This window comes from Solenopsis invicta, chromosome 2, assembly GCF_016802725.1.
Source record: "Solenopsis invicta isolate M01_SB chromosome 2, UNIL_Sinv_3.0, whole genome shotgun sequence".
Taxonomy (NCBI): Eukaryota; Metazoa; Arthropoda; class Insecta; order Hymenoptera; family Formicidae; genus Solenopsis; species Solenopsis invicta.
In genome coordinates this window covers 21,481,927-21,554,015 of record NC_052665.1, presented here as the reverse complement: position 1 = coordinate 21,554,015, position 72,089 = coordinate 21,481,927, and the positions used below count along the sequence as shown (strand labels likewise).

The window sequence follows — 72,089 nt, the reverse complement described above, 5'->3', positions numbered from 1 at the left end:
AGGGCAATGGGAGGAATGTTTGTGGGGATAAGGGAAGGGATAGGGAGAGAAAAGGATGATAAGGAAAGAAAAGAGGAGGAATTACAAGCAGTAAAAGTAAATTTAGGGGGAGAGTGGTGGAGGTTAATAGAAGTGTATGTAAATAGTGATTTGGAGGAAAAAATGGGAAAGCTGAGAGAGTGGATGGAGGATAGAGAGGAAGGGGTGAGGGTATTAATAGGAGGGGATTTTAATGCTCGGACGGGGAGAGAAGGGGGAAGAATAGGTGAGGATGAAGAGGGAGGGGTAGAACAGGGAAAGAAGAGCTCGAAGGATGAAAAGGTGAATACAGAGGGAAAGAAGCTATGTGGTTATATAGGAGAATTGGGATGGTCAATATTGAATGGATGCGTAAAGGGGGATGAGGAGGGGGAATGGACGTATACAGGAGGAAAGGGAGGGACCGTAATAGATTATGTGATCGGGAATGAGGAGACAAGAAGGAAGGTGGAAAAAGATGAAGGTGGAGGATTGGGTGGACTCCAATCATCAGCCGATAACGGTATGGGTGGTGGGAGGAGGCCGGAGGGAAGAGAGGACCAGAAAAAGGAAAGGGAGAGGAAGAAGGGGGTTTGAACGGAGAAGGGAAAAAAGAAATTTGAGGAATACCTTGGGAAGAGGAATAGTGATGGTGAGGGGGTAGGAGAGGTTTGGAGGAAAATGAAGAGAAAAGTAGAAGTGGCATTAGAGAGAGTAGAGAAGGAAGAGAAGAAGGAACGGAGAGGATGGTGGGATGAGGAATGTAGGGATAAAAAAAGAGAGGTTATGGAGGAATTAAAATGGTGGAGAAGGAGAGGGGCAGAAGAAGAAACAATATAAAGAAATGAGAAAGAGGTACAAGGAACATTGTGAGGAGAAGAAGAAAAAGGAGAGGGAAGGATGGGAGAGGGAAATAGAAGGAATAAAATCCGAAAAGGACGTGTGGAAGGTAGTGAATAAAAGAAGGAGAAAAAAAAAGAGAGTCAGGGAAGGGATTGAAATGGGGGAGTAGGAAAAACACTTTAGAGGGGTGCTGAGGGGAGTGGAGTGGAGGATAAGAGGGGAGGTAATGGGGAGAGGGGTACAGGAGGAAGAAGAGATTAATAGAGAGGAAATTGGTTGGGCGATAAGGAGATTGAAGGATAGAAAAACGGCAGGAGAAGATAGGATTACGAATGAAGTATGGAAATATGGGGGAAAAGAAATAAGGGAATGGCTGTGGGAGATATGTAATAGAGTGTGGAAGGGAGAGGGATGGCCGGAAGATTGGAGAGAAGTGATAGTGGTGGTTTCACCGATAGTGAAAAAGGGGGAGGGGGAAAAGATAGAAGACTATAGGGGGGTTACGCTTATAAACGGCGTATAAAGTGTACGCGGCGGTTTTGGCGGAGAGATTGAGGGAAGAAGTGGAAAATAAAGGGACATTACCACCGAGTCAAACGAGGGTTAGGAGAGGGGTACGAACGATAGACCACATATACGTGTTAAATTATTTAATAAATAAGAAAATAGCGGAAGCAAAAGGCAAAATAGTAGTTATGTTTGTGGATATGAAAGCAGCGTTTGATTCGGTGGATAGGGAGATACTGGTACAGACAATGAGCAGGAAGGGAGTGAGAGAGAGTCTGGTGGTGAGGTGTGAGGAAGTTTTGGAGAAGACAATAAGTAGAGTAAGGGTGGGAGAAAGGGAGGGGGGGAAAATTTTGGACAAATAGAGGAGTGAGACAGGGATGTCCGTTGAGTCCATGCATGTTCATACTACTGCTAGCGGATTTGGATGAGGAATTGCAGAAGGGCGGTTGGGGGGGAGTAAAGGTGAAGGGAAGAAAAATTTATTCCCTGGCGTATGCGGATGATGTGGCGGTGGTGGCAGAAAATGAAACAGGGATGAAAGGGTTAATAAAACCTTAGAAGGATATGTAGAACAGAAAAGATTAGAAGTAAATGTGGAGAAGACAAAAGTGATGAGGTGTAGAAGAGGGAATGGGAGACAGAAAAAGATAATATGGAAATGGAAAGGAAATGAAATAGAGGAAGTGAAAAGGTATAAATATCTGGGCTACATGATGATGGCAAATGGGGGACAGAAAGAATATATAGAGGAGAGAGTCAAAAAAGAAGCGGTGGTGATGAGAGAAGTATGGGGAATAGGAAAGAGGAAATTCGGAAAGGACTGGGCTAGAAGGATGTGGTTATTTGATAGGTTGGTATGGACGGTGGTTAGCTATGGGGCAGAAATTTGCGGTTGGAAAGAAAGGAAAAGGGTAGAGAGGACACAGGACAGGTATTTGAAATGGGTAATAGGGGTGGGAAGGTACACACCGGGGTACATGGTAAGGGAGGAGATGCAGAGGGAAAAATTAAGGGGAAGGGCAGGAATGAGGGCATGGAGTTATGAAAAGAAACTGGGAGAAGGAGGAGGGGGGGAGTTGGCAAGGTTGTGTTGGGAAGAGATAAGAGGTAGAGCGAAAGAGGGAAAGGTGATGGGAAAATGGGAAGAAGAAAGAAGAGATTTCTATGAAGAAAAGAGCTGGAATATCAAGGAGATAGAAAAGTTGAGAGAAGAGGGAGGGTTAAAGGGGGAAGAGGTGGTAGCAAGAGAAAGGAGGCGGCAGGAAAAGGAAAGGTGGGAAAAAATTAGGAGCTCAAAGTTCCACAGATGGTATAACAGAGTGAAGGGAAAGGGAGCGCCGAAGTACTTGAAGAGAGATTGGAAAAAGGAAAGATGGAAAAGGAATGCAAGGTTTAGGTTAGGAGATGGTATGAGAGGAGGTAGATACTAGGAAGAGAAAGAAAACAGAAAGTGTAGGATATGTGGATGGGGAGAGGAAACGTGGGAGCTTATATGGGAGGAATGCACGGATTGGGAGACGGAAAAGGGATGGCAGGAGATGGTAAGAGAGGTTTTAGGTGAGAGGTGGGAGGGAGAGGTTTGAATGAAAAAACTGGAGGAATTGCGGTGGGAGGAGGGTGGCTGGGTATGAATGAGAGTGTGGAAGGAAGAGAGGAAAGTGTGGGAGAAAGCGGCGGAAACGGAGGTCCAAAGAATGAGTGTGGAGGTATGAATGGATGAGTAATTTTTCTCTCTCTCTCTCTCTCGTGCGTTGTAAAGGAAGCAAGGAATAAAAAAGGTTGAAACTATGTAAGCGGAGCGGAAGCCCGCAATGCACTCCGTAAAGAATAAGGTAAATACTATAAGTAGAGAAAAAAATTTACATAGATTTTACAATAAGATATTTACTTATATGTTACAACTTGAAGATTTACGATTTTAAAAATTATTTTAGAATATCTTCAACTCAATTCGAAGAACTTTTGAATATTATTGATCCTTATATTTACAAGATACATAAGAGCAGCTTCATTATTTAAACATGTTTTCTTACAATATCCACATTTTACGAGAAAATTCTAAAATTATTAATTCAATCATGTACAACCTCAAAAATTTTACATGCATTCTCATATTGTATTAAACAGATATTCAAAGTATTACTTCATGTTTAATAATTTACCTCCCTTTCTTTGCTGTGCATGATGAAACCGGAGCAAACAAAAATTTTCAACTAAAAAATTGCACAAATGAATTTATATCAAATTGAATTTATATCAATCGAGGGATCTCCAATAACTCCGTCAACTACTGCCGACGCTGGACGCTGGAAAGTTGGTTAGGAACGAACATTTTAGCGTCAACCATAGAAAATTACATAGAGTGAACATAAACAAAACAAGCGTTGAGCGTTTCAGCATCGTATGAAAAGGCACTTTAATTCAGGGAGTTCAGGAACAGAAAACAAACGGTAGGCTTTCTAGTGAAACAGCGCGCACCGAAACGTTCAGTGAAACACGTTGCCCGTGGCGAGTGTGCACTAGTTCTTCCAGTGAAAAACGCTATTAAAATGAAATAGATATATGTTTAAAAATTAGAGAAAGCAAGAAAGAACGTTCAGTGCTGTTCAGTGAGAAAAACTTAATCTTTGTCACTGTGTTTTCGTTTATTTATTCGTTTTGATAATTGTCATTTACAGTATATTTTTTGTGTTACGTTATCGCGTTACACTATCGCGTTACAACAGTTGGGTGGGCCGAGTATTCTCGCCGAGCGAGAGGCGACGACTCCGTGCAACAATCGCCCTTTAGTTACCGGATCAGGAGCGTATTTTGCCCTGAGCTCATATCAGAGATACAACCCTTCGCGGATATTGAATAGGCGAACTCGCGTATGCTCGTGTTGCGGCTCGCGGAGGCACGGCAGGGAGAGCGAATACTTGGATGTTACCGCGATGAAGTCGGACTAGAAAAAAGGTGCCGGAGAGCCTTCCAGACCCTTATTTATTAATTTAGGAATTGCCACGTTCTCACCCCGCTTGGTTCCGATTTTCGAGATCTTTGCCCTGATTGGGCGATTCGGATTTTCGGTTTCCAAGCGCAGCGAATAAAAACGATCGGCCGACAAACGATTGCCGACGGCCCCAGGACTAGCGACGCCAATATTGCCCTAGGGCAGTTGTTTACAACAGCCCTGCAATTGTAATATCGGCGCCGCATCGTCCGGATGACGTTTATCGTTGGATAATAACCGCGTGCAACCCGGAAATGCTCGAGATCGTCCAAGCTTCGCTTTTTTGTTTATTCTGTTTCTCTTTTTTGATGCTTTGTTATGCCGCGCCATCCGACCGTCGCCTATTCGTTATGATGCACGTATTGCATCCGCATGTGTGTGCGCGATGTGAATTTCGCGTCGTTACAAGTGCAGTCTAGTGCAGGAATAGAAAACAAGCCTAATAATCATCTTTAACTTAATATTTTGTTCTGCAAAGCATATATTTTACGCGAAAATAAATCAATTGAATGTGTTTTTATTGAAGTTAAAGTGGAATGGATTAAATTAAATATTTATTAAATTCCTGTAGTACTATAAGTTTTTTTAGAAAAGGAGGAAAAGTGTAGAATAATAATTGAAGCTTTATGACGATAAAAAAAATGTTTTCTCCTATCAGTAAGTTTATTCATAATTGTATATTGGTAATAATTCAGTTTAATCGATAATTTTTAATTTAATGACATCACCTCTGATATTGATAAGTTCAAGTTTAGTTAACGTTTTATTGTACGAAATGAAAGAATTTAACAAATATGCCTCGCTTTATCCTGCGAAGTGTGACATTAATCATTAAAGTTTGCAACTTTCGAGGTTAAGATATCTGTCATATTGATTAAAAACAGTGACATAAGCATGCGCTGTGTATAAGCCCTACTAGAGAAAATGCACAAAATTTGAAATTATGGAATATTTTAATTATACAAAATTACCGATGAGATACTATTAAAGACCAATGATTTTATGAGAGTTTACGTGACTATTAAAATTTAAGTGATTAAGGCCTAGTTGCGCCAACATTATTTTGGCTTTAAACGAAACTGAAATATGTATCTATCTATATCCTTCTTTCTAAATAAATAAATAGACACATTTGTTTAGAGCCAAAATAACCACATTAGTGCAATTGGGGCTAAAGCTTTGTATTCACAATGCTGGAAATCAGTCCAAAATCTTGGATAGAGACAAAACAATCACATTTAAACAACTCGAACAACTTTTTTTATCTAAAATCTTGGATTGATTTTTAGCACTGTGGACACAAGACTTAAGAGTAAGAAACTGATATAGTAATATAGTACTAATGTTATGATTTATTATCCTGATGTTTTATAGATATGTATATATATTAGGTATGTATATATATTTAATAGAACTCGATAATACTTGATTTTTATTAAAAACTATAATTTTAATTTTATTCAAGTTTGATTATTGAGAGAGATGATAGCTGAACAAAGGAATTAATTTTGCAAGAATATGGTGTTACAGCATCATAAATATGCATACTTATTTATAAAGCATCTATGTAATTTGAAAATTAAAAGTTAATAATGTGTTATTCAAATATTTGTATGAACAATCACATTTTTATTCATAATCAAAAATGTTATTGCTCTTCAATTACTGTGTTGCCCCTGGTGCTTTTTTGGTGATCATGAAATTTTGTCTAGGATTAACAATCTAATACTTGCCGTTTTCCAGCTAGAACACACTGTGTTACACTCTGAGAGACTTTTTCAACTTTGAGAAGCTATAACTTTGATTATAATCAATATTTTTCTACGATTTTTTTTTAAACAAAAGTTCAAAATATCAGGAGTGTGACTGCACAATCGGCATTGCTGAAAAATAATTTATTGTGAAGTTATAAAAGAAAAATCATTAAGCAAAAATGAGAAATTGGTCAAAAATCCACTTTTCCTTCAAAAAATCATATCTTCGCAACTAAAAACGTTTAAGGACTTTCAAATGCGGCGTTTTAAAGCTAAAGAGTCACACTTTCAAAATAAAATTTGGCAAACTCATTTCTTTTAAAAAGTATAATTATGTAACATGGAGAATATGAGGTATTTTTGGGCATCTAAAAATCCACGTTTAAAAAAAATCATATCTTTGCAACAAAAAAACTTTGAAGAACTTTACAATATGGCGTTTTAATGCTAAAGATTCATACTTTCAAAAAAAAATTATATCATTGTCATTTCTATTAAAAAATGTACTTATGTAACAAGGAGAATATGAGGTATTTTTGGTTAAATCGTGTCTAAAATTGAAAATTAATGTGTTTCATGATATATTTCGGAAAAACTTTTTTTTACACCATTTTATAGTATTCCAACTTTAGACAGAGTATATGCAAGTAACATCCACAAACCGACCTGTTCGAACGTATTTTGTGCTCTTTTATGTAAAATACTTACAAAAAAAATTTCACTTACACGCTATATGGATCGCATTGACCCTAAGAAAACTTTGCTACCGTGCCGTTCGAATTCTAGTTGACCAAAAAAGTTGATTAACCATATCAATCGAAAGAAGAGATTTTAAACTTTTTTTACGTCTTGATCCGAACCTCCTATCTCATTCCGTCTTCACATAGCAAACGTTCAAAACTTCATTATGGGGTCTCTCAGACCCACTTACGTGTTTAAGGGTTAATTTGTATATTTGGTTAGTTTCATGGATCTATCAGACATGGCTATCCATCAATTTTTTTTAATGTTGGTAGTACTGATGTACACGCTGAAACTTAGCTTTTTGTCATGTCAAGCAGTGTAACACTGTGTCACTGTTGGAATACTCTGTATTGAACGCAGTGTTACACTGTGGCCTCTATGTAACTTGTTGGAAAACCCCCACTATTTCATCAGTGACAAAACACAATGTATATTTAAAATTATATTGTTAAAACTATTTGTCTTACTAAATTAATGAGTGTCCTATATAAACTAAAAATAAATGTTTAGCACAAATTAATAAAAGTCTCTAAAAAAGATTATGTTGTAAAATAATAGAGAGAAGGTGTTGAAAAACTATTTTGTTTTTTGACAATGACAGTAAATATTAAAGCAACACTATTTTAACCAACGCCAGCCTATTAGCCCTAGTGTTCTACCAATCATCCTATAGGTAAAAGTTTATGTGGTATATATAATGAATATAATTTATAATTTACTAAAGAGGGGAAAAGGGCGTTTTTGTGGAATAGCAGGGAAATTATGGAATATTAATAATTAATGTCAAAATGTATTTTTATTTATATAAAACATAAATAAATGATTTTTTACACAAACAAGTGCCACAAAACAAAATTTTACAAAGATTTCATAAAATATATTTTATTTAACAAAATCTTCTGTAATTCTTGACTTAGAAACTTTTTTAAATAAAAACTTAAAATTTTTTAAAATAATTTCATTATTTCTAATAAACATTATACAATGTGTACAATGAGATGTAAAATCGTAAAAGAGATACATATGGCGGACGACCATATCTACAATCGCAGACCACATATGATTTTATTTTCCAAATTCATATATATATTAAATTCAATAATATTATTCAAAATTTTACATTAAATACTTTTAAGTTGGACTTAAAGTTAAAAAATTAATATGTAATATACTTGTCAAAATTACATAGAGCGTACACGTATAAAAATTTCTGCTATTTGTAAAATTAAAATTTTATTTTATTTAAAATACAGCGAACATTAATGATTAGTAACTATTCTACAATATTTTAAAAAGACTAACGAAGTAGTTTTAACGATTGCTCTTTGAATTCAATGTGAATTATGCGAATTATTATGATATTCCACAATTCTAGATATGTTCCACGATTGCCGTTCTTTCTCTATTTTATTAAATTGTTGCTAAAATCTTTTACTTTACTAAGTTGATGATTAAAAATTAGCAGTTTCTTACGCAAAGTTAAATTGCAATAAACCTTGCGTTTAATTTAATATTTTAAATATATAAGTGTATTTTATTGGATCATTTAAAAAGTATCCGCGGTTTTTTGTTCAATTTTTGAATGAAATTTTTTTTTATTGAAAATCAATTTTAATCAAGTATATATTGGCCATTATTATCTATAACCTTTTGCCATTTTTCGGGTAATTTCATAATTCCATCCGTGTAGAACTTTTGTGGTTTATCAGCGAAAAATTTTTTCAAGTAATTTTTGGCAGTTTTTTTGTCGGCCAATGTCTTTCCATTAAGAGAGTTCTACAAAAATTGAAACAAATGGTAGTCAGACGGTGCAAGGTCCGGGTGGATGCATCAAAACTTCCTAACCAAGCTCCCTTAATTTTTGGCGCGTCATCAAAGATGTGTGTGGTCTGACGTTGTCATGATGGAAGACAACATCTTTTCTATTGACCAATTCTGGTTGTTTTTCTTATAATTTAACCAGTTGTGTACAGTTAAGCTCTGAATTAATCGTTAGGCTATGTGGTAACACCTCATAATAGACGACTCCCTTCCAATCCCAACATACACGCAGCATCATCTTATTTGTCATGAAATCAGGCTTTAAAGTCGTTTGTGTTATCGGTTTGCCGCGCTTACCCCATAATCTTTTACGAACAATATTCTTATATTTTACTCATTTTTCATCGCCTGTGATGATTTGCTTCAGAAATGGATCAATTTTGTTGCGTTTTAGTAGTGTTTTGCTGATCAAAATTTGGTCAATCAAATTTCTTTGCGTTAATTCATGTGGCACCCAAACATCGAGTTTCTTTGCGTAACCAGCTTTTTTCAAATTATTCCAAACTGTCACATGGTTAATTCTCAGTGCATTGGCTATGTCCTGACAGCTTGCATGCTAGTCTTGCTCAACCAGTTGCAAAATTTCATCGACTTTTTCAGTGACTGGCTGATCAGAACAAGGTTGATATTTGATATCAAAATTTTCAGAACGAAATTGAACAAAAACCTTTCCCCCTCGTCGTTTTGGTGAGGCTGGGAGGGTCGTCTCTTCAGTGTGAGTTGAGGACCCTTCCCCCCAGTGTTAAGGAAATTCAGCCATGCCGGAAAAACTTCTTGTTGATATCTGCCTTGCCTTGTTTCGGGTCCCGAAAGCAGGACCCTCTACGGGGGAAGCAGGGGACTCGTCTTCCCCCTGTCGTCTATTGACGGGGGCGGGGCATCGTTGTTGCCGTCTCCCTCCTTCTCAACGGTTGAGAGAGAAGGGGGCGCGGTTCCGGCCAATCTTCGTTTTCTCCGAGAACCCTTGCCGTCCGGTGGATGGTTCCGTGGAGGGCGGGGATCCCCGGCAACTCCATTTTTGGGTGGGCGGGATCGGTGTCGGCGATGCCTGCCTCTTTCCCCTGGTCTTCCTCTCCTCTATCTCTCTCGGACATTTTTGGCCACTTCCTTCTGCAGCATTACTTGCTTGCAAAAGGAGACGACCGCCTTCCAACAGCCTCTCTCTAAGGAGATTTTACTAACGACGGCCCTCAGGGAGAAATCATCCCCAATTCCATTTTTTAGGACTCTGCGCAGCTCATCCCACGCTGGGCAATGTTCCAGTGCGTGCTGCGCAGAGTCCACTTCCGCCTCGCAGTGGTGGCATTGCGTTGTCGGCTCCTTCCCGATTCGACACAGGTACTCCCAGAAACATCCATGTCCGGTAAGCATCTGTGTCAGTCTGTAGGAAAGACCGCCCCAAGGGCGGTCTACCCACTCCTCCAGGTGGGGGAGGACGGCCTCCAGGACTCGGTTGCCCACTGTCGGCGGGTTCTCGACGAGGTGGTCTCGCCATTTCTCGATCGCCCGCCGACGGGCTCTCTCTCTCCACGACGCCATGGTCCCCGGAGCGATGACGTTGTCCCGTAGGCAGGAGGCTTTGATCCGAGCATATAGGATAGCTCGGGCCGTAAACACACCGATCCTGTAAAATACGGAAACACATTTTTGGGTCAGGGAGACTCTTTCAACTTTGAGAGGCTATAACTTTGATTACAATCAATATTTTTCTACAATTTTTTTTTTAATGAAAGTTCAAAATCTCAAGAGTGTAACTGCACAATTGGCATTGCCAAAAAATTATTTATTGTAAAGTTATAAAGGAAAAACCATTAAGCAAAAATGAGAAATTGGTCAAAAATCCACTTTTTTTCAAAAAATCATCTTCGCAACAAAAAACTTTTAAGGACTTTTAAATACAGCGTTTTAAAGCTGAAGAGTCACATTTTCAAAATAAAATTTGGCAATGTCATTTCTTTTAAAAAGTGTGATTATGTAGGATGGAGAATATGAGGTATTTTTGAGCATCAAAAACGCACTTGAAAAAAAAAAATTATATCTTTGCAACAAAAAACTTTTAAGGACTTTACTATACGACGTTTTAAAGCTAAAGATTTGTACTTTCAAAAAAAAAATTATATTATTGTCATTTCTATTAAAAAATGTACATGTAACAAGACGAATATGAGATATTTTTGATTAAATCGTATTTAAAATTGAAAATTGATGTGTTTCATGATATATTTCGGAAAAACTCCCTTTTTTACAGTATTTTCTAGTATTCCAACTTTAGACAGAGTATATGCAAGTAACATTTGCGAACCGACCTGTTTGAACGTATTTTGTCCAGTTTTTTTATATAAAATACTCACAAAAAAGGTTTCACTTACACACTATATGGGTCGCATTAACTCTAGCAAAACTTTACTGCCGTGCCGTTTGAATTCTAGTTGACTAAAAAAGTTGATTAACCATATCAACCGAGAAAGAGAAGAATTCAAACTTTTCTTACGTCTTGGTCCGAACCTCCTATCTCATTCTGTCTTCACACAGGAAGCGTTCGAAACTTTATATAGGGTCTCTCAGACCCACTTACGTGTTTAAGAGTTAAACAAAATTCTAAGATAAAATTTTTTTGCAAAAGACTCAAATCTGACAACTTTCTGCTCTACTCTGGGCTATTGTCCGTTCTCTGTGATTCAGAAGAAAAAGAATCGAAGTTTACTCTCAGTTTCTGACAAAAGGACAATCTTTAGAATTCATCCCTTAAGGCGAGGATTTCTAGGGAAGTACGACGACTTCCTGCTCTACCCCGGGCTCCTGCCACGGGTTACCGAGCGTCGCCCGTGTCATTCCCATTCCAATGCCTTCCAGGAAGAAAAAGGAACGAGAAAACATCTCCCTCCAACTTAAAACCGTAACTCTCTCCCACATCTTCTATTTACTCAAAAAAATTTTAAGAGGAAACGATACTTCACGCGTCAATTAAAACGATAAAAATCAATGGATGTAGATACAACCGTAAAATACGTTTGACAAGAATATTTTCTTCCTCAATCAAAGACGTGCCAAAACAACGCGAACGCAACGCGTTCCCCCGTTCATCCAATGCAAAACACCTTGGGTACAAGCAACGCGGATATAACACGCCTCCCATACAGCACAGAGAGATTGCAGGAACATTGCAGAATGATTTCATTGAAACATTGTAATATTGCATTTTGATTGCGAAACATTGCTGCAACATTGCTGGAAAATTGCAGCAATATTAAAATGTCCGTTTTTTGAAATATTGCATTGAAACATCCCATTTTTCCAAAATATTCACATAAATATTATTACATCACATAATTCCAATAAACAAAACAATATTTATGTAACATTTTAAAAACATTTTTTGCAAAAAAAAATCTCGGGAATATTTTTTCGGAAATTTCCAAGCGGTCACCCATCCAAGTCGCGACTCCGGTGAACGTTGCTTGATCTCCGTGATCGCTGCGAACTGATTCCTCATGATGATCTGTGAACACTTTATGCTGACATGTGTATATAACTGGTAGATCAGGTCAATATACGTTACCAAAAAAATAAAATATGTATAATTAAAGCACAATATTTATATAAACAAATATAAAATTATAGTTTTTTTGCAAATGCAGAATAGCATCTGGAATAACTTTTCTATTATTTGTTTATATAAGATGCAATTAGAAAATATATATCAATGTAATACAATAATTAAATTAAATATAAAAAAATTTTTATTAAAAAAACAATTAAAAAATTTTGTTTGTTTATTGGGCTGTAGATCAAGGTTTCTTCATATATGGACCTATTTTATCTATTGATATAAATATTTATGTTTCTTAACAATACTATGATGCACATAGCACCATTGGAACGCATGCCTTTTTCTAGACGTCTTAAAGTCAACATTTGAAGGATGTTTGCAGACGTCTATGCAAAGTCGATTTGCAGTTAACTTTGAAAGCCTGACTTGGATGAGTCGACTTACAGTCGATATATGGACAGTTGTATTCTTAGGGAATGTAGAGATTCAGCGGAAAATTTAGTAACGTTGCCCGACCTTAGTTTGCTAAATGCGGATGAATAATTATGGATGAGTTAAATTAATATATTATTATATGCGAATATTCTGCTTTGGCTCTTTATTGCCACTACTTTATTAAAAAATTATGATATTGCAATGTTTCCAGAATATTACTGGCATATGCCATGCGATGTTGCAGGCATATTGTTAATTTATGTTTCTGCAATGTCTCCGTAATATTGCATTACAATCTGCAACATTGCAACGTTGCTGCAATGTTGCTGGAATTTTCTGTGCTGTATGGGCTCAACCATCCAACGGAAAACTCTTCGCGCGCAAGCAACGCGGACACAACGCGTCTCTAACATTTTAAGCAAAACCTCTCGCACGTAAATAAACGTTTTTGAAAGAACTTAGCTGTGTCTTCCAAAGACGTTGTAGCTCCCTATCGCGTTGACGAAATAACGTCGCTAACTCCTCCCGACGTTGTAGACAAATGGATCGCTCCTCACGCATCTTCCTCAGTATCTCTAAAGTTGAACGAAAGACAGCTTCTGTCTCCAAGCGAGAGCTCTGGCACTTCACCAATCGCGTGCAATTTGTTTTCTTGATTCTGCCATGGCTCGTTTTTATATCCTTGAAAACGGTCCGAGAACGGTCGGATGAGCTCCCAAAATGTTGTGCTCGACGAGACAAGCACACAAAACACTCGCGAAGAGAAGAACGAACACACAGTACGAAATAATTAGACACTCTCTTTTATAAAAAAGATCACTGACTTTAATTAAATGACTATATATAATTAATTGATAGAGGAATTATTCAAATATTGCTTGACAGCTCCGCGTCCCAAAACAGAACAAAAGCCGGCTGCGCTTCTTCTGTCTCATCGATAGATCTACCTTTGGCCAGTTTCTCAAGCTCGGCTGAATGTATGATATCTTAAGATTCTTGCACAATGCGGAGGAATAGTGATAGCGATAGAGACAACAATTATAGATTGTGTTTCTGATTGATTTACAAATATTTTTCACAAAGTTTTTGGTTCAATATTTATATATTACTTTAATTGCTGTTTTTATTGATATTTTTATCATATTGTACACCTACGGTCATCGATTCTGTCTCTCGGAAAATTTTCCAAATTGAGAAGTCGCTATCTTTCTACATATTTACAGTTCATGATTAACGTAACGACCAATAAGCTCTAGTTGTTACATTAATCTAGAACAGCGAGTATGTAGAAAGATGGTGACTTCTCAGTTTGGAAAATTTTCTGAGGGACAGAATCAATTTCGCTGGGTACAAGAATCTTTAACCTCAGAAGTCGCGAACTTCAATGATTAATATCTTGTTTTACATGGCAGAACGAGGCTTATTTTTGTCAAATTGTTTCGTTTTGTGTAAAAACGCGTTGATTCAGCCTTAATTCATCAATATCGATGAAGTTCTTAAATTGAATAATTAGATTAATTTTTTGTTATAGCTATACAAGAATTAAAAAATTTTAACATTAACGTACATCTTTTTTTTTAACTTTATTTATGAGTTGTTTGTGTCATTAATTTTTACTACTTTTACAAATATTAGGTTGGTGCAAATAAAATGGCCGTTTTTTAGTATTTTGAATTTTTCATCCCTATAAATCACATTTTTCTTTTATACAGAGAACGGTGTATGTATACTGTGTGAAAAGTACATGGTCCACGTGTAATTTAGTGCACATAACTTTATTTATATATTGTACTGATAGTCATGGAAATTTGCACTAATGCCGTGATGGAAAATAAAAAAATTCGTATAATTTAATTGTACGAGTTTAAACTTGGTCAAACTGTAGCCGAAGCAACGCGTAACATTAATACTGCATTTGGTGATGGTATTGTAAGTGAAAGGACGACGAGACGTTGGTTTTAAAAATTTCGTTGAAAAATTTTGAACAGAAACCTCGACAATTTGCCTCGCGGACACGCACCTTCCGTCATTGATGACGTTGTTTTAAAGCAGATGGTTGAAGCAGATTCGAGGTTAACAGTCTGAGAGATTGCGAAAAAACTTAAAGCTGATCATTCAACCGTCCTCCGGTATTTAAACAAGTTGGGAAAAGTGATAAAGTTGGATAAATGGATTCCCTATGAAATCACAAAGAAAGACAAATTGAGACGTTTTGAGATCTGCACTTCTTTGCTGTTCCGACAGAATACAGATGGAATTTTACACAGGATTGTGACTTCTGATAACAAATGGATTTTGTACAGTCGTGAGCTAAAAGGTAGCAACACTTTTTTCTTGATGAGTTTCTGAACACGCACCTTTAACGAGAGATGAGAACGACTGCATCCATCGAGTTTTGCGCGCAACGTCAAACCATGTCAAACGTTCGTATCCAAGGTGTACGACATAAGATTCGATCGGCTTTGGTCTAATTAATAATTTAAGCTTAATTAGACCAAATAATAAAGTCATATAATAAACTCCGTACAAATCTCAAGGCAATTTATGAATGCAGCGAAAGATTTGGATTTGCATAAGCTTGTTACAGAAGAGACCAAACTTGAATATATTAGGCTCGTGTGTCAAATGAAAATGACTGAAACAATTCGTAAGCAGTAAGTGAATTTTCTAAAATCTAGTAGAAAGATATATTGTTTGCTTTAACTATTTGTTTAATTACGTTTTTACGTTCTACGTTATTTTTATACTTTAAATCTTCCTCGCTACAGGTTAAATGTATTCTTGGAAGGCTTTTATGATATTATATCTAAACGACTGATTTCCATATTTAATGAACAAGAATTTGACTTATTAGTCATCGTGCCTTATGTAGATATCGAAAATCTTGTAGCAAATACTGAACATCATAAATACACTGGTATGTCTTTACAGGTACTACATTTTGATATTTTGTATTATCTCAAGTTTGAAAGAATTGAATTATACTACATTTTATTATTTTTTTTTTTTACTCACAGATTCAATGGTTCTAGTGTATTACATAGTTTTGATCAATCGGATCGTGCGAAGTTCTTACAATTCGTTACGTCCAAAGTGTCGTTACAAGATTTTGCTGTGTTAGAAGGCATGAATTGCATATAAAAGTTCCAAATTCACAGAGAAGATAGGTCAACAGACAAACTTCCATCTGCACATACTCGATAAGTATCTGAAGAAAGAAATTTTTGTAATACTTTCTCATATGCGTGTTTAAGCTGAAATTAAATCGATATAAAAGTGGGCTAAAACTGTATTCTCTAATTGCAGTTTCAATCAATTGGATCTGCCAGTGTACGAGACGTATGATAAACTTTATACAAATCTACTTATGAATGCAGCGAAAGATTTGGATTTGCATAAGCTTGTTGGAACGCTATTGTCATATAATATGTAGCATTAATAATAAGTATGAGTATAATAATAACTTATTCCACAAATAACTTTATTATTAAATAATATGATATTGACAATAGAAATACAAACTAATACTAAAATTTTTTTCAAATTATAAAAAAAATCATTTAACACTTAAAAAAATAATCTAAAAATATAAATATACATTACAATGCAAGTGTGTTATGTAATTTTTACATATATAATTTATTTTATTCTTATTAGATAACAATATTCTTGTCGGATATTCTTTAGAACTGTTTACATAAATTTTCGATATAAGAATAATACATTAGAAATATTGATACACTTTTATAATACATCTCCATAATAATATATCTCCAAAATTAAAAAATTTGAGTATTAGAATGCTAGAACATATTTCAAGTTTTGTTTTTTTCAATAAAGTGAAATATTAGAAAGTTGGTATTACATTTCTTAAATGTATTTCTTGAATAATAAATATTATTTTAAATATTCACAAAGTGTGTGTGTCTATGTATATAATTTTTGCTTATTTTTATACAATTCAACATTTCCGTTGTTACGTTCTTTTCTTTCCGCTACCGTCTCTTTTGCAGATCGGAATCTGCTTTCTTGAACCAGATTTAAAAGTTGATGGTCTTCATCAGTTGTAGTACAGCGGGGTCGACCTGTGGGTCGTGGATCTACATTCCCTTCTTCTTCCAATTGTTTTAATAATCGGTAAATTGTACTCCTCTGCAAAAGAAACGTTTTAAAACACATTTTAAACTTTGATAATGATGAGGTGTCACCATAGTATGTACAACATTTTTTGAATTTTTTCAATTAATTTTTTTACCCCTGTGAGAAAAACCGAAAAAATCCGCGGAAAAAATGAAAAAAAAAACAGATTTTTTCCGAAGCCTTTAAAACTATACATTGTTAGGTACAGAATTGTAATAATATTTATAGATATATGTAAGTATACTTTACATTTACGTTACATAATCTTGAAACTTCTGTCACTGTCATTCCTGTGTCTATATATGCAAGTATTTTGCCTCTAACGAACTAAGAAATAGAACCAGGCATTTTGATGTGATGTTGATAATATATTACATATATATATATACATATATACATATGTATACATATATTCCTATATATATTTTTTTAATGCAAAAATTTTTCTCAATTTTTCATATAATTTTTCGTAATTTTTCAGAATACCTGTAGTTTTATAAATTTTTCAGATTTTGTGTATGTACAAATTGGAACATTTATGAGAAATACTCTGAAACAACTTAAGAAGTTTACATCTTTTTTTTTTCAAAATTACAGGTATTCTGAAAATTTATGAAAAATTATAAGAAAAATTATGAGAAAAATTTTTGCATTAAAAAAATATATATAGGAATATATGTATATATACACGAATCGATTCGTTAATCGATTCGTTAAACAATTACATTGGAGTTATAGATAACATCAGATTGTTCATATATATCTATTTTCTTCTGTTTAAATATAACTTTAGGCAAAAACCTAATATATATTGACTCCAATGTAATTATATGTATACATATAAATATATATATGTAATATATTATCAACATCATATCAAAATGCCTGGCCCTATTTCTCAGTTCGTTAGAGGCAAAATACTTGCATATATAGACACAGGAATGACAGTGACAGAAGTTTCAAGATTATGTAACGTAAATGTAAAGTATACTTATATATATCTATAAATATTATTACAATTCTGTACCTAATAATGTATAGTTTTAAAGGCTTCGGAAAAAAACCTGTTTTTTTTTTTCATTTTTTCCGCGGATTTTTTCGGTTTTTCTCACAGGGGTAAAAAAATTAATTGAAAAAATTCAAAAAATGTTGAACATACTATGGTGACACCTCATCATTATCAAAGTTTAAAATGTTTTTTAAAACGTTTCTTTTGCAGAGGAGTACAATTTACCGATTATTAAAACAATTGGAAGAAGAAGGGAATGTAGATCCACGACCCACAGGTCGACCCCGCTGTACTACAACTGATGAAGACCATCAACTTTTAAATCTGGTTCAAGAAAGCAGATTCCGATCTGCAAAAGAGACGGTAGCGGAAAGAAAAGAACGTAACAACGGAAATGTTGAATTGTATAAAAATAAGCAAAAATTATATACATAGACACACACACTTTGTGAATATTTAAAATAATATTTATTATTCAAGAAATACATTTAAGAAATGTAATACCAACTTTCTAATATTTCACTTTATTGAAAAAAACAAAACTTGAAATATGTTCTAGCATTCTAATACTCAAATTTTTTAATTTTGGAGATATATTATTATGGAGATGTATTATAAAAGTGTATCAATATTTCTAATGTATTATTCTTATATCGAAAATTTATGTAAACAGTCCTAAAGAATATCCGACAAGAATATTGTTATCTAATAAGAATAAAATAAATTATATATGTAAAAATTACATAACACACTTGCATTGTAATGTATATTTATATTTTTAGATTATTTTTTTAAGTGTTAAATAATTTTTTTTATAATTTGAAAAAAATTTTAGTATTAGTTTGTATTTCTATTGTCAATATCATATTATTTAATAATAAAGTTATTTGTGGAATAAGTTATTATTATACTCATACTTATTATTAATGCTACATATTATATGACAATAGCGTTCCAACAAGCTTATGCAAATCCAAATCTTTCGCTGCATTCATAAGTAGATTTGTATAAAGTTTATCATACGTCTCGTACACTGGCAGATCCAATTGATTGAAACTGCAATTAGAGAATACAGTTTTAGCCCACTTTTATATCGATTTAATTTCAGCTTAAACACGCATATGAGAAAGTATTACAAAAATTTCTTTCTTCAGATACTTATCGAGTATGTGCAGATGGAAGTTTGTCTGTTGACCTATCTTCTCTGTGAATTTGGAACTTTTATATGCAATTCATGCCTTCTAACACAGCAAAATCTTGTAACGACACTTTGGACGTAACGAATTGTAAGAACTTCGCACGATCCGATTGATCAAAACTATGTAATACACTAGAACCATTGAATCTGTGAGTAAAAAAAAAAAATAATAAAATGTAGTATAATTCAATTCTTTCAAACTTGAGATAATACAAAATATCAAAATGTAGTACCTGTAAAGACATACCAGTGTATTTATGATGTTCAGTATTTGCTACAAGATTTTCGATATCTACATAAGGCAAGATGACTAATAAGTCAAATTCTTGTTCATTAAATATGGAAATCAGTCGTTTAGGTATAATATCATAAAAGCCTTCCAAGAATACATTTAACCTGTAGCGAGGAAGATTTAAAGTATAAAAATAACGTAGAACGTAAAAACGTAATTAAACAAATAGTTAAAGCAAACAATATATCTTTCTACTAGATTTTAGAAAATTCACTTACTGCTTACGAATTGTTTCAGTCATTTTCATTTGACACACGAGCCTAATATATTCAAGTTTGGTCTCTTCTGTAACAAGCTTATGCAAATCCAAATCTTTCGCTGCATTCATAAATTGCCTTGAGATTTGTACGGAGTTTATTATATGACTTTATTATTTGGTCTAATTAAGCTTAAATTATTAATTAGACCAAAGCCGATCGAATCTTATGTCGTACACCTTGGATACGAACGTTTGACATGGTTTGACGTTGCGCGCAAAACTCGATGGATGCAGTCGTTCTCATCTCTCGTTAAAGGTGCGCGTTCAGAAACTCATCAAGAAAAAAGTGTTGCTACCTTTTAGCTCACGACTGTACGACAATCGTAAACGTTCTGCGCAGTGATTAGATGCGAATGAGGCTTCAAAACACATGCCGAAACCGAATCTTTACTCCAAGAAAATTATGATGTTTGTATGGTGGTCTAGTAAAGGTACTGTTTATTATTCTTTTAACAAACAAGGTGAGGCTATAAATTCTGATAAGTACTATCAGAAAATTGCTACTATACCAGATGTATGCATAAGTTTTTTCCGGTTTTTTGGTAAAAAAAGCACGAAATTTTCAAGGGAAATTAATTTTTTTTTATTCAAAATATTAGCCATCGGCTTCTACACATTTCGCCCATCTTTCAGGTAATTTATGAATACCATGCCAGAAAAAGTGCTTGTCTTTTGCAGCAAACCATTTGTCGAGCCATTTTCCAACTTCCTCGAAATTGCTGAAGTGCTGCTCTGCGAGCGCGTGCCCCATTGATGCGAAGAGGTGATAGTCAGATGGCGCCAGGTTTGGGGAGTACGCCGAGTGCGGAAAGATGTCCCATCCAAGAGATTTTAAGGTGTCTTTCACTGATTTTGCTGTGTGAGACGGCGCATTGTCGTGTAACAAAATTACTTTGCCATGTCTTCTGGCCCATTCCGATCGTCGTTCGATTAATGCGTGGTTTAAATTAATCATTTGTTGGCGATAGCGTTGTGTATTAACGGTTTCGCCGGGCTTCAAGAGTTCATAATACACAATACTGCTCTGGTCCACCAGACACAGAGCATGGTCTTCTTGCCGAAGCGATTTGGCCTTGGTGTTGATGGACCTTCGCCAGGTGAAAGCCACGATTTTTTCCGCTTTGGGTTTTTAAAATAAATCCATTTTTCCTTACCCGTCACAATTCGATACAAAAATGATTTCCTGGCGTGGCGTTGAAGCAGCATTTCACAAGTGACTTTGCGTTTTTCCATTTGACGTTCATTCAAATTGTGTGGGACCAATTTACCGAGTTTATTGATCTTTCCCATTGCTCGTAAACGTCTGCTAATTGTTTCTTGTAATACATGTAATGCTTCTGCTAATTGCCGTTGAGTTTGAGTTGGGTCATCATCCAATAATTCCTGCAATTGCTCGTCTTCGCATTTTTGTGGTCTACCAGAGCGCTCATTGTCTTTCACATTGAAATCACCACTTTTAAATTGTCGAAACCATGTCTCACATATTCTAACCGATGGAGCGTGTTCACCATACGTTTCTACCAGCAAACGATGACTTTCAACAGCCTTTTTCTTTTGATTAAATAAAAAAAGCAATGCGTACCGCAAATGTTTTTCAGGCACAAAACTCGACATGATCACTGAACAATAAAACAAAGACGCTAGTTTTTGGCGGACTCAACTTGTGTGTGTTTGTAGTTCTATGTCAGACAAACAAAATGACGTGTGTGTCAAATTAATACGCTGCGTATTTTTCGCTGGCGCCATCTCTTAGTGAAACCGGAAAAAACTTATGCATACACCTGGTTTAATGTATATATATATATATATATATATATATATATATATATATATATATATATATACTAGGTGTGTTAAAAAAATACCGGGAATTTTCGTTTTTTGAAAAAAATGTTTATTTATTCGTCTACATTAATGTTGTCGCCTTCAAAATAGTCACTATTAGATATTATGCACTTATGCCAACGCTTCTTCCAATCCCCGAAACACTTCTCAAACTCGATCTTTGGGATAGCCTTTAGCTCTTTCAGCGATGCGCTTTTAATGTCATCTATGCTTGTAAAACGACGGCCCTTTAAGGTTCTCTTTATTTTTTGAAATAGGAAAAAGTCACACGGAGCCATGTCTGGCGAATATGGAGGCTGGGGCATCATTACAGTATTGTTTTTGGCCAAAAATTCACAAACAAGCAATGAAGTGTGAGCAGGTGCATTATCGTGGTGCAAAAGCCATGAATTGTTTTTTCATAAATTCGGGCGTTTTTTTCGGATCGCTTCACGTAAACGGCGTTGAACTTGTAGGTAGTACTCCTTATTGATCGTTTGACCTCGTGGCAAGAATTCATGATGCACTATGCCATTAAAATCGAAGAACACAGTGAGCATAACCTTCACTTTCGACCGCACTTGTCGAGCCTTTTTCGGTCTTGGCGAGCCAGAATGTCTCCACTGGGACGATTGAGCCTTAGTTTCGACGTCATATCCGTAAACCCATGTTTCGTCACCTGTTATAACACGTTTCAGTAATTGTGCATCGTCGTTAACTTCATTTAATGACTCCTAAGCAACTTCCATTCGCCGCTGTTTTTGTTCAAAATTCAACAACTTTGGAACAAATTTTGCTGCCACGCGTTTCATACCCAAAACATTCGAAAAAATGTCATGGCATGAGCCAATTGATATGCCAACATCATCAGCGACTTCTCTGATTGTGATTCGGCGATTGTTCATAATCATTTCTTTCACTTTTTCGACGTTTTCATCGGTTCTTGATGTGCTGGGGCGTCCTTGGCGTTCGTCATCTTCAACGTCTTCACGGCCATCTTGGAAACGATTATACCACTCGTAAACTCTTGTTTTACTCATAGCAGACTCACCATAGGCCTTTGTTAACATTTCACACACTTTGTTACACTTTATATTATTTTTTACGCAAAATTTGATACAAATTCTTTGATCCATTTTTTTTTAGAAACGAAAATCGCCGAGCTCATAAAAACACGTGTAACCTTAGCGGCTGCCACAGACAAAGTAAACAATGAATACAGCTCAACATTTCAGCATACTTCAGGGGCATGTATATCAACATAAACAAAAAAAAATTTGACTGTCGGACTCTTCAAACCCGCGAAATTTAAAAATTCCCGTTACTTTTTGAACACACTTCGTATATATTTGAAAGTTAGTGAAAGCAAGAAAGAACGTTCCAGTGCAGTCTAGTGCAGGAATAGAAAACAAGCCTCTAGTGCCGAATTTTTGCCCTTTCGTGCAAGATTTCGGCACGAGCTCCCAGAGACGGTGCTAGTTCAGTGCAACATGGCTGCGCGGGACGCACGATTAGCAATTTCATTGCTAGATTTGCTTTTTTCATCATCTAGCAGTAATAAAAAAAAATTATTAGAAAATCCGCGGAAAATTTCGAAAATCGAAAATTTTGTTTAGATGTTGCATAACCTAACGAATAAAGATGTATGTACATTTGTTTTTATTGTTTCTACAGATTATATTGTATTACACGTGAAACAATAATATATATTGGTATAAATATAGTATCGATACTACAAATAATTATATTATTAATAATTGTATTATTAATTTTATTATTATTACTACTACCACTACCACTACTACTACTTTACTTTACTACTACTATTACTTCTACTACTACTATTATTATTATTATTATTATCATTATTATTACTGTTACTATTATTATTATTATATTACATTATTTTATTATTTTTAATTTGATAGAGTCTGTGGTACACTTACCAATTAATTTTATTTTAAATTAAATTATTACAGTTTAAAAATCATTTCCGCGTTGCAAGAACAGCCTACAAAATAATAGAATATAAATATTCCGAATTCTATACGTCTGATTCTATACTGCTCTTTAAAATTTTTTGTATAAAATTAATTCAGCTTGATCAATTGATAGATTAAATATTTCATCATTGACTTTAAAGTCAATAGTCAGTGCCATTAAATTTATGCCAATAAATTTATAAAACCAACAAAATATTAAAAGATACTGCACTAAAAATAATGTGCGTGTTTAACTGGCAGTGCAAGAAACTCGCACTTTCGATGCACTTGGGCAGTACCGCCTGCACTCGGCAAGTTTCCAGTGCCCACTCATTGTCAGTGCAATTCTCTCTCTTAGGCTGCGTTCAGATTCTCCACCCAGTGAGTGATCTCTGGGTGACTGGGTAAATAGGCGGAGCTAATGAAAAACTCCCTAGTGGTTTATGGAATCTGAACGCACTCTCAAACATTGGGTGTGTTTAGCAAATAACGCTGAGAAATAGTAATATAAATATCTCAGATTCAGAATAAATTACATAATAAATCAAGATAAACGATAATACATAAATATTTTACTATGAATATTTTTATCAATATAACTAAAGTAGATGAAAATTAAATGCTAGTAGAATAAGACGAATCCATTTAAACAATGAAAATAAATTTTTATTTTAACAAATTAGATGAAGATATATGTTGCGCATATCATCTATTATATGTATAGGCTTGTTTTCTATTCCTGTACTAGACTGCACTGGAACGTTCCTTCTTGTTTTCATTAACTTTCAAATATATATCTATTTCACTTTAAGTGCACACTAATTCAGGGAGTTCAGGAACAGAAAACAAACAGTATATTTTATTAGTATCAGAAAATATTTAATAATACTAAGAATCTCTAACATACTAATCTCAAATATAAATATTTATATAACGGTTTTGTGAGACTGCAGACCAAGAAACCTTACATTAATAGAATAAGATTAATATTTATTAATCTGTAATTACATAAATAGAATAATAAACAAAACGTTTAAAATTTACTTTGTATTAACGTTTTTCTTGATTATATTTATACATTTTAATTTTTATTTACTATAATATTTTAAATTAAATTTATTTTTTTATTTCAAATTTGTTTTAAATACAGGGCCGTCGAAAGGTCATATCGGGCCTCAAGGTAGTTTTTGCCAACGGGCCCCCTGAGTATTTTAAAAAATATGTAGCAATATCAAAATATTGTAAAACTAGCTTACAAATTACCGTTTTATTACATTTGTATTCTGGTAATAAAAATTTTAAGATGTTTTCACAAATATTTATTTTAAATTTGAACGCATGAATTAAACAATGTTAAACTTAACAAAACTAGGTAAAATTTACTTAAGTCTAAATTAATTAAATTTGTTTAACAAAGCTTTGCGTGCTTTTCGTTCTGCAAATGTAGAAGTCGATCTCTTTGTTACTTCCCCGCTAATTTTTTATGACAAGTCATCGCTGAGATGACTAAATCCCTCCGGGCCTCTGGAACACCCGGGCCCCGGGGTAAATACCCCGGTTGACCCCCCCCCCTGTCATCGGGCCTGTTTAAATATACGAGTTTTATCACAATTATATATAAATTTTTATAGCGATACATTTTGAAACCTTTACGTCACCCACCCGTTTCACCCAGCTCAAGAACCCATGTGGTTTTTCCACTCTCTCGGGATAGACAGAGTGATAAAGTGAACGACCCACCTAATGTCCGGTAGGGGCACTCTAAAGGAATCTGAACGCTCTTTAGGTGCCTGGGTGCACTCGGGTGGGGAATCTGAACGCAGCCCTAAAGGTTCACTAGTTACCCTTTAAGGGTTTTGCACATGAAATGCATAACATAACATAAGCATAACGTAAGACTGACAATCGTCCGTTCTAATTGGACGATACCGGCAAATGGCGACAAACCTGGGTTAAAACTCACTGCAGTTAAAAACGCTTTAAGATTCCCATTGGTTCAGAGGCTTTATGCTACGCTTATGCCCTGTTATGCATTTTGTGTGCGACAAGCCTTAAGGCTGTAGGCCTATTCTCTAACTTCATAACGACAATTCGGTATCGTTACAGCGTCATTGCGCACATAGGCTGTGTTCCGATATAACTGCCAGTACTGGCAGTGATGAAAAATCCGTTCCGTTATTGGTACGCAGCGCACTGCAACAGCATCTAGTAACATCAATGACGTCATGAATGGTAGCCATATTGCCACTGTGACTACTGCAGCTTCCAAGGTGAGGTAGCTACAGTGCAATATGGCTACTATGCTGTTCCGAAATACGATGCTATAGCAGTGCTGGCAGTAATGCAGTAATATTGGAACAGTTGTGACAGTGTACTGTCATGACGTCACATTTACTGCACTGCCAGTAAAAACGGAACACAGCCATATTATACATAGTAGAAAAGCTGCACGTAACGATATCCCTAGCTGTCGTTAAAACCCTAACAGCACAACCGTCCATATGTCGACTATAAGTCGACTTTTCTAAGTCAGGTTTTCAGAGTCGACTGTAAGTCGACTTTGAACAGACGTCTGCAGACGTCCTTCAAATGTTGACTGCAAGTCGACTTTGTATAGACGTCTGCAGACATCTTTCAAATGTCGACTTTAAGACGTCTTGTAAAAGACATTTTAAAATTGCAACCATAAAAGTTAATTATAAGTTAATTACTTTCAGCATTTGCTAAATTAACAGTGCAAGATTATATTTGTAAACGACAAATAAAATCGGTCGGCCGATGACGCCACCGTTCAGTGCCGAGAGTTACGCGCGATTGCTCCAATCCATCGGCGCATTGCGCGTGCTCGAAGCTCATCGTTTCCGGAGTAAAAGAGAAACAGACTCACTCTCTGTGTGCTGTTGCTCGCCGGCATCGATTTCAGTTCGTGTGTAAGAATCAAATAGTATATTAAAGCTAATTTATATTAAGTTATCTCTTGTAAAACTAGAATACTGCAGTGTTAATTTAATTGCTTCTATTTTCAGTATTGTGAACGAGAGAGAGAGAGAGAGAGATAAACCGGAGTATACGTGTGCCATATTGGGAAACCGGAGTATACGTGTGCCATATTGGAAAACCGGAGCACGTGGCGGTGTCGAATCGGTGCCGAGTTCGGTTCGTGTGTAAGAATCGTATCATAAAGCTAATCTATATTTATTAAGCCAGTCGTCTTTTGTGAAAGTACAATACTGCAGTGTTAATTCAATTGCTTTCATTTTCAGTACTGTGAACGAGAAAGAGAGAGAGAGAGAGAGAGACAAACCGGAGTAAAATAACAAACGTGTGTATTAGGAAACCGGAGCACGTGGCGGTGTCGAGTCGGTGCCGAGTCAACTATAAATGGTGTGTACTTTTTGTAATACAATTCATTTAAATTTTAATTAAAGGCGTGTTATTTCATACTTAAAATAATAAAGTCAGAGGCTAATTTTGTAGGTTTTGTACGTTTATTAAGATTATTTATTGTCTCTGAAAATGCCCAAAAAATTTTTTAATTTGTCGAAACGTCAACAAAACCGGCGAACTTTACTTTCTTACAATTTGGATCGTGAAGTAGCTTCTCAGCCGGCTGTACTTCCAAATGTTGACGATAATCCAATCGCTGGTCTATCATGTTCATTGGCTTTAGAATTTGATGAGATTGAAGATCAATCAGATATGATGCAGGTCAATGATGCTTCATCAGATATTAATCACTCTGACACACACAATTCTAATAGTGTTTCATCATACGACACAAGCATCGTCAGTGATGACGAATTTCAAATTAACCCGCATCCGGAAAATATGCATTTGCCTTTGGCAGGTGAACTGTGTAAATGGGCAAATGAATTTCAAATTAATCAAAATGCATTAACATCATTATTACAAATTCTGTCAAGACATGGGCATAATGATTTACCTCGGGATGCGCGAACACTTTTAAATACCCAAAGACCAGGTACTCATAATATTAAAACTCTTTCCAAAGGTCAGTATGTTCACTAAGGCTTATTAAAAGCGCTTACATCAATTGGTAGTCGCTTTCCTCATGCTTTTAATTATCGGGATATAATTCATTTGGACATAAATATTGATGGCTTACCAATTTCGAAAAGCTCAAAGAGTCAGCTTTGGCCGATTTTAGGCAGGATTTCTGATTTGCCATTTGCACCATTCGTCATCGGTGTTTATCATGGTTACCAAAAAGCTCCTTTATGCGAATTTCTTCAACCATTTGTGAATGAATATTTAAATTTAAAAAACAATGGATTCTTTATCAACGAACAGCCCCGGCAAATCAATATCCGTGCTGTCATTTGTGATGCTCCAGCTCGAGCATATGTTACTTGCACAAAATTGCACAATGGACACTTTGCCTGTGGGAAATGCACTGTAACAGGCGAAACAATAAATAGGCGAATAACTTTTTTAGATACTAATGCTCCACTCCGAACCGATATTGATTTTATTAATAGATCGCAACCTGAACATCACCTTCAAGGTGTTTTATCGCCATTTGAAGTGATTTCAGTTCCAATGGTGAGTCATTTTCCTGTAGACTACATGCATAATTCTTGTCTCGGTATAAACAAGCAACTTCTGAAATTGTGGCTAGACAGATCAAAAATTTCCAGAGTGATGCAAGGTCATCTTAATGTTTTGTCTGATGCACTGAAAACTGTGTCAAAATGTATTCCAACAGAATTCGCTCGAAAATATTTTGATTTGGATGATTTTCACAGATGGAAAGCGACTCAACATCGCACTTTTCTTCTATATTTAGGACCGCTGGTTCTTAGAAATGTGCTGCCTAATGAAAAATATCTACATTTTAATGCCTTAAATTGTGCGATGAGAATTTTATGTAGCATTGACGATTATGAAAGAAACAACGAATATGCACAACTTTTTTTGGTATATTTCGTTCAAAACATGAACATTCTGTATGGACCACAAAATGTTATTATACTTATAACATGCACACTGTAATAAATTTACCTGCTGATGCAAAAAGATTGGGACCCCTAGATTCTTTTAGTGCTTTCCCATTTGAAAAATATCTTTTCACTCTAAAAAAACTTCTCAGAAAATTTGATAAACCGTTACAACAAATTTGTAACAGGTTAAATAAACAATCGTTATTTCCTGCAGAAAATCAGCGGTTTTATAATCAGCAGTATCCTCAGCTGCAGAAAAAGATCAATGATAATTTACCATTAGGTTGCTGTAACGCACATGGTCAAATAAAATTTTCTTCGTTTGTCTTGACAACAAAAAAATATAATAACTGCTGCTACATCGAGGAAAACAATATCACAAGCATTGTTTGCATTTCGAATATTGATTATTATCGTGAAATTCCAACAATTATTGGTCAAAAGTTTACAAATATTTCAACGTTACCTAATTATTCTTGTGATTCAGAAAATTTAGGTATATATGTTGTTACAGGCTTATCGGCCTTACAAATGTGGCCAGTTTCTTTAATAAAAAATAAAACATTCCAAATGAATTTTGAAAATGATTCAACATACCTCGTATTTCCCTTATTACATCACAAATTTTAATTTTAATTAAAAACAAAAGTAAAATATTATATATATTGTACATACGTTATTGTTAAAATTATAATTATTTCAATAGAAAATTCAATAACAGCTTGATCTTTGTAACATTATATACTATTTTCACATTATTTTCATATTATTGTATTAAAATATGCATGTTATAAGAAGTACAGATAATGAACGTATTGATGCTGCTCTAAAAATGTTATTTGTAAAGGTGTGGTACGTTGTTATTGGCGACGAGTGGTGCTCTGTTGTACCCGACTCATGGGTCTTCGAAAGCGATTCAGTGATTTGGTGGCCACCGAAAGGTATCACTGTCACCACAGCAATATCAAAGGAAATACAGCCCAACGATACATGGAGTTTAACTCCATACAAACAGTTGATTGGCCCATTTGGTGAGTTACACTTTATGTATCTAGAACAATAAATATTATATTAAATGAGTGCATATAAATTCATGCTAAATATATAATGATTTTTAATGATAAATCAGGCATGAAGTTTTGCAAGCGCATAGTATTTGAATTTTATTAGATTATTAAATTTGACAGATTTATACGTTTCTGCATTATGATTTGCAAAAAATGCTACTTTAAAAATATGTGCGGTTTAAAATAATGTTTTGCATTAAACATACATATGTGTTACATTTTGTATTCTTTTCAAGAAGCTTGGAAAATCGAGAAGAAATCAGCAGATATCTCATCGGATGCTGATACTGATGCTATGCGTGCTGCGTTTGATGAACCATCCAAACGGCCGAAAAAAGTTAGAAAACTCTCCTCCGATGAGTCTGACACCTCTGATGCCAGTTCCTGTAAGTTAAAAAAGAAACTACTATTTATTTGTGATACATATATTTGTAATTTACATTAATGCAAAAATAAAAAAACCTATAAAACAATTTGCTTCATAAAGATTTAAAGAATGTTCGTAGTATAATTAACATATCATAAGATATCTTTTAATTGAAACATTTTATGAGCTGTCATTTATAACAAATATTTTTTGAATCTTTATGAAGCAAACTAGTTTTATATGTAAAGTGGTTTTTTATTTTTCCGATCATTATATATATCAATTTCTGTATTACAGGTAATATGCCGCCAATTTACCAACAACGTAAAGGTAAGACATCATTTGCAATCATCCATATCAAAAACACTGGTAATTATGTAAAATACCCCCACCACCTCTGATTTTAATAAAATTAGTTACATCTGGTCGGTGTGACAGATATCCTAACCTTAATAGTTGTCAACTTTAGTGCGTGATATCTCGGTTTGCGAGGAAATCCGACACTTTTTCTGCCAGATTTGTTCATTTCAGGCAAAAACGCGTCGAATGAGTCTAATTTTATCAAAATCGGAGGTGGTGGGGATATTCTACATAATTACCAAATTATTATTTGAAAATGTAACTGTAAACACTAAACAATAATACAATAGGTAGAGTTGTTTTGCACGAATTAATCATATATTTTTATTGATGATACTATTCTTAATTTTATTTTAATTTTTGCAGAAAATACACCAAAAACAATTTCCACGATATCCCTACCAAAATGTTCGTACATTAAATCAAAGCAACGATGCGAAGGTAGTTTAACCAAGACATCACAATCGCAAATGAATAAGAGTGCTACATTCTCATCCAATTACGAAAAGACTTGTAAGTTTATGTAAAGGCTTTTTTACCTGTGTTGCCAGGTGATTGAGAAATTGACCAGTAGGTATCACGTCTAAAAAGCGGTTGATTTGAAATTTAAAGCGGTAGATTATAAATTTCAGAAGTTTCATGTAATACATAAAACTTATATTTAGAAAAAGTTATTATAATTATAAATAATACGATGAAAAAACGATAGACCTAGCAACACTGCTTTCTACAGTAAGCTATTAGTTAGTATTATAAGTCACAAGCAATAAGAATTGATAAATTACAGTCAAATATTCTCTTTAAATTTGACTCCGATTGGTCTTTTTTTTCTAATTATAACAATCATCATTGCTATCAATTGTGTATAATTTTGTTTGTTTTGCAGTAGACTCTACTCCGAAACGGATCAATGATTTAAACGGTATGAAAAATTATTTGACTTGAGTAATACAGCTATGTGTATACGAGGTGTGTTCAAAAAGTATCGCGAATTTTGAATTTTCGCGGGTTACGTATATTCGAATTTCGATCTTTTTGTGGCGTTATGTTGGTACTCATGTCTCTCACTTATGCCGACAAGCTCGGCCATTTTGAATGTTCACTTAATTGTTGACAGCTGCTTTGCTTGCACGTGTTTTGGATCGTCTTCGATTTTTACCTATTCAAAAAAATGGATCAAAGAACCTGTATCAAATTTTGTGTGAAAAACGAAATTAAGTGCGCGGATGCATTCCGAATGTTGACTGTGGCATACGGAGAAGCTACCTTGGACCGAAGCAACGTTTATCGGTGGTACAAAATGTTCTCAGAAGGCCGAGAAGATGTGAACGACGAAGAGCGTGCCGGACGCCCGAGCACTTCAACAACAGACGAAAAAATTAATGAAGTGGAGAAAATGGTATTGGCCAATCGTCGAATCACCGTTAGAGAAGTTGCTGAGGACCTAAACATATCGATTGGCTCGTGCCATTCGATTTTTATCAATGATTTGGGCATGAGACGGGTCGCCGCGAAATTCGTACCAAACGCCCCTGCTCACACATCGTTGCTTGTGCGCGACTTTTTGGCCAAAAACAACACACTAATGATGCCGCAGCCACCGTATTCCCCAGATCTGGCCCCCTGTGACTTTTTCTTGTTCCCTAAACTGAAGAGGCCCATGAAAGGACGACGTTACGCTACGCTTGACGAGATAAAGACGGCATCGAAGGAGGAGCTGAACAAGATAAAAAAAAATGATTTTTTGAAGTGCTTCGAAGATTGGAAAAACCGTTGGCACAAGTGTATAATATCTCATGGGGATTACTTTGAAGGGGACAAAATAGATATTCATGAATAAATAAATAATTTTTGAAAAAACACAAAATTCGCGATACTTTTTGAACACACCTCGTATATATTCACTTGGAAATCCTATTTGTAACTTTATTTAAATTTTTGTAGAAAAGCAACACAAGTCTAAAAAATTGTCCGGCATCTCGTCAGCTAATTTTGGGAAAACCAAGCCTGCAATGATGGAGCGTCATCAAGAATGGCACGATGAATGTTACCTATTTGACATACAAGGTATACATACACAGCATCAATAATTTAAATATAAATGTGTATAATGTTAATATTAAAATGTAAAACGTTATTACGATTTCTTAAAATCATAGTTTCTTAAAAAAATAATAAATTTATTTCTAAGTTTTATTAATCTAATATACAGTATTGCTTCGTAAGTGCTGCATAAAAGCTATTATCACGAAATCTTATTTATTCTTTAATGCAAGTAAAAGTCATGATTTAATAATAATAAAAAATGATTTTGATAAGAAAAACATTGTTATGAAACAAAGAAATTTGCAAACATAGTTCAACATAATATATATTTTTTATTATATATATATATATATATATTGATTTTCAGAATTACTTGATTCACTGCAGTTAGATAAAGAAAATCAAACGAGGAATCATAACAACTGTTGTGGTAAATATATAACTTCCTACAGAGATACATTATTAATTTGTTAATAATTTTTGTTCTTTTAATGTTTTTATATTACTTACCATATTTTTATATTGTATTAATATTTTATGATTATTTTATACAGTCATTTTATTAACAGTCACTTTATTAAAATATTAACAATTTTAATTCTTACAATTTTGTAATATTGTTACAGGCGAATGCAGAGATTATGTCCAAAAGGAATTCAAAAAATTGTCACGACAATTGTATAAAATCGAAGCGCTGCTAAAAGAGCCGAATGCAGGACGAGGTGACGAGGTTGTAGGACAAGAATTATTACCGTCGTTCCCGCTGATGGCGCTTCAGCAATTCTTCGAATGCGACAATCAATTGAAAGTGGATGCGAACATGAGAAAACAATTCGTAAGTCTATTCATATTATAATATTTATAAAATATTGTTTTTAATGTTGATAATTGTACTGCCTGTTAAGTTGCTGTTCTAATTTCCCAGAAATTAACTCGCTTTTTTATAATTTTATAAATTTTGTCACATTTATTATATATTATCAAAAACTTTTTATTACTTGTACGTATTAAATTTGATAATTTTATATTCAATATTTGAAAAATATTTCTTATAAAAATATAACAAAATACAAATAAATATTTCTAAGTCGCAAAATTGAATAAAATTGATTTCAAAAATGTATGGTTGGTGAATACTAAATTAATACTATTATTTGTCTGAATATGTTTAAAAACACGTGTATTTCATTTTCGCACTAACATGTTTTTTTTCAATCATAACATTCTATTCGTGTACATTTTTGTAATCATATTACAGGAACACATGATCGGAGGTTCGACAGATAAACAATTTATTAGAAACATTTTATCACATATAATGTGTAACGAAATAGGGACCCAAATATCATGGACAGGCCAAAAGAGTGGTGTAGGTTTTAAATCCACATCCTTGTCCAAACTAATAATCGGTAACATTTATTCCATTATTCCTACTTTCCTATAACAAGATTTCCTATTTCAAAATTAACTTTCCAGTACTGACAACATTATTTCATCTCTTTTTAACATTAGAGTTCCGATAGAGATCAAACAACGTTTTCAGTATTGATTACAGTTAATTTCGGAACATAGCTTTATAATTTTATTTATATGTATTTCAGATTCTGTGATGAAACGGTCACCAGCTTCAACCCGTGCAGAATTAGAAGCTGCCATGCAAGAATGGCTCCGTCGCTCAGGTGACAGGATCAGAAGTACGATTAATAATAATAAAATGTTTATTAATCAGTAAAACAAAGTTATTTTACTGATTAATAAACATTTACTGGAAGTCTTCCATGAGAAACTTTGCGAAACATGTTTTGTATCGTGTCTTGTCGTTTCAAAAAGGAATGGAACCGTTGACATTATGATTACGTGACGCGGCACTGGTTTTTAAAATATCAAGGAAATCCAGTGATAGTCTTAATTTGTAACATCTATGCTGTAGATCGATCTTACGGATATATAACAATTTCTAAACGATTATTGAATCGTAATTATCCTGTTTGTACGCGCATAAATATCGATAATAATGCCTAACAATTAGTAATAAAATCAATATATCCGATCGTTAGTTTATATATGCAAATAAAAGGTTTTACATCATACAAGCAATACTTTGAAAAATTTATCTTATATCTTTGTCATATGCTCAACGTTATGATATACATTTTTTGATATATATTTTTTTAAATTCAGAGTGATTTATATGTTTCAAATCGAACTTTATGTAAAGCAGTAGAAAAATAACAAATTTTACTAACAAAGTTACAATGAAAGAAAAATTGGAAAAGTTAATATCCGTATTATGATCTTCCCACAGTATATGCCTAAATATACGAAGACTTGTCAAAGTTGTCATTCTTATTTAAGTATAACTGAAGCTAGTCCATCATAAAAACTATTTAAATATCATTGGCGTATTAAGCCATTTTATGTTATGCGATCATCTTGCAGAAATAGCCATAGACAAAATAGAAAGAAGTATATGAGCATTATTCAAAAGGATTCAAGTAAATGTCACGACGCCAAATTTTGTTTTAGATAATCGTAATGTCCGTACGATGATACTCTCACATACACACATGCGCGTATTTGTATAAATTTTCTTTCTTTTAAATTTTCATACCTTTAATTTATAATAATTTTGTTTTATGTATTGGCTTTCAAAATACATGTATGAAGTAGTCATTGCATTTTTTATATGAGTAAAAGAAATGTGTGATGTGATAACGATTGATTCGTAAAACTCATTGCTAATAAAAAGATGTAATGGTTAACTTGATCTAGTTAAAAAGGAAACTTGGCATTCATATGCATGATTATGCTGGAATATGTGATATATGTAATGCTATATGTTTGGTAAAAAAAAAAAGAGAGAGACGTTTAAACGCAAGATAATAATTTTATTACGAGTATAAAAATAGAAAAAAAGTTATTTTCATATTAAGATTGTTTTATTTAAATAAGAGGAATATTTATTTCATTATTTAGCATTAAGAAAGTTGATGAAATTACATTGTGACTAGATGTGACTAGAATGTGGATAAAGTTTTTGTTTTATGTGACATCCATGAATATAGAATAGTTAAAAGTTTTTATTATTAAAATTGTTATTATTATTATTCTTAACAAATGCATTTGTATATAATATTAATATTAAGCAAGATAATATTGTATACAATGAGTTATTGTGATATACATATACACACACACAAACTTAAACAAATGCGCACAATGCACATACACAGATATAAACAGTTGCATTCGCTTTATATATTATAACAATTTTCTTTTTTTTTTAAATAAAACGAATCAAACAAGTGAAAAATGTCTTATAACATATTTTCCCGATTTCAATATTTCTTCCTTTACAACTGCATAGAATGTCTGTATGATGACTAACTATAGTCGACTTACAGTTGTCTCCAAATGTATGACTTAAAGACGTCTTTAAAGGTCGACTTATAGTTGTCGATTAAAGTGGGACATTGTATGACTTATAGACGTCTTTAAGTCGTCTAAAGTCGACTTACGGACGTCCATTTTCCAGACGTCTAGCAGTTATGGCCGACTCATAGTCGACTTAAAGTCGACTTTGTGCTGTTAGGGTTGGTACGCGTATCAGTTTGATACTGGTCTAATTTGACCTAGTTTACACCGAACACTTGACACGCATACTAACAAGTAACTTTCTATTAAATTGTCTTAATTTCGACAATACGTTTAAATGTATACGTGATATCTATATTTAATTAATTATTTTGATTCATATTGTACCAGCTTAATATACTATTCATTAAATTTATTACCGAAATTAAGATAATTGAATAGAAAGTTACTAAATATTACGCGTATCAAGTATTCGGTGTAAACAAAGTCTTTACACCGAGCACTTGATACGCGTACTAAAAGTTGGTTTATGCAGACCGTAACCGTTAACTTATGCCGGAATCTATAAGAAATTGACCAATCATAATCGATTATTCTTCTATAAGTAGATTATGATTGGTCAATTTCTTACAGATTTCGGCATAAGTTAGCGGTTGCGGCCTGCATAAACCAACCTTAACTCGTAACTTTCTATTAATTTATCTTATTTTGCGTGTATACATAATACATATATTTAATTATCTCGATTCATATTGTACTAACTTAATATACTATTTTTTAAATTTATTGCCAAAATTAAGATAATTTAATAGAAAATTACTAGTTAGTACGCATATCACAAGTGCTCGGTGTAAACTAGACCTCAGTATACTTAGCAGACAAATTTAACTTTTCTAATTTTTTTTTAGTGAAAAAATTTGGGAATAGTTTGGGATAATTTAGGAAAACAATTTTATAATTTAGGAAATAATAATTTACTTATAATTAATAAAAATTAATCGAGCGTATAGTTAGCAGAAAAATTTAATTTTCTTTTTTTTTTTGCAATCGTTTGGAAATAATTTGGGAGAGTTTAGGAAAATGGTTTTATAATTTAGGAAATAATTTATTTATAATTAATAAAAATTAAGGGCCGGCAGGAGTGACGAGCCAACTCATTTACACCTTATTCACGGTGTAGATACATATCTGTACTATAGCATATTTTGTGTTGTGGACGAGATATTTTGCTGTCAGACTTTTTTAGCTTATTTTCTATGAAACTGCAAAAGCTTTTAAAGAGCCAAATATTGCAATTTCGCTTCTAAAAGTATTATAATGATATTATCTGCTCCTTACCTTTGGTGCAGATGTAATTACCCCAGCCAGAAATGATTAGTCGAATCGACGTCGATGCGTCGATAAATGGTCGATGGTCGAAAACTAGTCGATATTTTTATCATTTTCTACTTTGTCATAAAAATTGTTTATTGAGTAAATGCGAATATTTTTGTAAAATTTCTATTAACTTTTATTCAATTTTACGTAGGTCAACATAAATTGGAAGGCGAAGTATATATTTTACTTTTTTATTACATTGTTCTTATGCACTACAAAGTCGAGATATCGGAATGCGATACGTGTTCTTTTGCATACACAATTAAATCAACAGATAACCTGTATATAATTTTGATCTGCAAATAGTGTAGAGATGCATACATCATTTGCATGATTTAACAACTTTTTAATAGCAATAAATGGACCTTAAAAATTGTTACATTTGTTATAAAAGAATGACACTCGGGAAAAATTTTTTTTATATATAATTATTATATAATTATGTACATTTATATGTAAAATATGTCCGTATATATAATTATATTATATGTAATCATATATAATTTTATATAATTATATCCCACATAGAAATTGACCTCCAGTGGATGTCCATCGCCCATCCATACCTCCATGGGACGTCTATCTCCATGGTGGAAGTCAGATGGACGTCTATTAGAAGTCCATGAAACCTCCATAGCTCCATGGGATTTTACTTCCATCATGGAAGTTAGATGGACGTCCATTAGAAATCCATGAAACCTCCATAGCTCCATGGAATTTTACTTCCATCATCGAAGTTAGATAGATCTCCATTAGACATCCATCCAACCTCCATAGCTCCATGGGATTTTACTTTTATCATGGAAGTCAGATAGATCTCCATTAGACATCCATCCAACCTCCATAGCTCCATGGGATTTTATTTCCATCATAGAAGTCAGATGGACGTCCATTAGAAGTCCATTAAACCTCTATAGCTTCATAGGATTTTACTTCCATCATGGAAGTCAGATGGACGTCCATTAGAAGTCCATAAAATTTCTATAGCTTCATGAAATTTTACTTTTATCATAGAAGTCAGATAGATTCCATAAAGCGTATAATGCGCATGACGTTATCCTTGTTGATCACTAGAAGTTAAACAAGGATAAAATGTTATATTACGTATATCATACGCTCTCTGTACGGAATTTGATCATTATCTCTTTATCAAAACAATTATGCAACTAATTTGTTTATAACAATTATAACAACTATGACAATTAAAAAAGCGTCATATATGTTTTTTTAGTAAATTTTCTCGGTGAATCGATTGGCGCAAACAGTTCTCCTCTACAGTCAGTTTTGACAATTTGTTTATAACAACTAATTGCTAAATTAACTTTGGCAACGGGCTTTTTACGTCATTATTGTTTTTTCATGCTTTGATACTATTTCTAATTGTTGTTTTTTGACTGATTTGGCCATGGGCAGAAACAAGTTTTAATTATTTATATAATTTATATTAAAAATATCTAAGGCTAAATAAACAAAAGGTTAATAAGAATGTTCGCGCGATACCCAAGACGCCAGTTTTTTCTTGTTCAAATCAGCTTTACTTCAAATAAAACTTTTTATTAACAATCTCACAAGTGTACGTTTAGCTCAGTGTTAAGATACTAGGTTATCGTTCCGAAGATCTTAGGTTCGAATCCCGCCGGCGCCGATGCGTTTCAAAAATTTATAAAATAATACGTAATTGTAATTAGTAAATTAAATGTTATATGTGAAACAGTGAATACAGATTAAGGTATAAAAATAATAAAATTTGTTTAAAAAAGATTGTTTTTTACCGTCCATTAGATGTCCACTGAAGGTCCGAACCTCCACGGTACACGTCCATTAATAATCTAAGTAACATCTGCTGAGACTCCATAAAGCCTCTACTAATAATCCACGTGACGTCGGTTTGTCATCCACTAAGGCTCTATGAACCCTTTATTAATGATCCACGTAACGTCTAATGGACATCCGTTGTTAACGTCTAATGGACGTCCAATGGACGTGCGCAATGCGGAACTGTGGATGTCTAGTGGCCGTCCATTGGATGTCCATGGGACGTCCACTGGAAGGTCCGAACTTCCACGGCAAACGTCCATTAGACGTCCATTGGAAGTTTTAGTTCTATGTGGGATGAATATTTATTTACATATAAAGATACATAACACTAATATAAATTACATGTAAGTATATATAATCGTATATATTTATGTTTGGACTTATTTTATATATAAAATATTTTTTCCCGGGCATTTAAAATGAATATATCACTAAGCTGCACTAACATTTTTCATACACATGTACGAGGTGTGTTCAAAAAGTATCGCGAATTTTGTGTTTTTTCAAAAATTATTTATTTATTCATGAATATCTATTTTGTCCCCTTCAAAGTAATCCCCATGAGATATTATACACTTGTGCCAACGGTTTTTCCAATCTTCGAAGCACTTCAAAAAATCATTTTTTTTTTATCTTGTTCAGCTCCTCCTTCGATGCCGTCTTTATCTCGTCAAGCGTAGCGTAACGTCGTCCTTTCATGGGCCTCTTCAGTTTAGGGAACAAGAAAAAGTCACAGGGGGCCAGATCTGGGGAATACGGTGGCTGCGGCATCATTAGTGTGTTGTTTTTGGCCAAAAAGTCGCGCACAAGCAACGATGTGTGAGCAGGGGCGTTATCGTGGTGCAAAAGCCAATTTTTGTTCTTCCACAAATCCGGGCGTTTCTGGCGGATTGCTTCGCGCAAATTGCGCATAACTTGCAGGTAATATTCCTTATTGACCGTTCTACCCTGTGGCAAGAACTCATGATGCACCACGCCCCTGCAATCGAAGAAAACTGTCAGCAAAACTTTCACATTCGACCGAACTTGGCGCGCTTTTTTCGGTCTTGGTTCGTGCGGCAGCTTCCATTGAGATGATTGAGCTTTGGTTTCCACGTCATAACCATAAACCCACGATTCGTCACCAGTTATGACCCTCTGGAGCAAATTTGGGTCGTCGCGGACAGAGTCCAACATCTCATTAGCAATGTTCATGCGATGCTGTTTTTGGTCGCAATTGAGCAATTTTGGTACGAATTTCGCGGCGACTCGTCTCATGCCCAAATCATTGATAAAAATCGAATGGCACGAGCCAATCGATATGTTTAGGTCCTCAGCAACTTCTCTAACGGTGATTCGACGATTGGCCAATACCATTTTCTCCACTTCATTAATTTTTTCGTCTGTTGTTGAAGTGCTCGGGCGTCCGGCGCTCTTCGTCGTTCACATCTTCTCGGCCTTCTGAGAACATTTTGTACCACCGATAAACGTTGCTTCGGTCCAAGGTAGCTTCTCCGTATGCCACAGTCAACATTCGGAATGCATCCGCGCACTTAATTTCGTTTTTCACACAAAATTTGATACAGGTTCTTTGATCCATTTTTTTGAATAGGTAAAAATCGAAGACTATCCAAAACACGTGCAAGCAAAGCAGCTGTCAACAATTAAGTGAACATTCAAAATGGCCGAGCTTGTCGGCATAAGTGAGAGACATGAGTACCAACATAACGCCACAAAAATATCGAAATTCGAATATACGTAACCCGCGAAAATTCAAAATTCGCGATACTTTTTGAACACACCTCGTATATTTATAATAATTTTCATATCTTATAACATTTATAATTATTATAAGAGTTCATCGTATTTAAAATTTTTCTAAAGGAATTTTTAAAAACCTAAAATATTGTTAAATTTTATAAGCTTTCTATGTAAAATGAGAAATGTAGAAAAAAGATTTTTTTATTACGTTTTTTATTATTATATTATTATATTATTATTAAATATATTCCCGAAATGCGCTCACATTGATCATTATCGTGCAAACAAGGTTGATTAATTATGACTATTACTATTATCAAACGGCAGTGTACGGTAATATAAGTATACATCACTTACGCAACATTTTTAGACTTGGCGCGAATTGCAATTGTGTCTCTTAAACTGTTGCGTCTTACAGTTGAGTGAGCGCTCACTGTTATTGGTGTATTCTTCAAGAGCTAAAGGTCTGTTTGAATATTTTACTATGTTGATTTGATTTTATGTTTTAATTGTAAAATAGTTTGTTCTAGTTAAATAATGTTTTTTTTTTTACATTATTATATTAGGTATATTATTTTTCGCAAATGAAAGTAAAAGCCAAAGAAGAATTTAAAGTGAATGATAGTGAAGTATTGTATTCAGTTATGGCTGCAGCTATTAGTAATTTTCTTGAGTGTAAATACAATTTGCGATGGCAATCAAAAGAGACCTTTTTGCAAATTACAGTTGTGGGAAGTGATTATAGGTGAATACATCCCACATAGAACTAAAACCTCCAATGGACGTCTAATGGACGTTTGCCGTGGAAGTTCGGACCTTCCAGTGGACGTCCCATGGACATCCAATGGACGGCCACTAGACATCCACAGTTCCGCATTGCGCACGTCCATTGGACGTCCATTAGACGTTAACAACGGATGTCCATTAGACGTTCCGTGGATCATTAATAAAGGGTTCATAGAGCCTTAGTGGATGACAAACCGACGTCACGTGGATTATTAGTAGAGGCTTTATGGAGTCTCAGCAGATGTTACTTAGATTATTAATGGACGTGTACCGTGGAGGTTCGGACCTTCAGTGGACATCTAATGGACGGTAAAAAACAATTTTTTTAAAACAAATTTTATTATTTTTATAGCTTAATCTGTATTCACTGTTTCACATATAACATTTAATTTACTAATTACAATTACGTATTATTTTATAAATTTTTGAAACGCATCGGCGCCGGCGGGATTCGAACCTAAGATCTTCGGAACGATAACCTAGTATCTTAACACTGAGCTAAACGTACACTTGTGAGATTGTTAATAAAAAGTTATATTTTAAGTAAAGCTGATTTGAACAAGAAAAAACTGGCGTCTTGGGTATCGCGCGAACACTCTTATTAACCTTTTGTTTATTTAGCCTTAGATATTTTTAATATAAATTATATAAATAATTAAAACTTGTTTCTGCCCATGGCCAAATCAGTCAAAAAACAACAATTAGAAATAGTATCAAAGCATGAAAAAACATTAATGACGTAAAAAGCCCGTTGCCAAAGTTAATTTTGCAATTAGTTGTTATAAACAAATTGTCAAAACTGACTGTAGAGGAGAACTGATTGCGCCAATCGATTCACCGAGAAAAATTACTAAAAAAACATATATGACGCTTTTTTAATTGTCATAGTTGTTATAATTGTTATAAACAAATTAGTTGCATAATTATTTTGATAAAGAGATAATGATCAAATTCCGTACAGCGAGCGCATGATATACGTAATATAACATTTTATCCTTGTTTAACTTCTAGTGATCAACAAGGATAACGTCATGCGCATTATACGCTTTATGGAATATATCTGACTTCTATGATAAAAGTAAAATTTCATGAAGCTATAGAAATTTTATGGACTTCTAATGGACGTCCATCTGACTTCCATGATGGAAGTAAAATCCTATGAAGCTCTAGAGGTTTAATGGACTTCTAATGGACGTCCATCTGACTTCAATGATGGAAATAAAATCCCATGGAGCTATGGAGGTTGGATGGATGTCCAACGGAGATCTATTTGACTTCCATGATGGAAATAAAATCCCATGGAGCTATGGAGGTTGGATGGATGTCTGAAGGAGGTCTATCTGACTTCCATGATGGAAGTAAAATTCCATGGATCTATGGAGGTTTTATGGATTTTTAATGGACGTCCATCTAATTTCCACGATGGAAGTAAAATCCCATGGAGCTATAGAGGCTTCATGGACTTCTAATAGACGTCCATCTGACTTCCACCATGGAGATAGACGTCCCATGGAGGTATGGAAGGGCGATGGACATCCACTGGAGGTCAATTTCTATGTGGGATATTACTTTATAAATTTTATTTGTATTTTTTATAATAGTAGGAAAATACTTTGCCTTCAAATATTTCTTATTTGTGTTTAGTAATTTTACACAAAACACTTTATTTCTAGGCGCAATTCATAGCAAGAGACCTAATGTATTTGTTACGGATTTATCATTATGCATAGGACAATGGTTAAAGAATGCTCTATATCAAAAACAAGATGATGAAGGTCTTGGAAGACGTGATAAAAAGTTCAACGAAACAGATAAGCATTTCTAATTATATTTTGTTTGGCAAATACACATATGCATTTATATTTTCACTCAACATTTTATTCACATATTAAAGTAATATATTACAGTAATAAATAGCATTTCGATATTACTCAAGTTCACGTTAATATTACCTGTTATAATCTCATCTCTAGATATTCCCAGTGAGAAAAGATGACAAAATCGACGTCAATTCGACATCGATTCGACATCAAAATCATCAAAATGATATTATTTCGATGTCGATTTGATAGGTCATTTCTCGCTAGAAATTAGTATTAATTCGATATCAAATCGACTTGTCGATGACTGGTCGAAATTTAAGCCCATGTTTAAGTCGAATCGACTACACATTTTGACCATCGATCGACCAGTGTTATCGACGTCGAATCGACGTCGATTCGACTAATCATTTCTGGCTGGGTACACTCAAGCATATTGTGTCTCGTAGAAGCATTATTTTGCAATGAAACTTTTTTTAGCTTATTTGTTATATAGCTATAAAACTTTGTACAGAGCCGATTTTTGTAATTTGGTTTTTAAGATTTTATAATAAATAAATTATCTGCACCTCAGTTACACTGTAGTGTCGATCGAATAAAGTTTGGTTTATGCAGGCCGTATCCGCTTACTTATGCCGAAACCGGTAAGAAATTGACCAATCATAGTCGACTATTCTTCTATAAATCGATTATGATTGGCTAATTTCTTACCGCTACCGGCATAAGTTAACGGTTACGGCCTGCATAAAACAGGCTTTACATATGATGAATTCCTTTTGTCTTTTTTATTCAAAGAATTGCTGTTTACAAAGGTGCAGGCAATTCTCCTGATTACAAATATCGCTGTTACATTACGATCTTTCAAGAATTGAATAGAAAATTAATGCGGTTACGCAGAAAAATCTATAATCCGCGATTTTCTGAAGTGTGTAAAAGGCATACATCTTCACATATTTAATTTATAGAATATCCTCCGAAAGAGTTTCAGCTGACACCGATGTATGTCAAGGTAAGTAATAAAATCATTGCGTTACAATATATAAATGTATAATTCATATTACCGAGCTTGAAATTTTGATAGTACCTTGTTTTTTTCTATTGCAGAAAGCTTTCAAAGAATCGCTGTTTAAAGAGATGGAAGCAAATCTTCTGATTACAAATATTGCTGTTACATTAATTGAGATCATTCACCAGGAATTGAAAAGAAAATTAATGAAGACGGTTACGCAAGAAAATCTATCCGACATTTTCTAAAGTCTGTAAAAGGCGTTGTAGATTTTCACATATATAATTATAATAGAATGACCATACAAGAGAGGTTAAGTTGGCACCGATGTACGTTAAGGTATGCAATAAAATCATTGCGTTACTATTTATATGTGTATATATGATTTATATTACCAAACTTTAAATTTTGATAGTACTTTGATTTTTTCTGTTACAGAAAGCTTTGTTGAAATATAAAATTGAGTGAGCTATCAATAAAAAAATTGTTTATTTTTGGGTGATATTTAACGTAAATCGAAATGTAATTTTTCCACAAAATTTTTGATTTGTAAAGATTACGACATGCCATACCAAATGATTTATACTTTGTTGTAAAAAATTTGCTTCATATTCTTGTTACGTTCATCGGGAAGCGTAAAGAAACGTTTCTATAGAAATTTTTTAAGGTAAGATACGGTTATTATAATTTTTCATAATAAACGCATGTTTTGTAACAATATTTTTAAAAATATATAACACCTCTTTGCGCCGATAATTTAATTGCAGACCGAACAATGAAAACAAAGGACTATATTATTAAGACAATACGATTCATAAGTTATTTTCCTCTAATTGCTGTAATAATTAAATGTTGAAAGTAATATATAATATTTTTTCTTTATTTTTTAGATGGGACGGATAGGACGGCCTTGTAAGGTTTCTAATCGAGAAGCAATTCTGCTATTTCAGAAATATATGCAATATTTGAATACCAATAATTTTCCTTCGAGTTCTGCAAAAGTTTGGAAAGACATGAGCAAAGATCTAAATGGAAGATGGAAACTGCATTCAGTTTATACACATGTGACAGAAAATAAAAATGGGAATTTTCAAGCAGCTCGTCAGAACGGGAAGGTAGCGTACAGTACTATTGCACACAAGCCACTCACAACCACTCATAGCGCTTGAACAGAAGAATATCTCTAGGCACCAGCCGCTGTGATTGGCTGTGTGCAATAGTACTGTGCGCTATCGGTACCTTCCCCGTCAGAACTTGGGTATAAATATCCAACCTCCTATGTTCAAAACCGTTGAAGATGTTACCGTTAAGGAATCATCAGGGAATTCTGAGTTGGATGAATCATCTTTCGACGAGAATGAAGACGTTGATGTTGATTTCTTCCCTCTAGTTCTTTCACCTACAGAGTGGGAACAAATAAAGCCCGAGCAGATTTCTAATCAAAAAAGATAAAAATCATGGGTTTGGCCAAATGTAATCACAAAAGCATTTTGGAATATGTACAAATTTCCATGTGCTTTTCTGGGCAAATGGTCGTACGTGCGCATGGAACTTGAGGACGTAAATAAAAATAATGTTGAATCTTCCTCTGATTTCTATTTAAAGTTTAAAGGATTATGTAAAAGCAAGAAATGTAGTAACAAAATTGTTGGTGTTGCCGACAAAAAATCTGTCAATGGAAAACTACACTTAATAATCAGAACATGTGATACTCGTAATGATTATCATGAAGAAGTTAAGAGACCATTGCATGGTCCCGAAAGGAAAATAATTGGACGAAAATTAAAACGAAAAAGAGTCGCAGGATATCAGCAAAAATTATTTGCGGAGAATATGGAATTTGGAGAGAACGAACCACCGTGGGTACAAAAATGTCATATTTACAGACAAGCAAAGATGGAATGTAACAAGAAAGATCTCGGTATTAAATTAGGCGAAAAAATGGATATGATAACAAGCATCCGTAATATGTTACGAGACATCCGATACAGCAATTCTATCCACGATATTGGAGCAAAGAAATTTTTTACTGCAGCCCAGAACAAATTTTTGTAGAAAAAGAATACTGCCGAATAAAGAAGGGATTTTCCCGAATTTGTTAAATGCCACGAGTAAAGTGGTAGAAAAATTTGAAATTTTTTCAGGGTGAAAAACTGGCCACATATTTTTATACACAATTACCATCAATTTTGAGGGTAAAACTCTTCCTGTGTATCAAATGTTGTCAGAAAAACGTGACGCAGCTTTCATCACGTATTGGCTTCAAAAATGAATACGAACATGTAAAGCAACGATACCAAACGAATCTACAGTTGATTTAGGACGTGCTTTATTACTGGCCATGTGTGAAACATTTAACCGCATGACACTAAAAGAATATGTTGACGTTTTATTCAAATGGGCAACGAAAGACAGTCATAAAACACCTCGTCCATTTAACACTCTAATAAGAGCGGATGTGGCTCATTTAATGGCTGCTGTCGCTAGATGGAAATGTATTAAAGATCTACGCCATCCTGCTGCTAAAGGTTTTTATCTTCATACAATTGCTTTAATGATTGACTGCCAAACAGTGCAAGAGTTTGAACATGTATTTCGATTGACAAGTATTGTTGCATTACATCCTGATCAAGATGACAGTGTAATGATGTCAGAAAAACAAATGTCAGTTTTTGTAGCTAGACGCCTTCTGGAGGAGTACATCACTGAACGTGGACAGATTATCAAGAAATTAGAGACATCGAAAGAGAACGTCGAAGTTGATGACAAAGTAAAAAATACTTTGAATTTAGCTGAAGAAAAAGATAATTAGAATTTAACCCTCACTCATCAATGGATCAAAAGGCTTATTTCCATTTCAACACCTTCTAATCAGCAAAAGCAGCTGGAGTGCAAGGCTGTAAATGGTTTTTATCTTCCGGAATTCATACAGCCACTTGAACGAATTGCCAAAGAGTTTCCTATATGGACTGCAGCAACTTTTCCTGGCATACAATCACATGCGTCGACAGCTTCTCAAGAAGGATATTTTGCTGAAATGAGGAAAAGAATTTTTGAAGGTATTGCTTTACCGTGTTCTGCAATTCGATTTTTGAAAGAGCATATTAATGACTTATATTCTGGCACTAATGAGGTAGCAACGAAATTGAAACATTTTAATCACAATTATAAGCAGCTGGTACCAACGACGTATACATCAGAGAAAGGATTATGATTAGCCTCGCAAAAACCAGCTCGAACTCAACATTCATCCACTAAAAAATCAGAATCAATTTGGCAAAAAGCTGTTTCAACTTCGTGTTCATTTGACGAACTAAGATTCTTGTCGCAAGGATTTGCACCAACTTCATGTTCATTTGACAGTGAATTAGGAAATTTTTTACAAGATCCAACTCCAGCTGCATGTATATCATTAGATCAACATTTAGAATTCTCTCCCCAAATGTCCGTACCACCGCAATGTTCAGCAGATATTGAGTCTTCAGTACGAAAACCAATATTAAATTCAGCAGACAGAAAAGTAAAATCCTCATCGCAAAAGTCATATATACATATGAATTTTGATTCAATAAGTTTATTGCGCGAAAGGGCTCGCATGGTGAATGACTCTGATTTGAAGAGTAGTGAAGCGTGGATAGGATTTGTCAATGAAAATAGTTTTTTTGCAGACGTTAATGAACGAAGTCCTGAAAACCAAAAAAAATAAAAAAATATTCAAGATACTTCTGAAATTCTTTCTGAATTACTCGATTTTGAAAGTACCCTTACAGAAATGAACTATTGTAACTATTAGTAAAACTATTAATAAAACTATTGGATTATTCGTCATAGTTTCTTCGCGGATTATTGGGACAAACTATTACACAGAACTATTGAAAAATTGTTTGAGCCCAATAGTCACTACGATTTATGTAGTCATATAAAATATGTATTGATACATCAATAATTAAACGTAATAAATTATAGTTTCCAAAACAATATTTCTTCTTTTTCGTTTAAAAGGATTAAATAAAGATTAAATATGAATTAAACATTTATGTACAAAATTTAATAACAATACAAATTGTTATTCTTACATGTAAAAATATAAAATTTTATATGGGACTGCGAACCACATACACATTACATTTAAAAAAAAACGAGAGCGAAATTCGTCTCGAAGTTACAACAATTAGTTTCCAAAAGTTTCACTAAAATGCGATTTAGAAAGACGGTCACGGTGGCGCCTAGATATAATGCCTGTGGCCGCACTCGACTCACGAGAAAATCCCCCGCGGCATGGCCACCTAGTGGAAGCCGCGCAAGCCGCGAAGGCGCGAAGACTGGCGTCGCGAAAAAGCTTTGAGACCATAGACATAGTACAAAGTCTATGTTTGAGACTCAAAACCAAAGAAAATCGCTCGATTTTTGAGAGCACGGTAATATGTTTTTACGTGTAAAATAACTATTAATAATTGAATGTCTTGGATTTTAACCGTATTCGGTGTTTCTGAAATGATTTATAAATGTTTTTCATTTCAAAAATAATATACGTTTTCAATAAACCTTTAATTAGCTATGTGTATAAAATACGTTTATTTGTTTAAATATTGCTGCAATAAAAACGTATAAATATAATTTACGCTTAAACTTTTATTAACATATTTAAAAAGTATATCATACCAAGGTATTAAATCTTATTTTTGATACGTTATTTAAAGGGACAACTTTTACAAATTATAAACGTATTTAAGAAACTTAATTAGCATATGATAGTATTTTATAGTATTTTTATACGTGTTATAAACGTAAATACATTTTTGGCATTTTATAAACCATTTCTCAACGTACAAAATACGTTCCATATTATATATACGTAATAAAAAAGATTATTATAAACGTATATTGCACTAACGTATAAAAACCGTTTTAACTATATACATATCTGCCACATATCTATACCTGTTTTATACCATACTTGCGTTTAATAAACGTATAAAACAATCCAGTTTTTATTGGGTTTATTGTAAATAGTCGACTAATAGTCATTTATATATTAACTATTAAAAGTAGTGTGCTGGTGATTATTCCAAATAACCTGATTATGAAATCAATTATCATTCCATAAAAGAACTATTGGGGAATGATTATTGCAAATAATCTCATTATGAAATCAATAATCACTCATTCAAAAACTATTAGGAAATGATTATTGCAAATAATCCAATCATTAGATGCTACATAATCACTATTAGAGAATGAATAATCACTATTGTAAGTCAATAGTGATTTTTGGCTTTCCAGTAGTTCATTTCCTTAAGGGTAATAACAACGCAAATAATATTAATCGAAACTACCTTTATAATCCAAACAATAATAATACTCATAATTTTCATACAAATTATAAGAAAGACAAACTTTTTGTAAAAAACGAATCCACACTGACTGCTGAATTATTAGCGTCAAAACCTATTTTTACGAGTACGCCGTTAATCAACGATAATTACACGAAATCATTATCAGATGAGAAAGAAGTATCAACTGAACTGTCTAAAAGTGACAAGGAAAATTTGAATCCAAAATGTAAGAACAAACCTGAGAAAGTAGGTTTCTATTTTCAATCATATCCACAAATACGATTTCTTAACGAGAGACTAGATAATGGAGGAAAACGAGGTTTTCTTTTAAAGAATGGGCTAAAATTAGGAATTATAAAAGTTAATAATATTGCTGCAGATCTTCAAAAAACTTGTGGGTTTGATGCTATCATTCATCTATTGCAATTTGGTGCGCTTTATAATTCTCAATATCATTTTTGTATACAGTCATCGACTAATCGCGCATTAAAATTTGTATGCAAATTTATGAAGATTGGTCCAACTATAGAGGTGCTTCGTGAACGAATTATTTTTTTAAATGAATTTTATCCGCTTGTAAAAGATCTTGAAGCTCCGTTTATCAAACCACACAAGTTGATTGCAGAAGATTCGATTACTGTGATATGGAAGAACCTTTTTTGTTGTTCCGAACCGACTGAGCCAAGTGCAATTAGATCGTCTAAATGTAATAATCCGAAATGTATATCATCATTACCAAAGGATTTTGCATACTTTGAAACAAATAGCAGAATAATCAATACCAACCCTTACAAAAAAGTAGTACTAGCAATCAGTACTCAGTACTGAGTGATCAGTACTCGTAATATTGAGAGTATTAGTATGTTAATACTCATGAATACTGCGGAATGGTCAGTACTGTCAGTGCTTACAGTACTGGCAGTACTACAAGCAATAATACTTATTAGTACTTCAAAGTATTGAAGTGGTCAGTACTTTATCAGATTAATATTTGGAGTACTATTGTGATAGTACTGCCAGTACTGTAAGAACTAATGGGCACAGTACTGACCATTCTGCAATATTCATGAGTATTAACATACTAATACTGTCAATACTTAGAGTATTGATCACTCAGTACTGAGTACTGATTGCTATAGTACTACGTTTTCGTAACGTACATCTTAGAAATACTAAATTAATAAAATACCCTTATGAAAAAGTAGTATTGGTTTTAATACTGGAACAAGTATTGGTGAAAGTACTGGAGACATAAGTACGCAAAGTATTACTAAATTCAACCATACTGACTTCGTTAGTACTCCCTCCAGTACTTCATCTAGTACTCCCTCCAGTACTTCATCTAGTACTCCCTCCAGTACTTCATCTAGTACTCCCTCCAGTACTTTCTCCAGTACTTTCTCTAGTACTCCCACCAGTACTCTTTTAGTACTTATCGAATACTCGTGGGATACTAACGTGTGGTACAGGCGCAGTACTTGCGCAGTACTACCCAAGTAGAACAAAAAGTCAAGATGATATCAAAATAACGTAATTTTGACGTCATCTTGACTTTTATATAATTATTTGTTCTTCTTAGCGTAGTACATTCGTGCAGCAATAATCATTCAAGCACATAAACTATGCTGACATAAGCCTCACGCACACAAAGAACTGTAAAAATGTTCAAGATTACAGAGATCTTAAATTTTAAGTTCTCTCCACCAGGAAACAGGAGATAAAGTAGTGATTATTAATAATATAAATACTTTTAAACTAAAATATCGTAAACTGAAAGTAGTACATATTTTATTTTAAAATATATAAAGTTTTTTCAATCTGTTATTTAACTGTTTAAACGATTAACAGTTACACAACGTGTACACATTAAATATTAAGTAAGGACATTCTATCTTCTTTTATTATATTGTATTTTTATAACATAGAACTGTTTTACATTTTAGAACAAAACAATCTTTTACTTTTTTGCCCTCATCTACAAAAATCTAAATTCTATAACATAAAAAATAATCTTTTTATAATTTCAATTTAACAATGTTATAATATCTGCAAATATCGATTTTTGGTATATAGTTTTATAAAATAAAAATATCCGTAAAGTACATATTCTTTGGCAAAATCTAGAAAACTGGGATAGTTTTCACACGACGAACTGCATTTTTGCAACTGTTTTATATTTTAAAACAAAATAATCTTTTACGTTTTTGCCATCTCATCTACAAAAATCTAGATTCTAAAATATGTAAAATAATCTCTTTATAACTTCAATTTAACAATGTTATAAAATCTGCAAGTAACGGTTATTGGTATAGTCATAAAAAAAAACATCCGTAAAGTACACATTCTTTGGCAGAATCTAGGGAGCTGGGATAGTTTTCACTACACGACGAACTGCATTGTTGCATTTGCGTTTGGCTGCGTTGTAAAATTCTTTTTCTGCATTTTTTTCGTTAGGAAATCGTTTCAAAACATAATCTGTAACATACAGATATAACGTTTAAAAATATTTCAAAGTAAAATATAACATATAATTAATCGTGGTGATATTGCATAACAAGATTTATATTAACTGACCTTTACAAGCATTCAGTTTATGAGGATCTAACATCGGTTTTACCTTAGGCTTCTGACCTTCAGGTAATTTAGAATATAAATTTGGTAGTTTACCAGTAACACTGCTAGCAGCTAATGTTTCGGAACCAAAGACATGTAATAACAAGTCATTTGTTAATTTTTTTACGCTGCTGTGATCGCTATTTTTCAACGCATACTTATCGATGAAAACACCTTCAGCCAATTGAACTTTGTCACTCTGTGCATAAAAATAATATTATTCATGTTACATATTAAAATTTCCATAAAAATTTGTGTATGTATGCGATTCAGTAAAATTGTACAGCACCTCTAGCTGTAGTACGGATTTTGTTTCGTTTTTATATTCTCTAGATTCGCTAGCAGAAAGAATGTTTCCTTTGTTACATTCAACAGCCTTTATAAATAATAATTATTATTAATAATACAGAAAAAAATAACTATCTTAAAAAATTTAAGTACATTATATATTACATTATGATAGTTAGTTTCTGTTTCGTCCTGTGCAATATCTAGTAATTCAATCTTAATTTCCTTTATTCCAAATGAAAAGGTACTGGAACTTTGTTTGTGTCGCACGTTTGACTTTTCATCAACGTTTGCCCTCATCTACAATTTTTAATATTATTAATAAATTATTAAAACAATCCTTTTATTGTAAAGCATAATAAATTCTTAAAATTTTTTTACATACTTGAGCCAATGTATTATCTGCAAGTTTTGAAGTAATATCATCCACTGTTTTTACATTTTTCAAAACTCTTGTAATTATTGAGTCAATTTTTGATACGTCTGAAACGTGTATATAAATTCTATTTTAGCCCAAAATAAAAGTAAAATATATACTCGCATTATTTTTTACACAAATTAAATACTTCATATTTTAAGAAATTCAATAATTACTACTTTATAATTTGAAAAATAACTGTTAATGAGGAATGTAATTTTTATTATTTCTAAGTAAAAATAACATACTTTGCACAGCGAGTAAATTAACATTTTCTTCTTTTAACTTCTTATTTTGATAAGTTAAATCACTGATTTTCTCTAACAGTGCATTTTTCGATTTTTTTGACATGTTGAAATTATCATTTGAACTGTCATCGACTGATTCTTCTTCTGATTCTTCTTCTGATTCTTCTATAGTATCATACTACGAATAAAAGTAAATGTTAACTAGTGAATACGATTTTAAAAATAAACTACAGATAAATACAAAATAATTGTAGAACTTAAAAATATAATGTTAGCCCAATTATGATACAATATTACATTTAACGTTAATAAAATGGTTTTTTTTTGTTGTACGAAATTTCTAACTTTTTTTAAATACAGAAATATTTAAAACATAAATCTAAAACATTATTCGTAAAAAGACTGAACCTTTGTCATCAACAAGTGTTATAATAGGTAATAACATTTACCTTCGGCTGCTGTGATTTATATTCAGCGAAGAATGTAGCAGACTTATCAACATTACTAGATTTTTTTTATTTTTTGGAGCAGATCTTAACGTCTAAAAAAGCAATCAACATATAATTATTTAAAAATTAGTGCGAAAAGTTACTTAGAACTAAAATTTAACAATCCCAAAATAAATTTATACAAAAAATTTTGGTAAAAGGTTATGTTTTTACCTACAATATAAAAAGATAAAAAGATAAAATATTGTATCGTTTTATTTCTTACTAAACATCACCTTTTTTGTCGCTGCTTGTTTTATATTATCACTATCCTCGTCATGCTGTTTTTTTGCTAAATTTCGTCGATCCTGTCTGATAGGATTGATAATACCATACTTTATCAGTGAGTTTTGATTCTCACACATGACAGTCCATGCTAAAATTAATTTAAATGTTCGTATTTATCTGAATATTATTAATGACGTAATATTTCATCGTATGTTACAAAACAGTTTTAATGTAATTTTTAAATTACTTACGACCAGATGCAAGTATCTTAACGACAACTTTATTCCACTCGCAGTCTTTGGTTTTTTTTTCGTAATATTTGCAGGCCCTACGTCGCACCTTGGCCAAAGTATTGTAGTTTCGGATTCATTATCAATTAAACTTTGTATGGTATCTGCATTTATTTCATCATTTTTACATTGCAACCAATCTTGGAAACCAATCCCGAGTTCATTGTTTTCATTCGAGAATTGCACTAATATGCACTTCTCGTCACTTATATTCCACTTATAACTCATTTTGATTTAATCACAAAATATAAATTACTTTGGATCGAGAACATAAAACACGTTCACTTTATTCTATTATTCACGTAATATTGCGAAGTCTTTGTTTTTGACCAAAAGAGGTTATTAAGTACGGCTAATATAGCAGACAACTCACAGAGATATAAAGCGCGCGCTTACGTCTCGTTCTCTGCCATCAGCCTACGTCATGTGACTCGTTTCCTTGTGTCTGATTGGTGGGTATACACCAATCAGATGCAAGGGCTCACTGAGCACAGTAAGGCTATGTTCGGAAACATCACCCGAGTGCCATGTATCATTTTATCCTTGTTGTTCACCGAATGTTAAACAAGAATAAGATGATACACGAGGGCACTCGGGTGATGTTTCCGAGAGCAGCCTGAGCGATTGTAATTGCGTACTGAATGCACGCAATAGCTTGTGTGGAACGTGTTCGGTTAGGTTAGGTTTGTTATTGTGAATATAATCTAATATTTGTATTTAAGAGAATTTCCGGATTTGACATCACCTTGTGTTTACAGTCATTAAGTGGAATTAATAATTATTTTATGTAATTGTAAAAATAAGATCGTATGATCTTGCCTTACATGTGAAATATGAAAATAAGGGGTCCTTATAAAAAGTATATTGAGAATGGAATTCCTAAATCAACTTATTTCTCACGTCTTAAAAAAGGTAGACAATTACTTGTTGATGAAGTTCAAAACGCAGATGTAAGTATTAAATCACATTTTCATTACTTTTATCATGTTTCTTCTGTCATAAACATTTATTTATTATCAAAAAATTAAGAATATTCTTTTATAAACATTTATTCATTATTTAAAAAAATTAATTCAAAACAAAATTATCATTAATTTTGAAATAGTTGTTATAAACAAAAAATGCTGTAAAAGTAATTGTTGAAGTTTCTATGTGTTACTATTTTTATACAGGAAATACAATCTGGAAGTAGTTATCAAGGTTCTAGTAATATGAATGTTATCGGTGATGAAATTATTGGTGAACAACATGTTTATGAAACAGGTCGGAGTGCAATGAGCGAATGTGCTGAAGATAATGTAAGAAGTATATTCTTATTTTTAATATATGTTAACATTTATTAGTATTTAGGAAAACATGCTATAATTAAATGCTTAAGCGATTTCAAATAAGACTTAAACTTAAATTAAAAAATGTTTTGTTCTTTTTGGGATCAAAATTAGAAATGCTTACATCATGCATCATTTATTCAAAATTAAAAAAAAAAATCATTCACAGGATAATACTGGTTCAGACAGAGAGGAAAATAATGAAAATCTATCAGAGGAAAATAATTAGTCAGAAAACAATAAAGAAAATGAAAATCCTCCAGAACACGACAACAACGAATATGGTTTTGATGATGAAATAACATATGATAACCATCAAGTAAATAATGATTTTAAAACTGTGACAATTTATAACATTCCGAATTAACAACATATCATCATGTATTATAGTTATTTTTATGTATTAAGTATTTGATTTTTAATATACATTACTTTTAGAAATGTTCAACAAAAAGTAATATGCAAGTAAAATATTAACTTTAATTATGTCGTTAAAACATTGTGTAATTTTTAAACAATCATTATTCTCAGGAACGAGGTGCTCCACTATACGAATCTTGCAGCTAACATTAAAAGAAAGTGAATTGCTCATTATGAGTTTTATAATTCGTCACAACATCACTGATGTCGGATTAGAAGATCTTTTATTTCTCATTAACTGTCATCTTCCTACGATAGTGCACAAATCGAAATATCTCTTTTTAAACAAATTTCCAAAAACTGCTAACATTGTAACACATTTCTACTGCATTAATTGTTTCACTTTATTCGATTTTGTTGGGAAAAACATAAATACAAAATGTCCCGATTGCCGTAAAAAGTACAACCAGAAAGTATTGCAACACGATGGAAATTTTTTTATACAACTTCCACTTAAAGAACAATTAAGTAATGTAGTTAGTAGTTATTATAATAACTTTCAGAGAACGAATGACACTAATTACATATCAGATATTTATAGTGGAAGTGTGTACAAATCATTACAGCGTAAAAATAAAATTTCCGATCTCGATATTACACTTCAATGGAATACGGATGGGGTACAAGTGTTTAAATCTTCTAAAGTATCTATGTGGCCTATTCAAGTTGCAATTAATGAGTTACCGTACCGTGACAGACGAAACTCTATTATTTTATGTGGATTATGGTACGGAACGGTGAAACCAAACACGCAGTTGTTCCTAAAGCCATTTGTAAACGATTTAAGAGATTTACACTATAACGGTATTACTTTTACTCCATCTGGACAAATAGATCGTATAACAATAAAAGTGCACACTCTTCTTTCCCCAATCGATTCTGTTGCTAGACCAGTCGTTCAGTATATTTCCCAATATAATGGGAAATTTGGATGTAGCTTGTGTTTTAATAAAGGAGAGAGAATGCGAGTTGGGAAAGGCCATGCACGTGTCTTTTGCGGCGGAATAGGAATTAAGAGATCGAAAAAAAAACATGAAAAACATGTAGAAAAACCAATTACTGAAAAACGGCGAGTGTTTGGAGTTAAAGGTTTTTCACTAAAAATGTTTATACCTTTGTTCAATATTATATATTCCTTTCCGCCCGAATATATGCACTGTGTATTGCTAGGTGTTTGCAAAACATTTGCCACTATGTGGTTTGATTCAAAGAATTTTCAGAAACCGTGGTACATAGGAACAAGAGTTAATTTGTATGATCAAAAATTGAAGAAAATTATGACTTGTCACGAAATTTCTAGAACTACTGACTCTATTGAAAACTTCGGATTGTGGAAAGCATCTCAGTGGAAACATCACTTACTTTATTACTCGCTTGTATGTTTGAAAGATATATTACCTTTACGTTATTACAAACACTGGCTGCTTTTAGTTTTTAGTATTTATACTATCCTAAAGGGCAGATTTAGTATTCAGGAATTCAGGTCTGCTAAACGAGCTTTGCAACAATTTGTTGAAGATACTGAAACTCTATACGGAAAGGAGTATATGAAATACAACATTCATCTTCTCCTTCATATCTCAGATAGTGTAAAACAGTTTGGTGCTTTATGGGCTTGGTCGGCGTTTCCGTTTGAGCATTACAATAGTATTTTAACTAAAATACTTCACAATTCTCAGAGCGTTCCTCAACAAATTTGTAAATCTTATTTAAGATTGCAAAACATTAAGAACAGTACTATTTTTCAAAATTGCAGTGTATCAGGAAAATCACTGTTTAATAAAATGTTTGGGGACTCAAATATTGATAAGTATCTTCATTTTGGGCTTTTAAAAATTTGTGGATGTGCTCAACAAGTGGAATTATCTGTTATAGAGCAACATTTAATAACAGAAGTTTTAGGAGAAGAAATTATGACTAATGCGTGCAGTTACGAAAATTAAAAAAATGCAGAAAAAGAATTTTACAACGCAGCCAAACGCAAATGCAACAATGCAGTTCGTCGTGTAGTGAAAACTATCCCAGCTCCCTAGATTCTGCCAAAGAATGTGTACTTTACGGATGTTTTTTTTTATGACTATACCAATAACCGTTACTTGCAGATTTTATAACATTGTTAAATTGAAGTTATAAAGAGATTATTTTACATATTTTAGAATCTAGATTTTTGTAGATGAGATGGCAAAAACGTAAAAGATTATTTTGTTTTAAAATATAAAACAGTTGCAAAAATGCAGTTCGTCGTGTGAAAACTATCCCAGTTTTCTAGATTTTGCCAAAGAATATGTACTTTACGGATATTTTTATTTTATAAAACTATATACCAAAAATCGATATTTGCAGATATTATAACATTGTTAAATTGAAATTATAAAGAGATTATTTTTTATGTTATAGAATTGAGATTTTTGTAGATGAGGGCAAAAAAGTAAAAGATTGTTTTGTTCTAAAATGTAAAACAGTTCTATGTTATAAAAATACAATATAATAAAAGAAGATAGAATGTCCTTACTTAATATTTAATGTGTACACGTTGTGTAACTGTTAATCGTTTAAACAGTTAAATAACAGATTGAAAAAACTTTATATATTTTAAAATAAAATATGTACTACTTTCAATTTACAATATTTTAGTTTAAAAGTATTTATATTATTAATAATCACTACTTTATCTCCTGTTTCCTGGTGGATAGAACTTAAAATTTAAGATCTCTTTAATCTTGAACATTTTTACAGTTCTCTGAGTGCGTGAGGCTTACGTCAGCATAGTTTATGTGCTTGAATGATTATTGCTGCACGAATGTACTACGCTAAGAAGAACAAATAATTATATAAAAGTCAAGATGACGTCAAAATTACGTTATTTTGATATCATTTTGACTTTTTGTTCTACTTGGGTAGTACTGCGCAAGTACTGCGCCTGTACCACACGTTAGTATCCCACGAGTATTCGATAAGTACTAAAAGAGTACTGGTGGGAGTACTAGAGAAAGTACTGGAGAAAGTACTGGAGGGAGTACTAGATGAAGTACTGGAGGGAGTACTAGATGAAGTACTGGAGGGAGTACTAACGAAGTCAGTATGGTTGAATTTAGTAATACTTTGCGTACTTATGTCTCCAGTACTTTCACCAATACTTGTTCCAGTATTAAAACCAATACTACTTTTTCATAAGGGTATTTTATTAATTTAGTATTTCTAAGATGTACGTTACGAAAACGTAGTACTATAGCAATCAGTACTCAGTACTGAGTGATCAATACTCTAAGTATTGACAGTATTAGTATGTTAATACTCATGAATATTGCAGAATGGTCAGTACTGTGCCCATTAGTTCTTACAGTACTGGCAGTACTATCACAATAGTACTCCAAATATTAATCTGATAAAGTACTGACCACTTCAATACTTTGAAGTACTAATAAGTATTATTGCTTGTAGTACTGCCAGTACTGTAAGCACTGACAGTACTGACCATTCCGCAGTATTCATGAGTATTAACATACTAATACTCTCAATATTACGAGTACTGATCACTCAGTACTGAGTACTGATTGCTAGTACTACTTTTTTGTAAGGGTTGGTATTGATTATTCTGCTATTTGTTTCAAAGTATGCAAAATCCTTTGGTAATGATGATATACATTTCGGATTATTACATTTAGACGATCTAATTGCACTTGGCTCAGTCGGTTCGGAACAACAAAAAAGGTTCTTCCATATCACAGTAATCGAATCTTCTGCAATCAACTTGTGTGGTTTGATAAACGGAGCTTCAAGATCTTTTACAAGCGGATAAAATTCATTTAAAAAAATAATTCGTTCACGAAGCACCTCTATAGTTGGACCAATCTTCATAAATTTGCATACAAATTTTAATGCGCGATTAGTCGATGACTGTATACAAAAATGATATTGAGAATTATAAAGCGCACCAAATTGCAATAGATGAATGATAGCATCAAACCCACAAGTTTTTTGAAGATCTGCAGCAATATTATTAACTTTTATAATTCCTAATTTTAGCCCATTCTTTAAAAGAAAACCTCGTTTTCCTCCATTATCTAGTCTCTCGTTAAGAAATCGTATTTGTGGATATGATTGAAAATAGAAACCTACTTTCTCAGGTTTGTTCTTACATTTTGGATTCAAATTTTCCTTGTCACTTTTAGACAGTTCAGTTGATACTTCTTTCTCATCTGATAATGATTTCGTGTAATTATCGTTGATTAACGGCGTACTCGTAAAAATAGGTTTTGACGCTAATAATTCAGCAGTCAGTGTGGATTCGTTTTTTACAAAAAGTTTGTCTTTCTTATAATTTGTATGAAAATTATGAGTATTATTATTGTTTGGATTATAAAGGTAGTTTCGATTAATATTATTTGCGTTGTTATTACCCTTAAGGAAATGAACTACTGGAAAGCCAAAAATCACTATTGACTTACAATAGTGATTATTCATTCTCTAATAGTGATTATGTAGCATCTAATGATTGGATTATTTGCAATAATCATTTCCTAATAGTTTTTGAATGAGTGATTATTGATTTCATAATGAGATTATTTGCAATAATCATTCCCCAATAGTTCTTTTATGGAATGATAATTGATTTCATAATCAGGTTATTTGGAATAATCACCAGCACACTACTTTTAATAGTTAATATATAAATGACTATTAGTCGACTATTTACAATAAACCCAATAAAAACTGGATTGTTTTATACGTTTATTAAACGCAAGTATGGTATAAAACAGGTATAGATATGTGGCAGATATGTATATAGTTAAAACGGTTTTTATACGTTAGTGCAATATACGTTTATAATAATCTTTTTTATTACGTATATATAATATGGAACGTATTTTGTACGTTGAGAAATGGTTTATAAAATGCCAAAAATGTATTTACGTTTATAACACGTATAAAAATACTATAAAATACTATCATATGCTAATTAAGTTTCTTAAATACGTTTATAATTTGTAAAAGTTGTCCCTTTAAATAACGTATCAAAAATAAGATTTAATACCTTGGTATGATATACTTTTTAAATATGTTAATAAAAGTTTAAGCGTAAATTATATTTATACGTTTTTATTGCAGCAATATTTAAACAAATAAACGTATTTTATACACATAGCTAATTAAAGGTTTATTGAAAACGTATATTATTTTTGAAATGAAAAACATTTATAAATCATTTCAGAAACACCGAATACGGTTAAAATCCAAGACATTCAATTATTAATAGTTATTTTACACGTAAAAACATATTACCGTGCTCTCAAAAATCGAGCGATTTTCTTTGGTTTTGAGTCTCAAACATAGACTTTGTACTATGTCTATGGTCTCAAAGCTTTTTCGCGACGCCAGTCTTCGCGCCTTCGCGGCTTGCGCGGCTTCCACTAGGTGGCCATGCCGCGGGGGATTTTCTCGTGAGTCGAGTGCGGCCACAGGCATTATATCTAGGCGCCACCGTGACCGTCTTTCTAAATCGCATTTTAGTGAAACTTTTGGAAACTAATTGTTGTAACTTCGAGACGAATTTCGCTCTCGTTTTTTTTTAAATGTAATGTGTATGTGGTTCGCAGTCCCATATAAAATTTTATATTTTTACATGTAAGAATAACAATTTGTATTGTTATTAAATTTTGTACATAAATGTTTAATTCATATTTAATCTTTATTTAATCCTTTTAAACGAAAAAGAAGAAATATTGTTTTGGAAACTATAATTTATTACGTTTAATTATTGATGTATCAATACATATTTTATATGACTACATAAATCGTAGTGACTATTGGGCTCAAACAATTTTTCAATAGTTCTGTGTAATAGTTTGTCCCAATAATCCGCGAAGAAACTATGACGAATAATCCAATAGTTTTATTAATAGTTTTACTAATAGTTACAATAGTTCATTTCTGTAAGGGTACTTTCAAAATCGAGTAATTCAGAAAGAATTTCAGAAGTATCTTGAATATTTTTTTATTTTTTTTGGTTTTCAGGACTTCGTTCATTAACGTCTGCAAAAAAACTATTTTCATTGACAAATCCTATCCACGCTTCACTACTCTTCAAATCAGAGTCATTCACCATGCGAGCCCTTTCGCGCAATAAACTTATTGAATCAAAATTCATATGTATATATGACTTTTGCGATGAGGATTTTACTTTTCTGTCTGCTGAATTTAATATTGGTTTTCGTACTGAAGACTCAATATCTGCTGAACATTGCGGTGGTACGGACATTTGGGGAGAGAATTCTAAATGTTGATCTAATGATATACATGCAGCTGGAGTTGGATCTTGTAAAAAATTTCCTAATTCACTGTCAAATGAACATGAAGTTGGTGCAAATCCTTGCGACAAGAATCTTAGTTCGTCAAATGAACACGAAGTTGAAACAGCTTTTTGCCAAATTGATTCTGATTTTTTAGCGGATGAATGTTGAGTTCGAGCTGGTTTTTGCGAGGCTAATCCTAATCCTTTCTCTGATGTATACGTCGTTGGTACCAGCTGCTTATAATTGTGATTAAAATGTTTCAATTTCGTTGCTACCTCATTAGTGCCAGAATATAAGTCATTAATATGCTCTTTCAAAAATCGAATTGCAGAACACGGTAAAGCAATACCTTCAAAAATTCTTTTCCTCATTTCAGCAAAATATCCTTCTTGAGAAGCTGTCGACGCATGTGATTGTATGCCAGGAAAAGTTGCTGCAGTCCATATAGGAAACTCTTTGGCAATTCGTTCAAGTGGCTGTATGAATTCCGGAAGATAAAAACCATTTACAGCCTTGCACTCCAGCTGCTTTTGCTGATTAGAAGGTGTTGAAATGGAAATAAGCCTTTTGATCCATTGATGAGTGAGGGTTAAATTCTAATTATCTTTTTCTTCAGCTAAATTCAAAGTATTTTTTACTTTGTCATCAACTTCGACGTTCTCTTTCGATGTCTCTAATTTCTTGATAATCTGTCCACGTTCAGTGATGTACTCCTCCAGAAGGCGTCTAGCTACAAAAACTGACATTTGTTTTTCTGACATCATTACACTGTCATCTTGATCAGGATGTAATGCAACAATACTTGTCAATCGAAATACATGTTCAAACTCTTGCACTGTTTGGCAGTCAATCATTAAAGCAATTGTATGAAGATAAAAACCTTTAGCAGCAGGATGGCGTAGATCTTTAATACATTTCCACCTAGCGACAGCAGCCATTAAATGAGCCACATCCGCTCTTATTAGAGTGTTAAATGGACGAGGTGTTTTATGACTGTCTTTCGTTGCCCATTTGAATAAAACGTCAACATATTCTTTTAGTGTCATGCGGTTAAATGTTTCACACATGGCCAGTAATAAAGCACGTCCTAAATCAACTGTAGATTCGTTTGGTATCGTTGCTTTACATGTTCGTATTCATTTTTGAAGCCAATACGTGATGAAAGCTGCGTCACGTTTTTCTGACAACATTTGATACACAGGAAGAGTTTTACCCTCAAAATTGATGGTAATTGTGTATAAAAATATGTGGCCAGTTTTTCACCCTGAAAAAATTTCAAATTTTTCTACCACTTTACTCGTGGCATCTAAACAAATTCGGGAAAATCCCTTCTTTATTCGGCAGTATTCTTTTTCTACAAAAATTTGTTCTGGGCTGCAGTAAAAAATTTCTTTGCTCCAATATCGTGGATAGAATTGCTGTATCGGATGTCTCGTAACATATTACGGATGCTTGTTATCATATCCATTTTTTCGCTTAATTTAATACCGAGATCTTTCTTGTTACATTCCATCTTTGCTTGTCTGTAAATATGACATTTTTGTACCCACGGTGGTTCGTTCTCTCCAAATTCCATATTCTCCGCAAGTAATTTTTGCTGATATCCTGCGACTCTTTTTCGTTTTAATTTTCGTCCAATTATTTTCCTTTCGGGACCATGCAATGGTCTCTTAACTTCTTCATGATAATCATTACGAGTATCACATGTTCTGATTATTAAGTGTAGTTTTCCATTGACAGATTTTTTGTCGGCAACACCAACAATTTTGTTACTACATTTCTTGCTTTTACATAATCCTTTAAACTTTAAATAGAAATCAGAGGAAGATTCAACATTATTTTTATTTACGTCCTCAAGTTCCATGCGCACGTACGACCATTTGCCCAGAAAAGCACATGGAAATTTGTACATATTCCAAAATGCTTTTGTGATTACATTTGGCCAAACCCATGATTTTTATCTTTTTTGATTAGAAATCTGCTCGGGCTTTATTTGTTCCCACTCTGTAGGTGAAAGAACTAGAGGGAAGAAATCAACATCAACGTCTTCATTCTCGTCGAAAGATGATTCATCCAACTCAGAATTCCCTGATGATTCCTTAACGGTAACATCTTCAACGGTTTTGAACATAGGAGGTTGGATATTTATACCCAAGTTCTGACGGGGAAGGTACCGATAGCGCACAGTACTATTGCACACAGCCAATCACAGCGGCTGGTGCCTAGAGATATTCTTCTGTTCAAGCGCTATGAGTGGTTGTGAGTGGCTTGTGTGCAATAGTACTGTACGCTACCTTCCCGTTCTGACGAGCTGCTTGAAAATTCCCATTTTTATTTTCTGTCACATGTGTATAAACTGAATGCAGTTTCCATCTTCCATTTAGATCTTTGCTCATGTCTTTCCAAACTTTTGCAGAACTCGAAGGAAAATTATTGGTATTCAAATATTGCATATATTTCTGAAATAGCAGAATTGCTTCTCGATTAGAAACCTTACAAGGCCGTCCTATCCGTCCCATCTAAAAAATAAAGAAAAAATATTATATATTACTTTCAACATTTAATTATTACAGCAATTAGAGGAAAATAACTTATGAATCGTATTGTCTTAATAATATAGTCCTTTGTTTTCATTGTTCGGTCTGCAATTAAATTATCGGCGCAAAGAGGTGTTATATATTTTTAAAAATATTGTTACAAAACATGCGTTTATTATGAAAAATTATAATAACCGTATCTTACCTTAAAAAATTTCTATAGAAACTTTTGTTTACGCTTCCCGATGAACGTAACAAGAATATGAAGCAAATTTTTTACAACAAAGTATAAATCATTTGGTATGGCATGTCGTAATCTTTACAAATCAAAAATTTTGTGGAAAAATTACATTTCGATTTACGTTAAATATCACCCAAAAATAAACAATTTTTTTATTGATAGCTCACTCAATTTTATATTTCAACAAAGCTTTCTGTAACAGAAAAAATCAAAGTACTATCAAAATTTAAAGTTTGGTAATATAAATCATATATACACATATAAATAGTAACGCAATGATTTTATTGCATACCTTAACGTACATCGGTGCCAACTTAACCTCTCTTGTATGGTCATTCTATTATAATTATATATGTGAAAATCTACAACGCCTTTTACAGACTTTAGAAAATGTCGGATAGATTTTCTTGCGTAACCGTCTTCATTAATTTTCTTTTCAATTCCTGGTGAATGATCTCAATTAATGTAACAGCAATATTTGTAATCAGAAGATTTGCTTCCATCTCTTTAAACAGCGATTCTTTGAAAGCTTTCTGCAATAGAAAAAAACAAGGTACTATCAAAATTTCAAGCTCGGTAATATGAATTATACATTTATATATTGTAACGCAATGATTTTATTACTTACCTTGACATACATCGGTGTCAGCTGAAACTCTTTCGGAGGATATTCTATAAATTAAATATGTGAAGATGTATGCCTTTTACACACTTCAGAAAATCGCGGATTATAGATTTTTCTGCGTAACCGCATTAATTTTCTATTCAATTCTTGAAAGATCGTAATGTAACAGCGATATTTGTAATCAGGAGAATTGCCTGCACCTTTGTAAACAGCAATTCTTTGAATAAAAAAGACAAAAGGAATTCATCATATGTAAAGCCTGTTTTATGCAGGCCGTAACCGTTAACTTATGCCGGTAGCGGTAAGAAATTAGCCAATCATAATCGATTTATAGAAGAATAGTCGACTATGATTGGTCAATTTCTTACCGGTTTCGGCATAAGTAAGCGGTTACGGCCTGCATAAACCAAACTTTATTCGATCGACACTACAGTGTAACTGAGGTGCAGATAATTTATTTATTATAAAATCTTAAAAACCAAATTACAAAAATCGGCTCTGTACAAAGTTTTATAGCTATATAACAAATAAGCTAAAAAAAGTTTCATTGCAAAATAATGCTTCTACGAGACACAATATGCTTGAGTGTACCCAGCCAGAAATGATTAGTCGAATCGACGTCGATTCGACGTCGATAACACTGGTCGATCGATGGTCAAAATGTGTAGTCGATTCGACTTAAACATGGGCTTAAATTTCGACCAGTCATCGACAAGTCGATTTGATATCGAATTAATACTAATTTCTAGCGAGAAATGACCTATCAAATCGACATCGAAATAATATCATTTTGATGATTTTGATGTCGAATCGATGTCGAATTGACGTCGATTTTGTCATCTTTTCTCACTGGGAATATCTAGAGATGAGATTATAACAGGTAATATTAACGTGAACTTGAGTAATATCGAAATGCTATTTATTACTGTAATATATTACTTTAATATGTGAATAAAATGTTGAGTGAAAATATAAATGCATATGTGTATTTGCCAAACAAAATATAATTAGAAATGCTTATCTGTTTCGTTGAACTTTTTATCACGTCTTCCAAGACCTTCATCATCTTGTTTTTGATATAGAGCATTCTTTAACCATTGTCCTATGTATAATGATAAATCCGTAACAAATACATTAGGTCTCTTGCTATGAATTGCGCCTAGAAATAAAGTGTTTTGTGTAAAATTACTAAACACAAATAAGAAATATTTGAAGGCAAAGTATTTTCCTACTATTATAAAAAATACAAATAAAATTTATAAAGTAATATCCCACATAGAAATTGACCTCCAGTGGATGTCCATCGCCCTTCCATACCTCCATGGGACGTCTATCTCCATGGTGGAAGTCAGATGGACGTCTATTAGAAGTCCATGAAACCTCTATAGCTCCATGGGATTTTACTTCCATCGTGGAAATTAGATGGACGTCCATTAAAAATCCATAAAACCTCCATAGATCCATGGAATTTTACTTCCATCATGGAAGTCAGATAGACCTCCTTCAGACATCCATCCAACCTCCATAGCTCCATGGGATTTTATTTCCATCATGGAAGTCAAATAGATCTCCGTTGGACATCCATCCAACCTCCATAGCTCCATGGGATTTTATTTCCATCATTGAAGTCAGATGGACGTCCATTAGAAGTCCATTAAACCTCTAGAGCTTCATAGGATTTTACTTCCATCATGGAAGTCAGATGGACGTCCATTAGAAGTCCATAAAATTTCTATAGCTTCATGAAATTTTACTTTTATCATAGAAGTCAGATATATTCCATAAAGCGTATAATGCGCATGACGTTATCCTTGTTGATCACTAGAAGTTAAACAAGGATAAAATGTTATATTACGTATATCATGCGCTCGCTGTACGGAATTTGATCATTATCTCTTTATCAAAATAATTATGCAACTAATTTGTTTATAACAATTATAACAACTATGACAATTAAAAAAGCGTCATATATGTTTTTTTAGTAATTTTTCTCGGTGAATCGATTGGCGCAATCAGTTCTCCTCTACAGTCAGTTTTGACAATTTGTTTATAACAACTAATTGCAAAATTAACTTTGGCAACGGGCTTTTTACGTCATTAATGTTTTTTCATGCTTTGATACTATTTCTAATTGTTGTTTTTTGACTGATTTGGCCATGGGCAGAAACAAGTTTTAATTATTTATATAATTTATATTAAAAATATCTAAGGCTAAATAAACAAAAGGTTAATAAGAGTGTTCGCGCGATACCCAAGACGCCAGTTTTTTCTTGTTCAAATCAGCTTTACTTAAAATATAACTTTTTATTAACAATCTCACAAGTGTACGTTTAGCTCAGTGTTAAGATACTAGGTTATCGTTCCGAAGATCTTAGGTTCGAATCCCGCCGGCGCCGATGCGTTTCAAAAATTTATAAAATAATACGTAATTGTAATTAGTAAATTAAATGTTATATGTGAAACAGTGAATACAGATTAAGCTATAAAAATAATAAAATTTGTTTTAAAAAAATTGTTTTTTACCGTCCATTAGATGTCCACTGAAGGTCCGAACCTCCACGGTACACGTCCATTAATAATCTAAGTAACATCTGCTGAGACTCCATAAAGCCTCTACTAATAATCCACGTGACGTCGGTTTGTCATCCACTAAGGCTCTATGAACCCTTTATTAATGATCCACGGAACGTCTAATGGACATCCGTTGTTAACGTCTAATGGACATCCAATGGACGTGCGCAATGCGGAACTGTGGATGTCTAGTGGCCGTCCATTGGATGTCCATGGGACGTCCACTGGAAGGTCCGAACTTCCACGGCAAACGTCCATTAGACGTCCATTGGAAGTTTTAGTTCTATGTGGGATGTATTCACCTATAATCACTTCCCACAACTGTAATTTGCAAAAAGGTCTCTTTTGATTGCCATCGCAAATTGTATTTACATGCAAGAGAATTACTAATAGCTGCAGCCATAACTGAATACAATACTTCACTATCATTCACTTTAAATTCTTCTTTGGCTTTTACTTTCATTTGCGAAAAATAATATACCTAATATAATAATGTAAAAAAAAACATTATTTAACTAGAACAAACTATTTTACAATTAAAACATAAAATCAAATCAACATAGTAAAATATTCAAACAGACCTTTAGCTCTTGAAGAATACACCAATAACAGTGAGCGCTCACTCAACTGTAAGACGCAACAGTTTAAGAGACACAATTGCAATTCGCGCCTAGTCTAAAAATGTAGCGTAAGTGATGTATACTTATATTACCGTAGACTGCCGTTTGATAATAGTAATAGTCATAATTTATCAACCTTGTTTGCACGATAATGATCAATGTGAGCGCATTTCGGGAATATATTTAATAATAATATAATAATATAATAATAAAAAACATAATAAAAAAATCTTTTTTCTACATTTCTCATTTTACATAGAAAGCTTATAAAATTTAACAATATTTTAGGTTTTCAAAAATTCCTTTAGAAAAATTTTAAATACGATGAACTCTTATAATAATTATAAATGTTATAAGATATGAAAATTATTATAAATATACATGTGTATGAAAAACGTTAGTGCAGCTTAGTGATATATTCATTTTAAATGCCCGGGAAAAAATATTTTATATATAAAATAAGTCTAAACATAAATATATACGATTATATATACTTACATGTAATTTATATTAGTGTTATGTATCTTTATATGTAAATAAATATACATCCCACATAGAACTAAAACTTCCAATGGACGTCTAATGGACGTTTGCCGTGGAAGTTCGGACCTTCCAGTGGACGTCCCATGGACATCTAGTGGACGGCCGCTAGACATCCACAGTTCCGCATTGCGCACGTCCATTGGACGTCCATTAGACGTTAACAACCGATATCCATTAGACGTTACGTGGATCATTAATAAAGGGTTCATAGAGCCTTAGTGGATGACAAACCGACGTCACGTGGATTATTAGTAGAGGCTTTATGGAGTCTCAGCAGATGTTACTTAGATTATTAATGGACGTGTATCGTGGAGGTTCTGACCTTCAGTGGACATCTAATGGACGGTAAAAAACAATTTTTTTTTAACAAATTTTATTACTTTTATAGCTTAATCTGTATTCACTGTTTCACATATAACATTTAATTTACTAATTACAATTACTTATTATTTTATAAATTTTTGAAACGCATCGGCGCCGGCGGGATTCGAACCTAAGATCTTCGGAACGATAACCTAGTATCTTAACACTGAGCTAAACGTACACTTGTGAGATTGTTAATAAAAAGTTATATTTGAAGTAAAGCTGATTTGAACAAGAAAAAACTGGCGTCTTGGGTATCGCGCGAACACTCTTATTAACCTTTTGTTTATTTAGCCTTAGATATTTTTAATATAAATTATATAAATAATTAAAACTTGTTTCTGCCCATGGCCAAATCAGTCAAAAAACAACAATTAGAAATAGTATCAAAGCATGAAAAAACATTAATGACGTAAAAAGCCCGTTGCCAAAGTTAATTTTGCAATTAGTTGTTATAAACAAATTGTCAAAACTGACTGTAGAGGAGAACTGTTTGCGCCAATCGATTCACCGAAAAAATTTACTAAAAAAACATATATGACACTTTTTTAATTGTCATAGTTGTTATAATTGTTATAAACAAATTAGTTGCATAATTGTTTTGATAAAGAGATAATGATCAAATTCCGTACAGAGAGCGCATGATATACGTAATATAACATTTTATCCTTGTTTAACTTCTAGTGATCAACAAGGATAACGTCATGCGCATTATACGCTTTATGGAATCTATCTGACTTTTATGATAAAAGTAAAATTTCATGAAGCTATAGAAATTTTATGGACTTCTAATGGACGTCCATTTGACTTCCATGATGGAAGTAAAATCCTATGAAGCTATAGAGGTTTAATGGACTTCTAATGGACGTCCATCTGACTTCTATGATGGAAATAAAATCCCATGGAGCTATGGAGGTTGGATGGATGTCTAATGGAGATCTATCTGACTTCCATGATAAAAGTAAAATCCCATGGAGCTATGGAGGTTGGATGGATGTCTAATGGAGATCTATCTGACTTCGATGATGGAAGTAAAATTCCATGGAGCTATGAAGGTTTCATGGATTTCTAATGGACGTCCATCTAATTTCCATGATGGAAGTAAAATCCCATGGAGCTATGGAGGTTTCATGGACTTCTAATAGACGTCCATCTGACTTCCACCATGGAGATAGACGTCCCATGGAGGTATGGATAGGCGATGGACATCCACTGGAGGTCAATTTCTATGTGGGATATAATTATATAAAATTGTATATGATTACATATAATATAATTATATATACGGACATATTTTACATATAAATGTACATAATTATATAATAATAATATATAAAAAAAATTTTTCCCGAGTGTCATTCTTTTATAACAAATGTAACAATTTTTAAGATCCATTTATTGCTATTAAATAGTTGTTAAATCATGCAAATGATGTATGCATCTCTACACTATTTGCAGATCATAATTATATACAGGTTATCTGTTGATTTAATTGTGTATGCAAAAGAACACATATCGCATTCCGATATCTCGACTTTTTAGTGCATAAGAACAATGTAATAAAAAAGTAAAATATATACTTCGCCTTCCAATTTATGTTGACCTACGTAAAATTGAATAAAATTTAATAGAAATTTTACAAAAATATTCGCAATTACTCAATAAACAATTTTTATGACAAAGTAGATAATGATAAAAATATCGACTAGTTTTCGACCATCGACCATTTATCGACGCATCGACATCGAATCGACGTCGATTCGACTAATCATTTCTGGCTGGGATAGGACATAAGGAAATACAATTCAGCGGAACGTTCTTGACGGAATATTTGTAGGATCAATCGCGAGCGTTCCGATAAATTCCGCATTGCGTACGTTCCGCATCCATGGGACTCCAGCCTAAGGCCGGTATTCATAGTCGATTCTTATATTTAAGATCATCTTAAGCATCATCTTAAGATGCCATCAACCAATTAGAGAGCCGTATTACCATCTTAAGACGTTACTTAAAACGATTTTGAAATAAGAAATGATTATGAATACCGGCCTTAGGATCTCGCACATGAAATGTATAACATAAGCACAACATAAGACCGATGCACTAATGAGCATCTAACATAAAGTCGCCATATTGATTTTTATCAGATTTCCATTGATCTAGAAGTCTTATACTACATTTATGCTTTGTTATGCATTTTATGTGCGAGGCCCTTTATAGGCTTTCTACAATAAGCTATTAAAGTTGGTTTATAATAGCCGTAACCGTAAGAAATTATTCAATTATAGTTGATTTATAGAAGAATGGTCAACTATGATTGGTAAATTTCTTAGTTGGTTTATAATAGCCGTTACTGTAAGAAATTCACCAATCACAGTCGACTATTCTTTTATAAATCGACTATAATTGGCCAATTTCTTACGGTTACGGCTATTATAAACCAACTTTAAGTCGGTATCATAAGTCATAAGCCATAAAAATTGACCAATAACAGTCGAATGTGAAGAGAATATTCGATTCTGATTGATCAATTTTTATGGCTTAT

The 72,089-nt window shown here is 33.2% G+C and overlaps 5 protein-coding genes and 1 long non-coding RNA gene across 16 annotated transcripts; 4 read left to right on the top strand and 2 right to left on the bottom strand.

Moving 5' to 3' along the window:
• Positions 1-14,610: 14,610 nt before the first annotated feature.
• LOC113006075 (E3 ubiquitin-protein ligase HUWE1-like) lies at positions 14,611-16,204 on the top strand. Of its 2 annotated transcripts, none has more exons than XM_026142013.2 (3): positions 14,611-15,321; positions 15,436-15,584; positions 15,685-16,204. In XM_026142013.2, exons 1-3 carry the CDS (start codon positions 15,212-15,214, stop codon positions 15,786-15,788), a joined length of 363 nt encoding a protein of 120 aa, XP_025997798.2. In that variant the 5' UTR covers positions 14,611-15,211; the 3' UTR covers positions 15,789-16,204. The 2 variants fall into 2 exon arrangements, with proteins under 2 accessions (XP_025997798.2, XP_025997799.2); XM_026142014.2 differs by having other exon boundaries at positions 14,616-15,321; positions 15,436-15,598.
• Positions 16,205-18,641: 2,437 nt separating this feature from the next.
• Positions 18,642-19,953, bottom strand: LOC120356892 (E3 ubiquitin-protein ligase HUWE1-like). Of its 2 annotated transcripts, none has more exons than XM_039445728.1 (3): positions 19,525-19,953; positions 19,262-19,410; positions 18,642-19,161 (listed from the first exon to the last, which is right to left on the bottom strand). In XM_039445728.1, exons 1-3 carry the CDS (start codon positions 19,632-19,634, stop codon positions 19,058-19,060), a joined length of 363 nt encoding a protein of 120 aa, XP_039301662.1. In that variant the 5' UTR covers positions 19,635-19,953; the 3' UTR covers positions 18,642-19,057. The 2 variants fall into 2 exon arrangements, with proteins under 2 accessions (XP_039301662.1, XP_039301663.1); XM_039445729.1 differs by having other exon boundaries at positions 19,248-19,410; positions 19,525-19,915.
• A 6,135-nt stretch (positions 19,954-26,088) lies between these two features.
• LOC113004723 lies at positions 26,089-35,485 on the top strand. 6 transcript variants are annotated; one of them, XM_039445726.1, is made up of 13 exons: positions 26,089-26,301; positions 26,398-26,535; positions 26,635-26,755; positions 29,180-29,363; positions 29,639-29,785; positions 30,064-30,096; positions 30,493-30,639; positions 31,013-31,048; positions 32,071-32,193; positions 32,540-32,602; positions 32,799-33,007; positions 33,431-33,581; positions 33,774-35,485. In XM_039445726.1, exons 3-13 carry the CDS (start codon positions 26,753-26,755, stop codon positions 33,902-33,904), a joined length of 1,227 nt encoding a protein of 408 aa, XP_039301660.1. In that variant the 5' UTR covers positions 26,089-26,301; positions 26,398-26,535; positions 26,635-26,752; the 3' UTR covers positions 33,905-35,485. The 6 variants fall into 6 exon arrangements, with proteins under 6 accessions (XP_039301660.1, XP_039301659.1, XP_039301657.1 ...); XM_039445725.1 differs by having other exon boundaries at positions 29,636-29,785; XM_039445723.1 differs by lacking the exons at positions 26,089-26,301; positions 26,398-26,535; positions 26,635-26,755 and having other exon boundaries at positions 28,815-29,363.
• Positions 35,486-43,761: 8,276 nt separating this feature from the next.
• Positions 43,762-47,979, top strand: LOC105203444. Its single transcript, XR_003268360.2, has 4 exons — positions 43,762-44,097; positions 44,193-44,433; positions 44,533-44,761; positions 44,985-47,979. It is a non-coding gene; the product is annotated as an uncharacterized LOC105203444 (long non-coding RNA).
• Positions 47,980-51,312: 3,333 nt separating this feature from the next.
• LOC113002989 lies at positions 51,313-54,417 on the bottom strand. Its single transcript, XM_039445936.1, has 9 exons — positions 53,965-54,417; positions 53,722-53,861; positions 53,447-53,538; positions 52,998-53,175; positions 52,717-52,814; positions 52,497-52,631; positions 52,333-52,419; positions 52,005-52,242; positions 51,313-51,905 (listed from the first exon to the last, which is right to left on the bottom strand). The coding sequence occupies exons 4-9, from the start codon at positions 53,098-53,100 to the stop codon at positions 51,787-51,789; spliced, it is 780 nt and encodes a 259-aa protein (XP_039301870.1). The 5' UTR covers positions 53,101-53,175; positions 53,447-53,538; positions 53,722-53,861; positions 53,965-54,417; the 3' UTR covers positions 51,313-51,786.
• A 72-nt stretch (positions 54,418-54,489) lies between these two features.
• Positions 54,490-58,238, top strand: LOC105205077. Of its 4 annotated transcripts, none has more exons than XM_039445935.1 (5): positions 54,490-54,681; positions 54,762-54,953; positions 55,176-55,301; positions 55,501-55,650; positions 55,863-58,238. In XM_039445935.1, exon 5 carries the CDS (start codon positions 55,925-55,927, stop codon positions 57,692-57,694), a length of 1,770 nt encoding a protein of 589 aa, XP_039301869.1. In that variant the 5' UTR covers positions 54,490-54,681; positions 54,762-54,953; positions 55,176-55,301; positions 55,501-55,650; positions 55,863-55,924; the 3' UTR covers positions 57,695-58,238. The 4 variants fall into 4 exon arrangements, with proteins under 4 accessions (XP_039301869.1, XP_039301868.1, XP_025986242.1 ...); XM_039445934.1 differs by having other exon boundaries at positions 54,490-54,686; XM_026130457.2 differs by lacking the exon at positions 55,863-58,238 and having other exon boundaries at positions 54,518-54,681; positions 55,501-55,828.
• The last annotated feature ends 13,851 nt before the right edge of the window (positions 58,239-72,089 follow it).

Bases quoted from the DNA above. Each gene is read 5' to 3' on its own strand.
- LOC113006075 (XM_026142013.2), top strand. From the start codon at position 15,212: ATGAATGCAGCGAAAGATTTGGATTTGCATAAGCTTGTTACAGAAGAG. The intron at 15,322-15,435 runs GTAAGTGAATTT...TCCTCGCTACAG, and splicing joins ACTGAAACAATTCGTAAGCA to GTTAAATGTATTCTTGGAAG. The intron at 15,585-15,684 runs GTATGTCTTTAC...TTTTACTCACAG, and splicing joins TGAACATCATAAATACACTG to ATTCAATGGTTCTAGTGTAT.
- LOC120356892 (XM_039445728.1), bottom strand. From the start codon at position 19,634: ATGAATGCAGCGAAAGATTTGGATTTGCATAAGCTTGTTACAGAAGAG. The intron at 19,411-19,524 runs GTAAGTGAATTT...TCCTCGCTACAG, and splicing joins ACTGAAACAATTCGTAAGCA to GTTAAATGTATTCTTGGAAG. The intron at 19,162-19,261 runs GTATGTCTTTAC...TTTTACTCACAG, and splicing joins TGAACATCATAAATACACTG to ATTCAATGGTTCTAGTGTAT.
- LOC113004723 (XM_039445722.1), top strand. From the start codon at position 29,114: ATGCATGTTATAAGAAGTACAGATAATGAACGTATTGATGCTGCTCTA. The intron at 30,640-31,012 runs GTAAGTTTATGT...TTTGTTTTGCAG, and splicing joins ATCCAATTACGAAAAGACTT to TAGACTCTACTCCGAAACGG. The intron at 32,603-32,798 runs GTAAATATATAA...ATATTGTTACAG, and splicing joins GAATCATAACAACTGTTGTG to GCGAATGCAGAGATTATGTC.
- LOC113002989 (XM_039445936.1), bottom strand. From the start codon at position 53,100: ATGTCAAAAAAATCGAAAAATGCACTGTTAGAGAAAATCAGTGATTTA. The intron at 52,815-52,997 runs GTATGTTATTTT...TACACGTTTCAG, and splicing joins TAATTTACTCGCTGTGCAAA to ACGTATCAAAAATTGACTCA. The intron at 52,420-52,496 runs GTAATATATAAT...TTATTTATAAAG, and splicing joins CAGAAACTAACTATCATAAT to GCTGTTGAATGTAACAAAGG.
- LOC105205077 (XM_039445935.1), top strand. From the start codon at position 55,925: ATGAGTTTTATAATTCGTCACAACATCACTGATGTCGGATTAGAAGAT.